General features: G+C 39.5%; 1 long non-coding RNA gene across 1 annotated transcript; it reads left to right on the top strand.

The window, feature by feature from the left end:
* The first annotated feature begins 22775 nt into the window (after positions 1 to 22775).
* Positions 22776 to 47502, top strand: LOC309655276. The gene is made up of 2 exons (XR_014260743.1): positions 22776 to 45142; positions 45227 to 47502. It is a non-coding gene; the product is annotated as an uncharacterized lncRNA (long non-coding RNA).
* Positions 47503 to 72089: the final 24587 nt, after the last annotated feature.

Here is a 72089-nt window from a genome sequence, read left to right as displayed (position 1 = left end):
ACAGACATAGAACCTCTGGGGTTATACCAGTTCAACCCAGACACAGACGGAGGTTACTGGATGCCTAAAAAGCAAACTGTGGAGGTAGGCCTGAGAGGAGAGGGACCCTCTTCTGTAGCCTTCCCTGCCTCTGTGGGTAATTTACACAGCTCCCACCTGGTGATGCAGACAGTAGATGATGCAGACAGTAGGTGATGCAGCAGGACTGCCTACCCCGAGTGGTGATGGAGCCTTTCTCCAGCACCGCTCTGCCCACAGGACTTAATCACAGTCATCCCTAAATGTATACAATTCATTTGAAACCCAACACACATATACCTTAGGTACTGACACCCGAGTTTTGTACATAGGAAATGAAGTAAAATGGATTAATGAGTTATTCATCATCATACTAAAAATGACAAAAAGACAGTAGCAAAGTTTTCTCAGAATACCTAGTCTCTCACAAAAGATAAATTGAATCAACGGACATAGTGTTTAGAAGCTTATCATGGCATGATACCAGTTATATACACATTTGCATATAAATTAAAATATAGATGTTGAAAATACATATTCAAAATAATTTAGGGTTTCCCTGGTGGCGCAGTGGTTAAGAATCTGCCTGCCAATGCAGGGGACAAGGGTTCAAGCCCTGGTCTGGGAAGATCCCACATGCCGCGGAGCAACTAAGCCCGTGAGCCACAACTACTGAGCCTGCGCGTCTGGAGCCTGTGCTCCGCAACAAGAGAGGCCGCGACAGAGAGAGGCCCGTGCACCGCGATGAAGAGTGGCCCCCGCTCGCCGCAACTGGAGAAAGCCCTCGCACAGAAATGAAGACCCAACACAGCCAAAAATAAATATAAATTAATTAATTAATTAAAGAAACGTTAAAAAAATACTTTAAAAAATAATAATAATTTAAAATACTCTATCACATAAATATATGCACATGATTAAAAACCATATAAAATTAAAATTTTCTCTCTCTCTAAAGTATCCTTTCATCTGCTTTTGTGCCTTCAGTGGTAAATGCTCAAATCCTGTAATTGTTTCTGATTTTAAATCACCTTGTCCCTAAATAATAGTTTTATGCTGTTCGACATTAGACATTATAAATAACATCCTTATGTACTGAGGATTCACCTACTTCTCATTTCCCCAAATTCTTCCCCCAAATATAGGGATATTATACTTTTTTAGTATTTTCAACTTCTGATATTAATCACATAATTTATTTCTTATTCTGTTAGCTATAGGTACTATAAAATAGAAGTCTATTGATTTCTGTTTTGTAGGATGATGACATTAACACCCTTTCATTACTAGGAGAGCTCTTGAAAATTGCACACCCACTAGATACTGTCACAGAGACCTGCCCAACTTTACATATATATACATGAAAGACCTTTTTGATAAGGCTTATGATATTTCCCTAAGAGGAAATAACAGTATATTAACAGACGGGAATGAAAAGAACATTTTTAAACAGGGTGAGTTTTCAGATTTTGCCATATCTAAATCACAAACAAAATTTTCTGTTAGTTGTTGAAACATATTCACGAAACAATCATGGCCTCATCATTATTATTATGGTGAAGCATCTTCAGCTCCCACACTCCATCAGAACAATAAATGGGATTTAAATTGAGAGCTGTTCCTGAAGTCTCCTATTTTCTGTCTATGTTTCCATGTTCTGAACAGTTCTGCTGAACAGTTCTTTGTATATTAAAAACTAGGCTATCAAAATATAATGCCAATTAAAGGTACAACAATTATTTATATTAGTGTTACTGGGAGAAAAAAAATATGATGTGGTAAATTAATCTTTGTGCAGCAAAGTCCTTCTTAAAATAGGTTTTCAGTATGCATGGTAATGAACTATTGCTATCTTTACTGAACAGACATTTTGAAATAACTATGTCCAAAGTTGTTTAAAATCCATTCCCGAAAATTTCAGTTTCAGCAATACAAGGAAGACTGATTTCTTACTTATAACATGGAACAACACAAGCCTCATTTTTTTTTTTTTTTTCAAATCCTTTGCTCAATGTAGGAACTCATGAATCAGCTGTGACTTTTACATGCCTCCCTTTGACCTTCCCACTGATAATCATAATAATGCCCGGCTGCTGAGGATCAATCAGCTTTCATAAAGGCAGCCGCCTTCAGGTTAATTTCATATTATTAGTTTTACAAGTTAAAAAAACAAGCAAGACAGGCATGATGGCTTTCACTGCTATTTGCTCCCCTAAAATTATTTCCTGTGGACAATAAACAAACAAATTTCCAATTTGGTGAGGCTATAAATGTGCAGGCTTCATAAAAATTAAGTTAAATGGATGTGTCTGCGAGTTTGAGATTGTAAAGATTAGGGGAGATGCCTGTCGTTATAATTGCCTGCTCAGTTCCTCTGTCACTCAAGAGTGCCACAGCTGCATGAAAAACGCCCATCATAATCTAATTCTCAGATCAAATTCCCATCTTCAATATATCCTTTAATAAGGCTTCCATTCTCCATCTTTTAGCCTTAATTACCGCTCCCTGTCTCCCTTGACAACCAAATTAAAAGGTACATGCTACAACTCCATAATGATCATCATCATCATAATAATGCTTTAAAAATCACCAACTACGCTACCACAAATGCAGACTAACCTTGTCAAGGTGGATGTCTTCTGATAACTAGATTTTCTATGGATAGCTTCAGCACTGGAAGATAAGAAATACAATTATATAATCTTTTATTGATTTTTTCCCCTTTTTCCTTCTTACTATTATGTACAATTACCTGAGCAGTTTTTAGATTGTTGAAGCTTGAAGTGGAAAATTTACAAAGATTCGCCCAGAGCAGGATGTTTTAACTCTTGGTTGAATACAGGTAGTTTCTGCTGAAAAATAAAAAGCCATGGCAGTTTGTGCAGTGAAAAAACTTTTGATTTCAGCATGGAGCCACCAGGGTCTGTGTATGGACTTCAGCTTGTGTGACTTTGTAAAGGTCAGAGGATCCACCAGCCTAAGAGTCTTTGTCTGTGAATATGAGCAGTTTAACTTATGGTACCTTTAGAGATACTTTTGACTCTATTGCTTTTGGGCGCATTACAGCAAAAACAGACAACTTCTGTTTTTAATTTGCAGTTTTCCACCATGACTACAAATTTTCCATTATGCTGTTTCAAATATTTTGTTGTCAAGGTATAGCTATAACCTCCATACCTCCCTCAGGAATTTCTGTGCATGAACTTACACATTTGGTCTTTGTTCTCCTTGTTAGTATTGGGGTTGATCTCAGGCTGGTAAAATTAGGCTGTCCCTCAGCTGCCTGACCTCTTCTTTCTACTGCCCATGACACTTCTCTGATCAGCACTGTTTTCCATTAACTCGTCCATGTGATGGTGGTTGGAGGTAGCTGGTGGTGGTGGGTTATAGTGGCTGTTGGTTGTGGTTGTTAGTGATGATGGTGGTAACGGTGAGTGATTGTTGTTTGTTGGAAGTGGATTGTGGTGGTTGTTGGCAGGGGTTATTAGCAGTGGTTTTTGTTGGTGGTGGTTGGTAGTTTTCAGTGGTTGATGGTGATAGTGGTGGTTAGTTGGTGGTGGTTATTGTTGGAGATGGTGGTAATTGTTGGTGGTGAATGGTGGTGGTTGTGGGTGATGGTGGTAGTAGTGAGTGGTTGGTAGTGGGTGATGGTGGGTAGAAGTTGTCTGTGGTTAATGGTGACAGTGGTGGTTAGTTGGTGGTGGTTATTGTTGGAGATGGTGGTAATTGTTGGTGGTGGTTGTGGGCGATCGTGGTAGTGGTGAGTGGTTGGTAGTGGGTGATGGTGGGTAGAAGTTGTCTGTGGTTAATGGTGACAGTGGTGGGTGGCATTGAGTGGTTGGTGGTGATGGATGGTGTTAGCTATTGTTGGAGGTGGCTGTGGGTGATGGTGGTAATGGTTGGTGGTGAATGGTGGTGGTTGTCTGTGGGTGATGGTGGTTCGTGGATGTGGAGGTGGAGAAATTGCCGGCAATGCTGATACTGAGCCACATTGGAGGCCTTTGTATCTTCACATGACACTCTTGACTAAAACTACACATTTCCTTTTATTACCACATTGCTTTTCTGGTTTCATTTCTCTCCATTTGCTCCTTAACTTCCTCTCCTGCATTTATTGTGCTTACGGACTCTTAGACAGTTATACAGAAATGGAATCTAGGCTTCTGTAAGATTCAGTCACATCTCGCTGCTGTTTTGCATAATTTATAGCAAAGCTTCCAGCCTCAGTGAGTAGAGGGGTCTGAGGAAATACGTCTCAAGTATTTTTCAGCCTCTTACAGGGCTTCACAAATTGAAGTTCTCCTTATTACCTAAGTATAACTACAGAGTTGGCTTTCTCCACCAGATGGAAAGTAAGGCAGTTTATTTTTATACTGCTTTGGGATATATGTAATATCACATATTCATATATTTGCAGTCATGCCTATGCTTGACTGAATTTTTCATTTTTAGTGCAGATATTGATCACCAGAAAGGCAGAGTTCGAGCAGAAGCTTCTGAAACTGTGAAGGGTATTTTCCAGAGTCACTTTGTCAGAAAGCTAACAGGTAGGTAAACATAATTCAATGGGAATGTGTTTATTTATCCAGAAAAGATTTATGATGAGTTGAAGGGAAGCCAGTTCAGTACTAAGAAATACAAACCAAATGGCACTGTCAAATATTATTAGGGTGGGCTACAGTAATGACTCTATGAGCAAAGATCAGTTAAATAGTCCACCCGACAGAGCAGTAGATTTGGGATTTAAAAAAATAGCAGTGTAATTGTTGATCGTGGCTGTAGAAGTCAAGGACAGTTGAAGCAAATGCGTGAGGCAGTGTTTGGCAGGTAAGGGGATCCTGCAGGAAGGCCTGAACTCTAAACCTGGGTGCCTTTAATTACTGAGATACCAGTATTGATTGGGATGACAACCGTGCAGAAAGGAAGGCCAGGAAGCACATCGTAAGAGAAGGGCAGGATTGTTTTCTTTAAGCAGTTTATTGAACTATCTACATGGTCTCAGGCGATTCCAGCTCTAATCCTAGGAAATTGGAGGAATCTTGGGGAGTAAAAACACAATGAGACCTTGACTGATGAGAGGTTTCCCGTAGAGAGAGATAATTTATGGAGAGAAAACAGACACAGGCTGGGTCAAAAAGTGTCAGAAAAGATTAAAAGTTAAAGGAGTACTCACAAGTTACTGATTGGGAAATAATCTGAGTGTGATGGGGCATTTAAAAATAGCCCTGTGATGGCTCGAGACATCACACACATAATTCCGTGATGCGAGAAGGGAATGCACCGGTGAACACTAAGAATAGCTGTCACATGCTGGCTGGCTACCACCTGACAGGTCCAGTTTTAGAGACATTTATACAGTAGGTCATTCAATCTCTTTATCAGCTTATGAATTTTGTTCTATTGTCCACATACTTCAGTGATGAAGTTAACTGATGACATGGGTAACAGCTAAGATGGGCCAGCCTGTGTTGATTTTTAGAGTATAAATTGCCACCATATACAAACAGGAGATTGTACAAGGCCCCATCACACTTTTCCTACCCAACATTTTAGATTTTGAGATATCATAATTATTGGAGAGTTTAAGCACCCAAGGGTCAAATCTTTTTGGTCTGTGTAATTTAAATTGTGGTATTGCATCCTCTCCATGAGTAGGTCTGTGTGCATGAGCATTTGATTGACACAGTATATGGTGAAGAGAGAATCTGGAACCAGATACCCTGGACGTAAGTCCAAGGCTCTCTATACTCTAGCTGGGTGGCTTTAGGAAGCTACTTAACCTCGCTGTACTTTAGTTTCTGCATCTATAAAGTGGATAATAGCTGTGGTTACCTCAGAGCGTTGCAAAGAGGAATGCTTGCAAAGTGCTCAGGAGACCCATGAGGATACAGTAGGATCTGGGACGTCTCGGACAACTAAACAAAAATAACCAGCCTCATCGATGCCAGGTCCAAGACATCATCACAAAGAGCTCAGCACCCAGAATAAGTGTTTAATCTCACTCACCTTTTTGAAACAAGACATGGAATATCATTTTTCACATGACTGAGGAGATGACTAGAATTAGGAGGCCAGAGATCTGGGGACTGACCAAATCTGGCAATTTCTTGCATCAAAATGATCAAATTGCCTTTCATTTTCAGCCCTTGTTTACTCATAAACATGAGTACTGATAATACAGTTATAAAGATTTAATGCTCAAATTAAAGAACTCATATGTTCATGCATTTAGTCAACTGTTTTTTGCAAAGCATCACATACCAAGCACGCTTTTCTCTGTCAATCCCTGTTAAAAAAAATTGTGTATAATTATTCAATAGGGGTTAAGTCTATTTTCGAAATTTTAAATCATGAACAGAAATGAATTACTAAAACACCAGCACATTACAGATAGCCTCTTAGCATCTGCTATTATACTCATTGGTAAAATACAAGCGTGTACCCCCTATAGCCAAATAATTTATTTGGGTTCAAACCAGGGAGGTCTTTTTTTTATTACACTGCTTGAGGACTCCCCCCAGAATTAGAGACATCCCCGATTTTCCAAATATTTTGATTGACTCTGGAAATTAGCAGAGGGCCTGGCTGGTTGGGAGGGACCGGCTAGGAGGACTTTGTTCTGAAAAGTACATGGAGCTTCCAGGCCATTTTGGAAGGTCAGTGATTTAAAAGTGCAGAGAGCTTCAAAGCCACTTTCCAGAAATTCACATGCAGTAGGTCTGGGCTGGGAAGTGGGGCCTCCATTTTTAAGGAAATCTGAAAGTGACTATACTATGAAGCCAATATTGCTTAGACTTCAGGGATCTTTTTTTATATCAGCCCCTTTCAAGGCCCTGGACGATGCCTCAGCAACGTACACACATGACCAAATGTTTCATGAAATTTGCAGAAGTCAAATGCTTTACTGCTACACAGACCGCTGTCTGAGCGTGACTTTCCTGTCACCACAGTTTTCTCACGTGGGGACTTTGGGGGCTCAGCCAGGGGAACCTGAGTTGGTGATGAATGTAGTTTGGTTTTAGTGGGACAGGAGTTCTCATGTCGGTAGAGTCTGGTTTCGGGCAGGCTACCCAGTGCGGGCCAGTTTCCAGGGTCACCCCCAAGGCCCGTTTCTCCCTGTGCTGACTCCTGGGAACCTGGACTCTAAAGGGCCGGACCGCGGGCAGCCCCGAAGTGGGTGCGTGTCCGGTGTGTGCTCAGGGAGGTGCAGCAGGTTTGCAATGCTGAGGCCAGGCCATGGAAAGTCACGCTCGAAACCTACGGCTACAAGATGGACACTTGAATTCTGAAAAAACTCTCAACAGTCCAGAAATACTTGCAGACCATTTCCAATTTAACATTTATGTTATCTGAAATAATTTAATATTAAAAATGAACCTTAATCACCATGTTAGAAGAGTGAGCTTTCTACTCCCCATGTAGAAACTGATATTGCAAATGAAGAGATGAAAAAAACAGAGGGAAAATGATCACGATGTGTCAGTTAATACAAATATTTTATAGATTTCATGTTTGGGATATTCGGTATGATTTCATTTCTAATCCTAAATGACATTTTCCCACATTTTATAGTCATGATTTTATTTTTCTTAAAGGACCTCTCCTCCCATTTATAATGTTCAGTCTCCATAAGGACTGGATCCACCCCTGAAGAAAATCGGATGACTTTAAAGCACATGATGTGTTTTTATTTAAAAAACAAGGCTACAGAACAACGGTTGGCAAACTGCAGCCTGCAGAGCGAATCAGGGCTGCTGCAGCCGTAATAAAGGGTAACATTGGACACAGCCCTGCCACTGGCTTTTGTGTGGCCTGCGGCCACTTTCTCCCTACAAAGAAGAGTTGAGAAGTTGAGACAGAGACCACATGGTCTGCAAAGCCCAAACTGTGTCCCGTTTGGCCGTTTTCAGAAAAGGTTTGTTGATCCTTATTATAGAATGTGACTTGGTCGACATCCACATATAGGCCCCTCTTCCGGGAAGGTCACGTTTTGAGTCTGTTGTTTTAAAGTGTTTTAAAGTTTATATTAACATTTTAAATTAAATAACCATGCCTCCATTATACTTTAGCTTTTTTTTAAAAATCAAATATACAGGAGCATATATTTAAGGCAGGTAAATTACTTCATAGTAAAATATTGCATTTTTCCTTCAATCTACCTTATATCCTTAGATTCCTACAATGTAAGGCAATTAGTCTCATGCATGCCTTATCGTATTGAAATTCCTTCTTGTGATTCCCAATCCACAGTTTATATCTAATAAAACGTTTTATAGGTTAAAATGCACTTTGAATTTTTAAAATCAAGAGAACTGAGTCAAACATGATTCATCTCAGGTGCCAATATTGAATAAAATATACATTTTAACTTTAAATAAATATTCAAATGTTTCTAACTCTTAAAATTTCCAACTAAATCCCCCAATTGTTCAGGAGGAATAGTTCTAGATTAATTTTCAGTGAAGAAAGCACTCTGCAAACATCTGACCACAAACACACATCCAGTCGCCCTGAAAGTATCAATAACTGGTCTTTATTGCCCTTGAAAGTAGAAAAAAGAAACACCAAAAATGTGCTCCTAATTACTCTGGCTTAACCTTCTTTGCATTCAAAACACTTTATTGGGCTTCCCTGGTGGCGCAGTGGTTGAGAGTCTGCCTGCCAATGCAGGGGACACGGGTTCGAGCCCTGGTCTGGGAGGATCCCACATGCCGCGGAGCGGCTGGGCCCATGAGCCACAGCTGCTGAGCCTGCGCGTCTGGAGCCTGTGCTCCACAACGGGAGAGGCCGCGATGGTGAGAGGCCCGCGCACCGCGATGAAGAGTGGCCCCCACTTGCCACAACAAGAGAAAGCCCTCGCACAGAAACGAAGACCCAATGCAGCCATAAATAAATAAATAAATAAATAAATAAAAATTAAAAAAAAAACAAAAAGAAAACGCTTTATTAATAAAGGGCCTTTCCTCTGACAGAAGCAGCTTTTACACTTGATTGATACTGTAGTGAAGTCATAGTTGGAACTGTGGAAAAAGAACCCTGCCATAAAAACGTAAAGCCGCACAGATGAGAGCACAAAATATTTTCCTCTCTCCCTCTGAGGTTCAGTGAATGAAAAGCAGTATTTTCCCAGCACCCTCCTCCCCTCCTCGTAGAAAAAAGGACGTTTGCTGACAGACACACCACATTGCACAATGGTTTTCACTCCCAGGAATACAAGGATGACGGTTCTCCAAAGCTCCAATCACAACCCTCTCCATATGACACCAGTCTTTTACTGTGATCACATCTCAGGTACACTCAGTTCACTGAAGGACAGTGGAGCCTCGGAAGAAGAAACAGCCGTGTTTAAAGAAAAGCCATCGTCTAAGCTTTTGCAAGCCCACTGGGAGAGGCCGTGTGTTCCGACCGGCAATCACAGGTCCTCTGGACGTGCCTCGTGTAGTTCGCGCTCCTGCCCTGCGGGTCTCCTGGAATGAGCTCAAAATAAGCCACATTCTAGGACAGCACGAGGATTCAAAGATCAACGATGTGCCCTTTCTCCACTGAAAATTGAAGTTCTCGAAATATTTGAGATTTTTATATTAAGTTGTGTAGATCTGATTCAAAATGACTGTTGGAGACCTCTCATGATAGGTGCAAATTTAATCAATATAATGATGAATCAGTAATCGAATAAGATCATATAGGATTGTGTTAAATCTCGAGTGAGGGAAGAAGTGAGCAGATAGAAATTTGTATTTTCTATGGAACAGTATTTAGTATTTCTGTAAAGATCTATTTGGAAGTGATGTTAATGATATTTGGTACAAGAAACAGCTATTATATCATTCTATGGCAATGGATATTTGTGAATAGACTTAGGAAGCCTAAATTTATATACTAATGCTCATATAAAGCACACTACCCATCATCTTAAGTAGAAATATTGGCAACACTGAACATAGTTACTAACTTGTGCTGTTAACGTGTAGTCTCCCCTGTAAGTAACCATCTTTTTGGAATAAGTTTTTACTCAGCTATGTCTAACTCAGTAACACACTTTACTTTAAGAACATTAAGAGAAAAACATAAAAATAAACGAAAACTTCGTCTTGAGCCAAGTAGTGGTGAACAAATAAAGACCAAATCCATAGAAAGTTACATTTTAAGTTGGTTTTCCCCAAACGTTCAGGCCTTTCAGAGCCTCAGGATTATAATATGAAATTAATTGGTGTTCTATTGCTAAAGATTCCAGTAGACAGACTTAGTTTGTAAGATGTCAGGTAACAGTATACTTCAATTTTAATTGAAATATTTAATTTCTACACATTTGGGTTCCAAAGCCAGAACCACATCTCTTTTCTTCCTACATGGGGTCAGAGAAGGTTCTCATAAACTACATCAGCTAGTGCTGAAAAATGTTTAACGATGCTCTGTCACACAAAATAGTGCGAGAGTCATTATGTATTGTCTTTCCAAAATTAAGGATGTCACTGTACATTTTCCTTTAAAAACAAAACTTCATCACCGTTTCCAAATCCTTTCACACGTTTCCCTCGAGTATTACTTCTGACAGTGAGCATCAGCGTTGCCACCTATGTGATGGAGCCCCTGACACAGTTATTTTTCCCTAAAAAAAACCACAAAGACATCTTCAGCACATGTTTATTCCTCCAAGTAGCTGAAACTGAGCTGTCTTCAGAAGCCTTGTCTCTTTTCATGCAACTCTATAAAGAGGTGTGGTTTGGGGTTTGCCTCCTGTGTTATGGATGTTGATTCTGGGGAGGACACACGGGTGGGTGCTGGGTTGAAGCACAATTTTGATGGTGTTGATTCATTAACCCACCCCCATACACCATCCACAGAGGGCAAGGAGAGACCTAAGAAAGGGCAGACGGCAACGAGGGAACTGACACAGGAGGCTTGTCTTGAGGCTGCAAGACACAGACATGTAGATCTTCATACACACCCACCATATGTAGAGGCCTCAAAGGGGCTGTCATGTACCCCATCCAGATGATCTCAACAACACACGCTACATCCTTCAAGGACATGGGGGGGGCAGTGAGAAGCCCCCCACAGACCAGGTCCAGCTCTCAGTCGACCGTGAGTGCCCCTCTTCCGACTGTGCCCAGGGCGGTCAGCAAGCACTAAGGTGGCCCGTTTGGCAGCTCTGTGGCTGCACTGAGGCAGATGCCACAGCAACAACATAGACACAGGCAAGACAAGGATTCCAAAATCAGTGACAACTCTTTCCATCAAAAGCCCCCCTGTCCGAACCACTGGTGTTAAGTCCCCAAGGCTGGGGGTCAAATCACTCAGGGTGTCACATGTGTCCTCATGTGACTTAATAAAGGTCAATGCACCAGGTATGAGCACATGACATTCTGCGTGGATAATGGCACAGGTGCCTCCAATGTCGACAGCCATCCTGTTTTGCAGGACAGCTTTCCTGGTTAGAGACACTTCAATGACACTTCAGGGATCTTAGTAAGGACAGGCTTGGCTGGCTGTCCCTCAAGGCTTGCTGGTGAATTTTTTTAAATATTTATTTAATTTATTTTTGGCTGCATCAGGTCTTAGTTGTAGCACGCGGGCTTAGTTGCCCCATGGCATGTGGGATCTTAGTTCCCCAACCAGGGATCGAACCCATGTCCCCTGTGTTGGAAGGCAGATTCTTAACCACTAGACCACCAGGGAAGCCCCTTGTTGGTGAATTTAATAAAGGCTTCTCCGTGTGCTATGATGTCCTCCAGGCCAACAGAGGCGACAAAGACAGGATGAATGCTATACTGGGGGAAACAGAACATGCCCGCCTGGCCTTGAGGAGAGGGAGGCCGGCTACTATAGGAACTTGACCTGGGGGTGCAACACCATACCTGTTGGCCAGGGAGGCAGCACAGGCAGGCCTGCAATGGACTGGGGGTGGGATGTTCCAGAACAGACCCCCACCCTTCTCTCTAGCGGTGCTCATTCCATTCCAGGCACAGTGCATTTCAGCAGGCCCGGCTTGCAGCAGGACCACGGGAGCCCAGTGGAGACTGAGTGGCCCCTCGTCCAGGGGTAGGAAGTAACTCACCCGTCCCAGCAGGACGTCCCACCAAGATTCCAGGTGACGCCTCTCCCAGGTGTGATGGGCCTGGTGTTCCCAGCAGCACTGCAGTGGATGCAGGGTGAGAGTTAGGCAAAGGCAGCAGCACCTGCATTTCCAGGGACAGTGGGCAGGTGCTCTGCTGCAGACAGGTTTGCCGCTTAGTCAAATGGGGGCTGAGCCATGGCAGATGTAGGTGGATGGAATATATTCTTAACCCACCCCTTGATAGGAGGGCAAGTTCTTACCACGATATGCTGTTCCCTGGCAAGGTCCTACCTGGGGGTGGCTGTGTGCACAGCCAAGAGCTGCGGTTCTATGGGGATACCTTGGGTTCTGCCCCTTCCACAGCTGGGACCCAAATCCTAGGGTCCTCTCTCCTGCTGTCTCTGCCACAGCAACCCCTTCCCCTTACCTTTTGGAGTCACAGACACAACTCAAATGGCAGCCCTGCTTGGGGGATGCCCAGAGCTTTACCTTTGCTGTTCTGACCTCCAGTCCTACACGTGCCACACCTCTTCACCAGGTGCGGTAAGGGCCGGACGCCCTGTACCAGGTGGAGAGCAGAAGCCCTCCACGCCCAAGTCCCTACAAAGCCCTGCACCTCTGTCGCGTTTGCAGGGGTTGCACCTTAGTCACAGTATATTACCTGCCCAAAGAGCTTCTAAGAACTGGATGGCAGTGCCTGGGCCTGAGGTCTTCTGTGGGTTCACAGATCAGTCTTTCCCTTGAAGATGTTCCAGCAAAGTCTGCAGAGTGTCCTGCAGCAGGAGCCAGCCTTCACATGTTATCATCATAGCAATGTTAAGAGTCCACTTTACTGCTGTGGGAGAAGAACAGGGACAGATCTCGGGCCACCATCCCTGGACACAGTGGGGCTGTGCAGGTGGCTTTGGGGAGGCACTGAAAGGTCCACTGTCGTCCCTCCCACACAAAGGTAAATTGATCTCATCAGAACCCTGTACTTGGGGAGTCTTTCCATGAATCTCCTTGAATAGAGCACTTTGGCAAAAGCATCAGTAAAACAATAACTATCTGTAAATGAAAAAAAGACTTAATGGTCACAGTTAAAGATCTGATGAGAGGTCATTATGATGCAATTGACAAGAAAATTTAGTTATTTCTGTGACATACATTTTAAATAATTAGAATTATGACTGATATCACTATACCAAGACATAGATTTTTTAGAAGTTTCATGTAAACATAGTCTAAAATTAGTTTAGAATTACTTATTTGACAATGCTTCCCATGTAGTTCAACATATCAAGTAAGTCTAATTATCTTCATCTCTCTTTCATAAGGAGAGGGAACACATCTCAATTTTCTTAAATAAAAGACCTGATAAAGACAACAAGCAGCAATGGGTATTATTTTGATAAAACAGAATCTGTTTTCTAGGCAGTTTACTTAAAAGATGGGAAAAAAACAACAACAACACCTTTCACAATCTTAAAGAAAAGACCAATAGTCCAAGAAAATATTATCTTTTTAGCAAATTAAGTTTTAGTTTCACATAAGTACCTTATGGATATTAAAGCTTATTTTTCTTAAAACCAATAGAGCTCTTTTACAAATTAATTTTGACAATACCATCCAGAGGTAGAAAATTATGTACATCACATTTATCCATGAACACAGACAGAAACAGATACCTCATAGCTTTCATTCCAAAACTTTAGCTATAAATCAGGTATAATGATATAAAACTCACTAATTTATAACAGTTGACTCCAAATTGTGTATCCAGCAGATGGAACAAGGTTACTCACTCAAATGGTTAAAGGTTTGGTTTACCAATATTTGTGGAAAAGACAAGATTTGTATTTGCCCTTGATTATTAATTTTATAGAGATGGTGGACAAGATTTGGGGCCAATTTATAGCAGTCTGTTTTAAAAGCCTTTTTTTCCTTTAGCCTCAGGCAATCATGGGCCGTGTTTTAGTTACTTCCTGGGGGATATACATTTCAAGGACATAAGAAATGCATCTTCAGGGGAAAGAGAATGCAAGTTTTTTCTTAGGAGTTTTGGGGTAGAATTCTCTATTATCAGAAGTCTAGGGTAATCACTATTTAAGATTTTCCTTTGTACTAGAGTTGGGTTAAAGGGCATGGGGTGCTTTGTCCATCTCACTGTCAATCACCACACCCTCCTCTTAGCTCTCTGCACTTTCTCAGGACCACCCCCGCATCTTACTGCCCTAAATCAGGCTTCTTCACAGTAGCTCAGATCTTGATCCACTGACTTGTGACCTCCTAGCTTTGCTCAAGGGCAACTAAGGCCTCCAACTTCTTATTCTGCCATTTTCCCTGACTCTTCAGGGTACACAGTACCCATTTCTTTCGTAGTGTTCATGTCCCCAAATTAATTCCCAGCTACTCCTTTTCTTTAACTGGAACATAATAAAATTAAAAATCCATACAAAATTCACAGACTGACCTGTACTTTCTAAAAACATTGACAATTAAGTAAAAAGTAAATGAAAGTGTGGGGCTAGAGATTGTCATACTAAGTAAAGTAAGTCAGACAGAGAAAGACAAATATCGTATATCACTCATATGTGGGATCTAAAAAAAGGGTACAAATGAACTTAGTTACAAAACAGAAGTAGAGTCACAGATGTAGAAAGCAAACTTATGGTTACCAAGGGGGAAAGTGGCAGGGAGGGATAAATTGGGAGATTGGGATTGACATATACATACTACTATGTATAAAATAGATAACTAATAAGAACCTACTGTATAGCACAGGGAACTCTACTCAATACTCTGTAATGACCTATGGGGTAAACGAATCTAAAAAAGAGTGGATACGTGTATATATATAACAGATTCACTTTGCTGTACACCTGAAACATAACACTGTAAATCAACTATACTTCAATAAAAATTTTTTAAAAAAGAAAATGAAAGTGCATTAATTACAAGTACTGAACAATTAAAAAACTTTATATCGAAATGTAAATGGTGGCTTTTATTTTTTTTAACATCTTTATTGGAATATAATTGTTTTACAATGTTGTGTTACTTTCTGCTGTATAACAAAGTGAATCAACTATATGTATACATATCTCCCCATTTCCCCTCCCTCTTGTGTCTCCCTCCCACCCTCCCTAACCTACCCCTCTAGGTGGTCACAAAGCACCAAGCTGATCTCCCTGTGCTATGCAGCTGCTTCCCCCGAGCTATCTAGTTTACATTTGGTAGTGTATATATGTCAATGATACTCTCTCACTTCCTCCCAGCTTACCCTCCACCCTCCCTGTGTCCTCAGGTCCATTCTCTATATCTCTGTCTCTATTCCTATCCTGCCCCTAGGTTCATCAGAACCACTTTTTTTTTTTAGATTTCATATATATATGTGTTAGCCTACGGTATTTATTTTTCTCTTTCTGACTTACTTCACTCTGTATGACAGAATCTAGGTCCATACACCTCACTACAAATAACTCAGTTTCTTTTTATGGCTAATATCCCATTGCATATATGTGCCACATCTTCTTTATCCATTCATCTGTCAATGGACACTTAGGTTGTTTCCCTGTCCTGGTTATTGTAAATAGTGCTGCAATGAATATTGTGGTATATGACTCTATTTTGAATTATGGTTTACTCAGGGTATATGCCCAGTAGTGGGATTGCCGGGTGATATGGTAGTTTTATTTTTAGTTTTTTAAGGAACGGCCATACTGTTCTCCATAGTGGCTGTATCAATTTACATTCCCACCAACAATGCAACACGGTTCCCTTTTCTCCACACCCTGTCCAGCATTTATTGTTTGTAGATTTTCTGATGATGGCCATTCTGACTGGTGTGAGGTGATACCTCATTGTAGTTTTGATTTGCATTTCTTTAGTGATTAGTGATGTTGAGCATCCTTTCATGTGTTTGTTGGCAATCTGCATATCTTCTTGGGAAAAGTGTCTGTTTAGGTCTTCTGCCCAATTTTGGATTGGGTTGTTTTTTGATATTGAGCTGCATGAGCTACATGTATATTTTGGAGATTAATCCTTTGTCAGTTGCTTCGTTTGCAAATATTTTCTCCCATCCTGAGGGTTGTCTTTTCACCTCAATTATGGTTTCCTTTGCTGTGTAAAAGCTTTTAAGTTTCATTAGGTCCAATTTGTTTATTTTTATTTCCATTTCTCTAGGAAGTGGGTCAAAAGGATCTTGCTGTGATTTATGTCAAAGAGTGTTCTTCCTATGTTTTCCTCTGAGAGTTTTATAGTGTCTGGCCTTACATTTAGGTCTTTAATCCATTTTGAGTTTATTTTTGTGTATGGTGTAAGGAAGTGTTCTAATTTCATTCTTTTTCATGTAGCTGTCCAGTTTTCACAGCACCACTTATTGAAGAGGATTTCTTTTCTCCATTGTATATTCTTGCCTCCTTTATCAAAGATAAGGTAACCATATGTGCGTGGGTTTGTCTCTGGGCTTTCTACCCTGTTCCATTGATCTATATTTCTGTTTTTGTTCTAGTAGTATACTGTCCTGATTAATGTAGCTTTGTAGTATAGTCTGAAGTAAGGGAGCCTGATTCCTCCAGCTCCATTTTTCTTTCTCAAGATTGCTTTGGCTATTCAGGACCTTTTGTGTTTCCACACAAATTGTGAAATTTTTGGTTCTAGTTCTGTGAAAAATGCTGTTGGTAGTTTGATAGGGATTGCATTGAATCTGTAGATTGCTTTCTGTAGTATAGTCATTTTCACTATGTTAATTCTTCCAATCCAAGAACATGGTATATCTCTCCATCTGTTTGTATCATCTTTAATTTCTTTCACCAGTGTCTTATAGTTTTCTGCATATAGATCTTTTGTCTCCTTAGGTAGGTTTATTCCTAGATGTTTTATTCTTTTTGTTGCAATGGTAAATGGGAGTGTTTCCTTAATTTCTCTTTCCGATTTTTCATCATTAGTGTACAGGAATGCAAGATATTTCTGTGCATTAATTTTCTATCCTGCTACTTTACCAAATTCATTGATTAGCTCTAGTAGTTTTCTGGTAGCATCTTTCGGATTCCCTATGTATAGTATCATGTCACCTTCAAACAGTGACAGCTTTACTTCTTTTCAGATTTGGCTTCCTCTTATTTCTTTTTCTTCTCTAATTGCTGTGACTAAAACTTCCAAAACTATGTTGAATAATACCGGTGAGAGTGGAAAACCTTGTCGTATTCCTGATCTTAGAGGAAATGCTTTCAGTTTTTCACCGTTGAGAACGATGTTGGCTGTGGGTTTGTCATATATGACCTTTATTATGTTGAGGTAGGTTCCCTCTGTGCCTACTTTCTGGAGAGTTTTTATCATAAATGGGTGTTGAATTTTGTGGTAAGCTATTTCTGCATCTATTGAGATGATCATATGGTTTTTATCCTTCAGTTTGTTAACGTGGTGTGTATCACATTGATTGATTTGCATATATTGAAGAATCCTTGCATTCCTGGTATAAACCCCACATGATCAAGCTGTATGATCCTTTTAATGTGCTGTTGGGTTCTGTTTAGTTAAACTCATTACGGGATGTGGTGATGCAGGTGGGCTCCCAGACACAGGCCTATTTTATGCAAGCAACTGGGTATTTAAAGAGGCATTTCTATGGAAACAACCATCAAAAAATGAGTAATAATTACAGTAGACTATAATTCCAGTTTTCTAGTTCTGAATTCAGTCAGTCTAGAAAAGTTCTAGATGTTGGGCTAGAAGCGTCTTCAGATGGAGTGAGGACAGGCAGTGGCAATCTGACAGATTCCCTGGTTTGCAGCTGGAACATCTGTGATAGCCTCTGAGTGGCTACACAGCAACAGACAGAAGACTGTCCATACAGGAGCTAAAGTGGTGATTTATCTGAGTTGATATCAAGTTCAGTTTGCAGGGTTTCAGGAAAAGGGCAGTTTTAGTTCTCCATGATTCCAAGTCAAAAAGGTGGGGGAAAATTAGAAATGTTAGTTTGGAGAGCTGTAGTCAAATATTGGAGAAACTAAGAGAATTCAGGATCCAGTTAGTTTACAGATAGAAAACAAAACCACAAAGAATTAATAGCACTAGAATCTGACGTCCATAAAGATAATACTGAAATAATTTCTCTATAATCAACTTTAATTCTATAAAAGATAAGATTACTTTGTTTGCAAATTAAGTCTAGGTTCAATAAACTTGGTCTGGTTATTTACATAGGTTCAGCAAGAATAGTAATTGACCATATAAGCTCTTGGGTCTGCTTTGCTGGACGTTTTCACAAGGAATCACAGATTGGACTTTGTAAAAACCTCTGAGGCTAGGAAGCCAAGCTAAGGACCTGCCAACCCTATAGATTTGGGTAAATGTCTCTCTTCTTGTGGTCCCTTAATATCCTGAAGTTCCTGGGCCTGCAAATAAGTGACCTGCCATATCATCTAGTAAAGCTGCTAGGAACCCTATAAGCAAGGGGTTACCATTTTTCCAAGGGGCTTTATTGGCTCCATAAAGTCAACCTTAGTTCCTTAAAGCTGTTGAGCATACTAGAGTCTATGCATGTCTTTCTCAAATATGACATTCTAGTCAAACCTTGGTAACAACAGATTTACTTAATCTGAGAAAACAAAAGAATCAACAATGTTTAAAACAAAAAAGTCATAAAAATTATAATCATCCTCATCAACTCATTCAGTCCCATGAAATTCTTGTTCATCTTGATCTTTTGTTAGCAGTTTTATGAAGCCATCAGTTCCATCCTTAGAGTTCACAGATATGATTTGAAACTTACCAAAGACCTGTACTTGTTAGCGTCCTTTCCTTGAGTCTCCTTGAAGATGAAGCACTTCTGCAGAAATATTTTGCAAAAGCATCAGAGTAACACAACTGAAAAAGACTTCAAAATGATCATAGTTAAAGATCTGATGAGAGTTAATTATAATACAATTGAAAAGGAAATGTGGTTATTTCTGCGACATACATATTTTAAATTAATAGCTAGAATTATGACTGCTATGACCTGGATATAACAGATTTTTAAAGGAGCTTCATATAAATAAAACCTTTTTAAAGTTTATAATTGCTTTTATTTGAGAATGCTACCCATGTAATTTATCAAATAAGCCAAATTTTATAAGGAGAGAAAAATTTTATAAGATGACCCAGGGACCCTCTAGAAAAATCCCAATATTAATTCAAGGTCAAAAAGACTTCATTTAGAATTTGATTTTGGGGAATTTTGTCAAAAACATCAAAGTGATTTCAAACACTTGATTACATAGGATCATAGGTCACTGTGAAACAATACTTACCCATTTAAGCAAAGTGACAATTAAAGACAACAGCAAATACAGAAAATGATGTAACTAAACCCCTGAAACTTTAGCTCCTTTAATAGAGAAGACTTAGTATTCTTAAGTTTCAAAGACCAGATAGAGACAACATGAAGCACAGGATATTATTTTGATAAGACACAAAATCCTTATTTTCTAGGCAGATTACTTAAAAGGTAAATAAAAACCTTTCACAAGCTTATCAAGAACAGACCAATAGTCCAAGGAAATTTTGTTCTTTTAGCAGATAAGGTTTGTTTACACAAGCACACTATTGATAAAGCTTATTTTTAGGATCCCTAATAATCTCATTAGATTTTAGCTAGCTTGACCACACAAGGGAAATCCCTCCCTCTCAACTTTCTATATCCATTTAGTTTATCCTTTGTGTTTCTCACTCTGGAAAAATAACAAAAACAAACAAACAAAATTCCAGCCATTATACTTCTTGTTCCTTTAACAACACGTCTCTGTAACTCATACCTTTTCTTCTTAGTCAAGAACACAACCTACAGTCCTTGCATAGAGAGTTGTTTCCCTTATTTCTAGGGGTTTTAATCATATATATTAGAATTCTTAACTCTTAAAACCTTAATTTCTAGTTAAAACTAAGTCAGCAATAGTGAACTGTTACAGGCCACATTATGTAGACTGGCAAATGTATGAATATAGTTCATAATTTCTAGAAGCATATGCTTACATAGTACAATTTTAATGTAGCCCAAGACATGTTTACTGACAGATCCAAATATCTTGCCAAGATGGATAACCATTAATTACTGAACATAGGCTTAAGTAATTTAGGAACAATCTAGATAGTCGATGAATTTCCATCATATAACTTAGGAAAAGTTTAAGAATGTAAGTTACCAAAAAATTTGGTAAACTATGTAAGCAGACATACCATAAAACATGGTATGTATTGAAATGTTCTTTTGTAAACTTGTATCCCACTTATATCTATTTAATTCACTTAACCACATTTAGATTAGTCATGAAACTTCATGAGGCATTCAGCTATCATCTACGTTATTTTTCTCACTGACAAATTTTGTAAAAAAAACAAAAATGAAAAAACAACATGAGCTTATTTGACTAATAAACCCAGGTAGAATAAAGTTGTATGTCTGTATTATATTTAACAGTGATAACTCTGAAGACATGTTTGTTTAAATTAAACCAATAATAAACTAGACTTCATTTACCAAATATTATCCAGATCATGTGAACTTAGAAAACATTTACATTATTTTCTATTATATTTCTGAGAATTTAGAAATAATTGCATAGCACTTTTTTCATTATGCCAATTAAACAGAGCTAATTTACAAAATTTTTTTGCAATACCATCTGAACATAGAAAAATATCACATTTTGATAAGATACATCCGTAGCCATACATAAACATGTAGACACAAGCAGAGACTTTGTAGCTTCTGTCACAAAATTTTAGCCATGAATCAGGTACAAAAGTGTAAAACTCACTAGTTTATAAAAATGAATGCAAATTGTTTCTTACTAATATTTGTGAAGATGACTTATCAAGGACAAACACAAATCTTAATATTCTTCCCAAGTATTAGTGAAAATCTTTAGCTGTACTAGATTTGGAAAGGGAGCTTCTACAGCAGTCTGTATTGTAAAGTCTTTTTCTCTTTTTGTTCTTTGGTCTTAAAGGAGTGTGGGCAGCTTTTTAGTTACCTTCTGAGGTGTTTATATTTCAGATGTGGTAAGATTTACATCTTCAAGGGAAAGAAAAATATGAAAGTTTTCTACTCGGAGTTTTGGCATATATTCCTCTATTATCAGAAGTCCAGGGTAGTTACTATTTAAATTTTTCCTTTTTTCTTTCTTTACACTTAAGAGAAGGACAGTCCTGTTTCCAAATCCTGATCTTTTATAATACATACCAGCACTTTGAGATTAATAGGTGAAATCTGGGGGATGGTAAAGACAGGTGGACTTTTAATTCTTTCTGGAGCTGCATTTCTGGATTTGCCAAGATTTGTGAGCTAAGAACAGTTGCTTTTAATTCCTTAAAAAATTAAAAAAGAATTGATCCACCCATCCACCTACATCATCTTCAACTTGTTTCTCTTTATCAGGGAGAAGATTTCTAAACAAAGTGGAAATAAAAAATTTCTATGTTCTGGAGCTTCAGGGTTTGTAGTATGGCTTTTAAAAGTCTGTAAAGGCCTTCAAATATTTTCTTTTTCTCCCCTCTGGGTATACAGTTCAATCTTTGATCAATTGTCTCTATCATCCCCTGAACATCAACAAACAGCTGATCCATTTCCTCATCATCTTTAGGAGGGCCTGGGAGAAATTCTCATCATTTGTTTCCTTTGTAAGTTTTTTTTTCAGGGAACTGTCTGGCTTGTCTGTTAACACAGTATAATTATGGATGGAAGAACATCCCTTAGCAGCTAATCAAGATTCCCTGTGAGTGGGGCTGTGAATGTCCAGTGATCTTTTTAACTCTTCTCTCTATATGGCAGGAACTTCTGACAGAGGAGGTAAAATGGCTTTATAATTTAAAAGACCTGCTGTCCATGGGACGTGAATTCTTTGTGGTAGGCATCCAGGATACACCTGCAAAGGACATTGTACAGGAAGACCTGAAGCTGGAAAAGCCTGATTACAGAGCCCTGGAAAGTAGGAAGAATCGTAACGAACAGCAATGTGAGCTCTACACCTGTCCTGTTACTTCTGCTCAATTCACTCCTGGCTTTCAGCATTTACATGAGTAACCTGTACACCCCGAGACTGGAGAACAGGCCAGAGTGCTCTCCATGAATCTTGTGGGAAAAGGGAAGTTAAAATAGGCAGCTGGGTGTTTAAGGGCTCTTCTGGGGAAGGTAGAGGAATTTGGGGAGCTAAGGGAATTTTCTGAGGAGCTGGGGCCAAATTTTAAGAATTTATGTCAGATGGAACAAAATTTGAAGTCCACAAGTCAAATCTCTGTTTTTTCATTTTGTTAAGGGAGCCCTAAGGCTGTTATACTTCTGTGTCCTTTTTATTTTTATTTTTTAAAATAATTTATTAATTTTTCAGTTTTTGGCTGTTTTGGGTCTTCGTTGCTGAGTGCGGGCTTTCTCTAGTTGCGGAGAGTGGGAGCTACTCTTCGTTGCGGTGCGTGGGCTTCTCATTGCGATGGCTTCTCTTGTTGCAGACCACGGGCTCTAGGCACGTGGGCTTCAGTAGTTGTGGCACGTGGGCTCAGTAGTTGTGGCTCGCGGGCTCTAGAGCGCAGGCTCAGTAGTTGTGGTGCATGGGCTTAGTTGCTCCACAGCATGTGGGATCTTCCCGGACAAGGGCTCGAACTTGTGTCCCTTGCATTAGCAGGCAGATTCTTAACCACTGCACCACGAGGGAAGTCCCTGAGTCCTTTTTAAATTTGTCTTTCCACAGCTACCAATAAGACAACTGTTTAGGTTAAGGGCACTCTATTTTTTTTCAAATATATAAGTTTTTCCAATTCGAAGGCTCCATTGTCTGGCCACTGATGAATAGGATCTTATGTTAGTCTGTCTCAATAGTGGCTCAAACCAATAAGCCTATTCATGGCTTAACCATGGACACCCAAAGGGCCCCAAGAGAGGCAGCCTGCCAAGACCCAGAAGTTCACTCCCAGGGTGAGCCTCAAAGACAGACCTTCACTGGCACAGACGGTAATGACAGTATAGTGAAAACGGTGTCTGGTTTCCCACAAGAAAGCAAGACACCTCCAGTCACAGATTCACTAACCTGCAACGCCAGGCAGGTGCTACTGCAATGAGACTTCTACAACTCTGACAATACAAAGGTTGAGAAGGACAAAGGCCCGTTTGGGCCTGGGATCCCTTGTGACAAACTCCCTTGAGAGTGGGCACAGTCGGACAAAGACTGCTGCTTGTGACTTCGTGTCAGGAACCCCAGCCTATTTAACTGGGCACCAAATGCAGGCAGGTACTTGCACCTTCCGGCTGGTGGAAACCAGAGAATCTTTCACTGGTCACAAAGCCAAGCTGTCAGGACATAGAACAAGATGAAAGGTCCCTGGTTTTTACACAGGGACCTACAGCAAAGTCTTTGTAAACAGACGTGGGCCCATGGAGAGCAGTGAACTCACCAGTGTTTGAGGCTGACTTGAACAAAAGTGTATGGGACCTGCATTCTACCCTACGGCTCACCCTCCTATGACAAAGGACACAAAGGACAGCAATAAAGGAAAACAATGACCGTCTCTGGGAAGAAAGGGATCAATAGAAAACAAGAGTATTCATAACAAATCTTTACCAGAGTCGCTATACCCAAGGCACTACTCCACACAAATAATCTAAATTAAGGGGAAAAAAAAAAAAGACTCACCACTCTTACTTCCAGCAGCCCCTGCAAGCAGAAACCTGGGAGAGGGTGTGGTAAGAATTCTTACCTTCTGCCGACTCTTCTCAAGAGGTTCCAGGGTCTCTCAGCTGCAGCCCCTGCCCCGCACGTCGGCAGCATCTGGTCAGTGGAGAGACCTCCACAGGTCACTAGACCTGTCTCTTCTCCGCTTCTGGGCTGTTTGGCTGGAATAGTAATTAGATGGACATAAGACAGATTAGCAGGAAGAAAAGTACCACATGTACAGAAGCCCCAGAAAAATATGGGACTCCCAGAAAAAGTGAGGCTTATATACCATCCTGAGCTAATGAGAATGGGGCAGGCACCTGGGGCTTCAAAGGGGAGGAAGACAGTTTATGAGAGCTGACGAGAGATTTTGGTAAACAAATATTTGCCCTGCCATGCAGACAGGTCTCTCTGATGTAAAAAGTTATCTCTGGTAACAGCTCTACTTCACAGTACAGGCCCCAGATCTAAGTTCTTTTTGGCAGTTAAAGGAGAGGTAAAAAGCTTTTCCTGAGTCTGCTGGGTCTCAACTGCTTTTGGCTCAAAAGAGTCCGAATGCCAAAATAGCACATTTTGGGGTGGTATATTCTGCTCCCCCTTGGGGGACACAAAACAGTCTGTCCATAGCATCCCGTATACAGAAAACCAGCAGCAATGTTGGCATCCGCCACCTCCTAATGCAATCCATGAGCATTGGGAATCAAGATCTGAATTTGTAGGGGGTGGGGCACATTCAATCTACAGCATTTATATTTTTAGATAGTCTGTTTAATACCGTAATCCTGCTTAGGGCTGACACTAAAAATAATGACAGTAACAAAACATTTACCTTACTTGTCAGCAAAAATTAACCATTATCTACTATGTCTCAAGCACTCTTAGAAGGCTTTAATTCAGGAAGACAAGACTTGGTCATTTGGAATATGTGACAAACAACACAAAGTGACTCACTTTGGATCTCTCACTGTGGATCATGCCTGCACCTGGAGGAATCCATAAACAGGGGTGTGAGAGCAGTGTCGTGGGCATCTTGGTCATTTCAGAAGAAGAAGGTGCTCAAAAATGTGATCTATTTTGTGAGTTCCACCAAAAATCATCTCAGCATCAGAAGAAAAATGGCACCCTGCCAGTTGCCTCCATGATTCCAGGCATTAAAAGGAGTGTCATGCAGAGTTTACAGATGCATTTCACGGAGTTAGAGCCCTGGCTTCTAATCCAGGCTCCATCATCCTCAGAGTGATTCATAGCCCCTCTGGATCCAACTTCTTCCATCTAAAAGTTTTGGAAAACAGAGTGTAATAGTCTCTTAACTCCTAGTCACAATCAATAGGAAAAACTCTTAGCACAATGCCTGTTGAAAGAACACTGATAAGTCTTAGTTATTATAAGGGGGAGTCTATTGGTTAGGAACCCAGACTTAGACGAGACTCAGGTCCATATTTCGGGTGTGCCCTAGACAACCTGTGTGGTCATGAGCATGTAACTTCCATCCTCTGTCTCCGTGCTTCAAGTTCCTTAAATTACACATTAATTTATAAAACAGATGATAATGAAACCTACATCATAGAGACACTATGAGAATTATGTGTTAATATTTGAGAAGCCCTGAGAATAGTGTCTGGCATGTGATAAGCAGTTTTAAGTACAGGTTAAATATACTGTTGTAATTTGAAGGAATCCATCTGGGAGGAAGGTCCAGGGTGTCTAGATCTTATAGGACGTCAACAACTATACAAAGGAGAGAGGGAACTTAGAAACTACCATCCCAACCTTATAGGTTAGTCAGGGTAAGAACATTTATTTTAGGGAGAGCAATAAAATGTGTATGAAGGTGTAGTGAGGGTGAAATTCAGAATAACTGTATTCTCAAAATTGAAAATCCTGTAGTAAGTGAATGCACCTCAGTGTGAGTAAATGCAACTCTAGACTTTTTAAAAGGCTGCAAACATGCTAGAAAGTGTATAAGACAGTCACTTATTCATAAATGGTGTGCATCTCATTCATTACAAGATTGAGAAACAATTGGCCAGTACACAAAATAAAATCACATTTCTGGAATTATCTGAAATGAAGTAAAAACTCTCTATATAAATATATTCAATATCAAATCAATTAAATAGTGGAAATTCTAGGTGAATAAAAGTGGAAATTAATTTATGGTATGCTTTTAAGATTGAAATCTAGAAAGTGACCTAAATTATTTTAATAAAAGTTGTTTGATGGAAAAAGGGAAAATGTATGAAGTAATGCTATATGAAATAAACAGAATCCAAAATCATTTTGCATACATGTAAAGGGCTTAACATTCATAGGCGAGAAGGAAAAATAGATATCCCAAGATGTCATAGCCTCATAATTGCCATTTGCTTTTGTCCTGCCTCTCATCTCCCTTTTGTTAAATTTAATTTAATTAAATTTTAATTTTTAAATAGATATTCAACATTTGATAACACTTAAAGTACTGAGATATGCTTGCTATAGAAAGCTCATATAATGCCTGCTCATGGTCATGGATCTTTTCTCCTGATCACGACTTAATTCAAAATGTCTTTTAATACAGAATTTCCTATGTTTTTGTTTTGAAGCATATAGAAGATTAAGGTTTTCTGTTGTTTTTCCATAAATCATAACCCATTCTCCCAAGAGACAAGAACTACAGGTCTCAGGAGAAGAATGTATATAATCAATTTGGTTTTTCTCTAACAGAAATTATAATTCTGACCACAATTTAATAAAAGGATAAGTTAAGCAAAATATGCATTTAAAATCAAATCTTTAAACTCATTTCTAATTGGGTTTAAGGGAAATTTAATAAATAACGTGAACAATTCCACTAAATTGTAAAATAATATAAAAATTAGGGAAGAATTTAAAAATCACAAAAATAATCTAAAAATTATAATTAAACTCCGATTTAGTAAAACTGACAGAATACAATATGAATAAAAGTACTTTCTTATAAAATGTCAGAATTTTTTAGAAAGCAATACCATTTACAAAAGAAAACAATGTACCTCTGAAATATTCTCAAAAGTATATAGTAAACTGTCACATAGACTATGCCAACATTTTATGGAATTATATTAAAGTAGACTTAAAGGAAAGACATAATATTTTAATAAGAATACAGGACAGTCATTTTTCTAATTTATAGATTCAATATATTTCCATGAAAATCTCAAATGAACTTTCAAAGAACTCAGCTAGCTCATATGAAAGTTTAGGTAGAAGGGTAAATATTCACGAACAGCAAAGACACTTCTGAAGAGTGTGGATGCTGGAGAAAACATTTTCTAACATATCAAGACACTTTGAATCTATAGCCATGAAGACGGTATAGCAGAAGAGAAACACTGAAAACAGAACAGACTACACCAAAACTTGTCCACGAAGACTACGACGGGGCACTATGGGGCTCAGTAAAGGGTGGGCTATAATATAATTGGTGTCAGGACTGGTAGTTATCCATGTTAGAGCATTCAACTGGGTATCAATTTTAAACCATTTCAAAAATCACCGTCACAGAGATTAAAAGGATATATAAAGTATTCAAAACTTCCCTTTCATAGGAGTAAAAAGAGTATTTGTCATGACCATTGAGAACAGAAAAAGTTCTATAATAGCACCCCAAATGCACTAACCATAATACAGAAGATTGAAATATTAAAATACATTAAAGATCCCCTCTTAACCCAAAGAGACAAAAAAGTGAAAACATGAGCTAATAATTGGGAAAATATATTTTCACATTTTCAAAGACATACTAACTAGAAGATATAAGGAATGTACATATAGCAGTATGAAAGACCAAAAATAGAAGGCAAAATACCCAAATATTTACAAAATAATACATGAAAGTATGTTTAACTTTTCTTATAATGGAAAGTTCAAAATAAGATAACAGTAATACACTTTTTACAATGACTAATTTGGCAAGAATAGTAAAGTATGACCATACTCACTATAGGTGAGAAAAAAGAACCAGTTGAAATTCTTAAAAGCTATTGGTGTAGAAGTTGAAAACACTCTGGAAAATAATGTGGAGTCATTTCAAACTTGAACATGCACACATATTCCCTAGCAATGCAGCGCACTCCCAGAGAAAGGTCACACACAAGCACAGCAAAATAAGCTCAGGAATGCTCACAGCAACGCTGTTGGTAACAGCCAGAGACTGTAAACAGTGGAAACATCTATTAACAGGAAATGGATAAATAAAATATGGCATATTCACATGATAGAATATTATACAGCAGTGGAAGTAAATGAACTACAGCTATATAGAGAAAGGAGCTAAATCTCACAAGGATGGCATGGAGTGGAAAAAAAAATTTAAGACTACACATAGCATAATGCTATTTATATAAGGTCAAAAGTACAAAACTAAACAATATGATGTGTAGGAATACATACTTCGATAAAACTAAAGAACAAAGGAAAGAAACAGAATCCAGGAGAGTGGTTTCCCCTCTAGGTCAGGCAGGAGCATGGGTTTTCGGAGGAGTACACAGTAGCTTACATGAGATTGCTAATATGTTACTTCTCAAATTGTATGTTGAGTTCATGAGCATTAACTCTATTATGCTTCATAACTTAGTCTGTATTCTCAAATACATAAAGCCTTACATTTTATACATTTACAAAATAAATCCTGATGTATCAATAATAAAATTGTAAGTAATTATCTTTTACCATCCGAATGTAAAAACTAACAAGAAAAATAAGTTACCAGAAGTGTTTCTGAGTATAAATAGAAGTAATCCCAACTGCATATTCATTAAAAAAAAGTTCTGATATATTAGTCTCGAGATGAGTGATCTGAAAGGTCAAGATGCTAAGATATGCTCTCATTATGAAAAGAAAGTCTTCAAAGTGAACTAATCAAGGCTTCTCAAATTATGACAGGGATTAAAACCTTGACACAAATGTGTTTTGACAGTAGTCAAGGGATTCAGAATAAGAGTCTATAATCAACTAATTCCAAAAAAGGAGTCACCATCAGAAATACTTTGTACAAGAAACACAAGCAAGGGCCCTCAAAACTAAGGCAGATGAGAACAACGAGCCTTGCAAGACATCTAAATCTGATTTGGGGAAAGGAAATCTGAAGTTAGTAAGTTAACACCTAGAAGTACAGGAAATTCCGTGTGTGCTTACACAGAATTTTTAATCTTATGATCCTACAGCCCACAGAAGCTTAACCACAGGAAGACAGAGAAGGCTTTTATTAGGCCACAGTGCCTGAAAGCACAAAATGCTTACCAAAGACCAACACTGCAACAGTTATGTTTCAAACAACCACAAACCTACAATTTCAGAGGACATGTTGCTGCTACTATACTTAGGCTACAAACCTTTTCTTGCCTAACAAGATACCTTATAGTCTGTTTAGATAAAATTAGACATTTCAGTAGACATTTGAGAGAACTGTGCAATAATTCACCTAACAATTGAAGGATTATAGTACATCCTAAGACTTACCAATTCTAATTGAAAAGACCTAACATCCTTTCTTTATAGGATTTTTAAAAATTGGTAACTCCTCAAACATACTTTTACAGCATTTCAGCCTTCCGAGGGAATGATGGCAAAAATGCCTACCAACAAACATAAAGGGATATTATCCCATATTACACATACATACATACATTCAAACACATTAATATTTATATATGGATGTGGGTACACAAAATTCAAATGTATTTGGGTTAATGAATATATGCACACAAATGAGATTCTATTAGTCAAATATCTACTGAGAAAACTCAGCATAGATATTATTACAACTTATATACTTAGTACTTTGAATAAGCAACTTACTGTATTTTATTAAGTAAAGGACAATAATGGGTTAAGACAGTGGAAACAGATTCACTGTATTTAAAAATTCTCTTCCCAAATCCTCCGTACTAAAGCCATTTAAAATAAAAATCGAAATCCTCAAAGATGGGAACAGAAGAGCAGAAAGCCTTAAGCCAATATTAAATCTGGAAACTAGATGGACAAAGAGAAACTCGCTTAGCAGACCCAACGAGGCACCTATAAGCCTATGGTGAGGAAAACAAAACCACCCCGATTTAAATGCAGACTCCCCTGAGCAGCTCAGGAGCAGCACCCGCACTGCTGGAATCGGGGATGAAGGACTAAACGAAAGAGGTGAACTAGGGTGGTTAATTTTATGTGTCACCTTGGCTGGCCACCGGGTCCCAGAACATTTGGTCAAATATGATTCCAAATGTGTCTATGAGGGTGTCTCTGGATGCAGTGAACATTCCAATCAGTAGACTGAGTAAAGTTGATCACCTTCCATAACAGGGGTGGTACCGCTCCACTAAGGTGAAGGTCTGAGTAGAACAAGAAGACTGTCCCCTGAGTAAGGGGATTCCTCCTGCCCGGGTGCCTTTTTGAACTGAGACATGGGCTCCTCTCCTGCCTGGGGACTCAAACCAAAACATCCGCCCTTTCTGGGTCTTGAGGCTGCTGGCCTTAGGAACGAACTAAACCATGGGCTCCCTGACTCTATTTCCTTACTGCATATCTTGGGACTTCTCAGCTTCCATATGGTGAGCCAATTCTTTGTAAGTAATCTCTACTTCTATTTACACACATCTTGTTGTTCTGTTTCTCTGGAGAGCCTTAATATAAGTGCATGGAATCTTCTTGAGAAGCAATTCAATCCCCAGATTGTTTTCCTCATCTCCAGGCTCTCAGGTGACTGTCCTTCCTCCAGTTCACTCAGAAGCCTGCAGGTTTTATCCTGGGTGGAGGGTAATGGGTTCTCAGGACTGGGAAACATCAGATACAGTTGAGGGCATAGCTCTCATTCTCCAAACAATAGAAGTAGGTCCACCCCGCTCACTGGAGGCTGCCCCCAAGCAGTCTTTCAAAACTGGGTTCGCAGAGCACTGTTAGATGGATCCCTACCTTTTGGGAAGAGATTTGATGACCCTTTTATGAAGCACCTGAGCTAAGCAAAAAGAAAGATGCAGACAGAAGGTTGTATGCTCCACAACAAACGTTCTAGCCACTAGATCATCTTGAGATCAAGCTCAATATTGACAAATCCCATCTTCTCAGAACTTCCAAAGAGTTTATTACATTGTTTTCATTTATAAACAGATAATCAACAGCCTGATATCTGAGGAAAGTCTATGACATGAAATAAGAGGTTTTAGAAATCAGAAAACTAGTAAACAACTCGGAGATTACACAAGGAGGAAAACATTCAAATATACTATCGTTAAGATTCCCAGAGTAATAGAAGTTACTGTATACATGAGACAATGACAGTGCTTCTCATAAAAAACATGCTGAAAAAGGCTTTTGATAAATATCTCAGTTATAATAAAACCTCAATAGAAAAATTGAAAAATACAGATGAACTCTTCTAGAAAGTAGAAAAACATGGATAGCACCAAAGATAGGAAACTTGAAGGTCCAAACCTAAGAGTCCAACATATGAATGATATTGGAAGTTTCTGAGAAAAATTTAAGAGAAGGGGGAGGGAATCGATAATCCAAAAAGAATCCCAAGAATGAAGAATCATTTTCTAAGTCAAAAGGGCCCACTCAAGCAACAATTCAATGGATAAGACTACACACCCCACACTACGACACCTCTACTCTTATTTAAAAGATAGTAATTAGAACATCTTAAGATTTCTCAATAGCAACATTAGAAGCTAGAAAACACTGAAATGATTTCATACAATGACGGGTAATTTTAAACTTAGAATTCTATTCCCAAATTATTACTCAAATGAGGAATAAAGGCACCATTATTTTTTATTTTAAAAACAAAACCTTATTCCTCATACATTTTTTTGTCAAAAGCTACCTGAGGATGTGCTTCACCAAAACAAGGGCATAAATCAAGAAAGAAATATACAAGGTTCACAGAAAACAGAAAATACAGGAAGGAGGCAAAGAGAAAACCAAGATGGTGGTGAAGGAAATTCTGATGATTACCATGGGTGAAATGCAGAGGGCAACTTACTCCAAACTGGAATAAGATCAAAAATCTTTGGCCAGGAACATGGCAGTGACTTGCATCCAAAACTATATTTCCTTCCAATGACAACTGGAAATTATAGGATCATTACTTTGATCAGAGATCTTTGGACAGTGTCTGACACTGAATTTCAGTGGTTACCCTGAAACTTGGTGTTATTTTGTTAGTCAACTTCTTGGTAAGAGCATTCTGATTTCCATGGAATATAGAAGAAAATGCAAATATGCCCAAATAAGATTAAACTCTGCTCTCTATATATACAATCTCTCTGAAAGGATATAATAACCTCATATCGATTATCTCTAGAGAGGAAAACTGAGTGGTTGCTGGAATAGGTTATGAAGCAGAATTATGTTTTTATGCCTTTCTTACTTCTTTTGAATTTTCATCATAAACATGATTTATTCAAATTGAATAAAATACATTTTCTAAAGACATTAGCAGCAAATGCCAATACAATTTGAGCCTGTAATTTTACTTCTGGGATTCAGTGATCTATTTAGAAAGATTTTCATTGCAGTATTGAGCTAGAAAGTTATCAGAAATGATCCAAATGCTGGTTATCAAGAGACTAGAAAAGAAGTGATAGGTGGTAGATAAAACTCTTCACAAACACAAAAGTGTGAATAACCTAGTTAGGTATTGATAGAATATTTTCTAATATTCCTTGTTAAGTTAAAGAAGAGCAAAGTTAAGAATGCTACCATTTGCATAAAAAGAAAAGATTAAGTTTTATATATTTATTGCTTAGATATGCATAAAATGCATGTGAAAGGATAGGAGATAACTGCTACTGAAAACATCAGTTCCATCTGGAAAAGAGAAATTCTGCTAAGAGAACATGGATGGTAAGGGTTTTTGCTGCATTTCTTCCTGTATTTTTTACATTTTGAACCTGTGCTGTATCACCCCAAAGTTTACTTTATAGGGTCAAGTAGAATAAGAAATAATTGGAAAAATCAAATGAAGATGAGTGATCTAAGGAAGAATATACTGTATACAGAATTACGTTTTCAAAGAGGTGGTGTTATTTAAGATGGACTTGAAGGAGGTATGTTCTGGAAGAGTCTCTGTCTCTATTTGAACGAAAGGGAGAAACTGGTCAGGATTCTAAACCTTCAGGCAGAGAAAAACCCTTAAGTACATGGAGATGAGTCTCTATGGAGCACATTAACAGTGGATATTCCAGGATGACTAGAGAATAGGGAATATAGAAGAAATCAGAATAAAGCTGAACATTCACATTGCAAAAATGGTACTGAGTGCTTGGCATTTCCATGTGAATGGCTGGAATGTAAATGAAAGTTTGAGACTAAAAGGGACCCAAACGATAAGTTCAGAAATTGCATTATTTACAATCATTCATAATTTTAAACTTTCCAAATGTGATTTATTTTATGGAAGGATTTGTTAGAATATTAATGACATCCTATATATTAATTTACTCCTATTATATGTTTATTTTTTATGGTATTTTGCTTAGAGTTTGTTGACCAACTGCATGGACTGTCATGTGTGCACGTTTTTGTGTGTGCATGTCATAAAAGTTAGGACACCTCAGTTTGTCCAAACCTTTGACATCAGTGTGGCCATGACAATGCACACCAGGTGTGTCCCCTGACATCCTCCACCCCTCTTGACAGCACTTTAAAAGATAACTAGTTCTGGCTCATGGACTCTGAAAACAGTTCAAATTACATAAATATTTTTAGTTATTAAGTCATTTGAAAATATTAGGCATTGAGTTGATATTTACAGTGTTGAAATACTAAATCCATAAAAAATCATATCTGCAAACAAAACTGTGTATTAAGCAGAGTAAATGAATTTACCTATGAGGTAAATGAAGATCAGAACAGAAAATGAAATAGAAACTTATTGCTCTTTTGACTCTTAGATTAAGAGCTGATTCTCCAAAAAGATAAAATTGACAGACTCTTAGGTAGCTAGATGCACCATAAAAATGAGGGCTCAGATAAAATCAGAAAAAAAGAGGAGACATTACAAATGATACCACAGAAATACGAAGGATCTTAAGAGACTACTATGAACAATTATACATCAACAAATTGGACAGCCTAGAAGAAATGGGTAAATTTCTAGAAACCTACAACCTTCCAAGACTGAATAATGAAGTGGAAAATCTGAATAGATTTATTACTAGGAAGAAGATGGAATCAGTAATCAAAAACCTCCCCAAAGTCTGAGAACAGAAGGCTTCACTGGTGAATTCTACCAAACGTGGAAGAATATATACCAGTTTTTATCAAACTCTTCCAAAAACTATATAAAACAGGAGGAAACACTCATTTTACGAGGCCAGCTTTACTCTAATGCCAAAATCAGACAAGGATACAAAGAAGAAAATTACAGGCCAGTCTCTGTGATAAACATAGATGCAAAAATCCTCAACAAAATATTAGCAAACTGAATTCAATAGCACATTAAGAGGATTATACACCATGATCAAGTGTGATTTATCCCAGGGATGCAAATATGGGTCAATATCCCCAAATCAATGTGATATACCACATTAACAAAATGAATGGTAAAAATATGATCTTAATAGATGCAGAAAAAGCATTTGACAAAACTCAACACACATGACAAAAACTCTCAACAATGTGTGTATATATATAACAATTATATGTATACCTCATATAATAAAAGGCCGCATATAACAAGCCCACAGCTAACCTCATACTCAGTGAAATGCTTAAAGCTGATCAGGAACAAGGCAAGGATGCCCACCATCTCCACTTTTATTAAACATAGTATTGGAAGTCCTAGCTAGTGCAATTAAGAAAAAAAGGCATCCAAGCTGGAAAGAAAGAAGTAAGATTGCTACAATTTGCAGATGACATATTATATATAGAAATCCCTAAATACTCCCAAAACCATTGAAATAAAATTCAGTAAAGCTGCGGAATACAAAAATCAATATGCAAAAGCCTGTTGCATTCCCAAACACTAGTAATGAACTATTGGAAAGAAATTAAGAAACAATTCCAGTTACAACTGCATCAGGAAGAGTATCTAGAAATAAATTTAACGAGGGAGGTGAATGACCTGTACACTGAAAATCACAACACATTAATGAAAGAAATTGAAGACAATTGGAAAAATGGATTTTTCACAGAGAAATGGCGGTGGGAAAACTGGACAGCCACATGCAAAAATGAAACTGGACCACTATCTTATATCATATGTAAAAACTGAGGTATGAGGCACATAAGTAAATGGAGAAACAGCCTGAGAAAATTAAGGTGAGTTGAAAACTGGTCATTAATGACCCGGGGGAACATAGCCCAGAGTGCTCCCCAGTCAGGATGGTGGAACCCATAGTTGTGCTGGGGGCGGAGTCAGTCTTATATTTTGCTCTGTGCTGTTTTCTCAGACTTGGCTTATTCTCGCACAAAGCCTAATCTCTCTGTGCCCGCAAAATGCACCAACAGTACAAGGACTGTCATAAAATGGATTGTGGTTGCCACCACTGTTAGCACCAATTCAGACAAATCATGTCTTATTCAAAGTGTAAAAATCACGCTTAATATGTAATAAATGAGTATCTGCAAAATAATTTGTTAATTAAAACAAGGTCTTGGTAATTTGTAATTGTCTAAGTAAATTCATTTTGAACAATGAACTTGAACCATAAGAATTCATAGGCATCTGCGAAAGTAAGATTTCTCCTAAGTGTCTTAAGCTTTTGTGATGGTTCTATTGCTTATAATTCTGAAAGTATGAAAGCAAATATCTTAAAGGTCAATGAAAAACCCCTCGAGATATATTAGGAAGCTCAAAGGGGGGAAAAAGTCTTGTAGAATAGTATCATTACTCGAAAAATAGTATCAGTGTACAATGACATTAGAATCTATACATTGTGCGAAAACAAGACTGAAAATGGAAAAAAATCCAATATAAGATCAGTGGGAAATGTTTTACTCAAGAAAAGGTGAATGCAAATCATGTTCCTCCTTTCAGAATGCACACTCATCCTTCCTATCACCCCCAGTTAGGAAGTTAAGAGCCACAGGATGTTTAAAGTATTGGTCACGCACTGAGCTACGTAACAACGAAGAGCACTGGATTCTACTGCAGACCCACTCTCATCAGCAACATGCTCATGCGCCTCAGACCTTCTAAGACTCAGCAAGTGGAAATCTTGTCAGCGTGTAGTTTTTCTGCCCTTTCCTGGCAGCTGTCAGAACTGTACTGATGTAGCAGCCAGCAGCACATTATTGTCCCAAGGAAAGAAACAGCACATCTGACACTGCAAGATCTGACCCACTGCTTTAATTAGCATTTTTTTTTTTTTAAACAGGAAGGAATCTGGAATGACAGCCAATCTTCCCCTCTCCTATCTGCATTCGAGTTTGCAAGAGGCATTCAGAATCAGCTGTGGATCCAGTCAAAATGAACTGAAATATCACCTTAAATACTCTTGTATGATTGAAGATATTTATAAATGATAGCACTTCATTTTGACTGAGATTCTGACAAAGCATACAATTAAACTTCCCTGAATGCAATACAAGTTAAAAGAAACATATCTTTTAAAACCTTGAGATACAGCTAGATATGTTCATAATTTGCCAAGTTTTAAATCCCTCCTGAAATGGTCCCTTTTCACAGTTAACTCCATTGCACATGGAATCAGTGGAGTCAAGACGTACAGCCCACTAAATGCACATATTTATCACTGAGTCCTGTGTCTACACAAGTGGCACCTACTATTTTGCTCTTCAGTAGCAGAGAATGTCCAACAGCTTTGATTTTGAAGGAGCTGACCCTTTAATTTCACCATTCCGCCAAAAAAGCAGTGATGTGAAATGGCAGGAAGATTTCTCAGTGCCTTGAAGACAAGATTTGAACAACCAGACCTTCCTCCCTTCCGATCAATTGTAAACTGACAAAAACAAACCACAGCAGCTTAGATTTAGGGGAATCTTTTATCTCATTATCAAGATACTTTTAATTTGCAGAGAGTTTCTTAGAGCCAATAAATACCTCTACCCTCTGCCTTCATTGGATGTAAGAACAGATGAAAGAGAAGTGTAATGGTTTTGATTCCATCAGGACATCGACATTAGTGGGGGAGCAATTATAAAAGTAATTGACTATACTTTACGGGCATCGGGAGGGGGTCGTTCTGAAGACCCATCCTGCTCCGAGGTTAGTGCTGATACCGTTCATCCTCTGCTGTGTGCCCATGTGTTAGGGCTGCATCCCTTAAAGACACTAAGCATCTTCCCAAGATTCAAAGCACAACAGAAGACACATCATGAATGGTCGGTTCCCGCTGCCTGCGGTCTACTGTTCACACCCCTGCTCTGTCAGGGGAACCAAAAATAAGGCATCGTTCACCTCTGGTGATGCATAATTTAACGACCCCTAAGTGTCCAGCAAAGCTTTTAGTGTTGATATAGATTAATTCACAGGACACGGTCTCAGGTGTATTTACACAGAGGTGTTCCCTGTCTATTAAGAACTTATATGGTCCATACTTTTAAAGAAAATTTTATATCTGAATAGTTTTAGGTTTACTGAAAGAATCTGAAGATACCATGGAGAGTTCCCAGGTATTCCAGGTTCAGGTCCTGTTATTGAAAACATGTTACATTTTGGTACATTTATCACAACTAGGGAACCAAGCTGATACATTATTATTCTTTGCTAACATCCATATTTTATTCCTATTTCAGTTTTTCCCTAATGTCCTTTTTCTGTTCCAGGATCCCATAAAGGGTACCCTGTTACATTCAGTGGTCAAATCTCCTTAGGCTCCTCTTGGCTGAGACACTTTCAGCTTTTCGGGGTTTTTGATGACCTTGACATTTTGAACAGCTCTGGTCAGGTACTTGGTAGACTGTCATTCAAATGGAGTTTTTCTAATATCTTTCTCATGATTAGACTGAATAAAGATTTTGGGAGAAGGACCAGAGGTAAAGCACCATTTTCATCACAAAATATCAAGGGTACATGCTGTCAACATGACTTATCACTGTTGGTGCTGACTTGGATCACCTGGCTGAGGTCGTGTTTGTCAGGTTTTCCACTTAAAGTTTTTTCCTCCTTTCCATTCTCTTCTCTTTAAAAGTCAATAAAAGCAACCCACACTTAAGGAGAGTTAATAATCAACCTCCTTGAAGATAGAATAGCTACATGATTTAAAATTCTTTTGCACAGAAGATCCATGTAACAGAATAAAGAGCCCAGAAGAGAACTAATGCTGACATGGTCAATTAATTTACACAGCGGGGTCAAGAATGTCCAACGGGGAAGGATGGGTCTCCTCAATAAATGGTGTTGGTTTGCATTTCCCTGATGACTAGTAATGTTGAGCATATTTTCATGTGCCTGTTGGCCATCTGTATGTCTTCTTTGGAAAAGTGTCTATTCAGGTCTTCTGCCCATTTTTTAATTGGGTTATTAATTCTTTTGATATTGAATTGTATGAGCTGGGATGGACCTGAAGAGTACTAGTGAAATAAGTCAAACAGAAAGACAAATACTGTATGTTATCACTTATGTGTAATCTAACAAATGAATAAATTTACCAAGACAGAAACAGTCTCACAGATGTAGAGAACTGGTGGTTACCAGTGGGAAGTGAGATGGGAGAGGGGCAAGCTAGGGGTAGGAGATTAAGAGGTACAAACTACTAGGTATAAAATAAGCTGTAAAGATATATTATACAACACAGGGAATAGAGGCAATATTTTTAATAACTTTAAATGGTGAATAACCTATAAAAATACTGAATCACTATGTTGTATACCTGAAACCAATGTAATATTATAAATCAAATATAATAAAAACAAACGGTGTTGGGAAAACTGGACAGCCACATGCAAAAGAATGTAACTGGACCACTATCTTACACTATACACAAACATTAACTCAAAATGAATTGAAGACCCGAACATAAGACCTCAAGCTGTAAAACTCCTAGAAGGAAACATAAGCAGTAAGCTCCCTGACGTAGGTCTTGGCAATGATTTTTTGACTCTTACTCCAAAGGCAAAAGCAATAAAAGCAAAATCAAGTGGACTACAAGCTAAAAATCTTCTGCACAGAAAAGAAAACTAACATGAAAAGGCAACCTACTGAACAGGAGAAAATATTTGCAAATCTTAACTGATAAGGGGTTAATATCTGAAGTATATAAAGAACCCATAACTCAATAGCAAAAAACCCAAACCCAATTTTAAAAATGTGTAGAGGACCTGGATAGACATTTTTCCAAAGAAGACATACAGATGGCCAACAGGTACATGAAAATATGCTCAACATCGCTCATCATCAGGGAAATGAAAATCAGAACCACAATGAGATACCACCCCAGGCCTGTTAGGATGGCTATTACCAAAAAGAAGTAAATGTTGGTGAGGATGTGAAGAAAAGGGAGCACTTACACACTGTTAGTGAGAACGTTAACTGATGCAGTCACTGTGGAAGCAGTATGGGAGATTCTTCAAAAAATTAGTCTAACAACCAGATGAACCAGTAATTCCAATTCTGGATGTTTATCTGAAGGGGAAAAAACCCCACTAACTTGAAATACTGTATTGCATATTTTAAAATTGCTAAGAAAGTAGATCTTAAGATTTCTCATCAAAAAAAAAAAATTTGTAGCTTATACGTGTGGTGATGGATGTTAACTAGACTTACTGAAGTGGTCATTTCATGATCTGTACAAATATCAAATCATTACATTGTATACCTGAAACTAACAATGTTATATGTAAGTTATAACTCAAAAAGTTAAATTTAATGAAAGAAAAAAATGTCAAACAAAAACACCACAAAATTTCAGTGGTTATTCTCAATGAAATTTGCCATTTTCTTTTTAAACATCTCTATTTTACAAATAATTTTAAGATATGCATTTGTTATTTTTTAAATCAGCAAAAGCTGTTTTAATAAATATCCTTTTAGGATGTTAAAAAAGAAAACTATAAATACAAAGACTTGGTAGCTTAAAAGTAAAGGGATGAAGAAAGATTTACACTAACACTAGTAAAAAGAAAGTGGAAATATCCATAGTAATTTCAGGAACACAAGTTATAGAGTCAAGAAAATTATCAGGGGAAAAAGGGGGACTTTATATAATTGTGAAGAGATCAACTCTCCCAGAACTAACATTTCCAAACACCTACGCACCCAATGACCAAAATACACAAAGCAAAAACCATTAGAACCAAAAGAAGAAATTGACATGTTCACTATTATAACTGGAGACCCCAACACCCCTCTCTAGTGACCAAATTATTTCAGAACAAAAGAATATTAAGATGGTATCATGAGTATGATAACAAGAGACTGAGTCACAATAGCCTCCCTTAGTGGCTCATAAACATTTAGCAGTATGATTTGTGTGGTTTTTAATACATAACTAATGCCAGAAAATTTGTCTTTGTTTAGCATTACTCAAAAAGACAGCATACAGTATGCACCGTCAGAGTGATTCTGAAGTATAAATTCTGACCAAAGTTTTCTAACAAGTGGACAGACTACTGTGGGTGTATCCAACTCTAGAAGATTTAACAGTAAGCTATGAGGAGGAAACCCAGGGCCCGCTGTAGGTAAGAGTAGATGGCAGAAGATGCTCCATGTAGCAGGAGGAAGCCAAAGGCCTGGCCTATGTGTGAGGAGACGGTGGAGGGTCTGCTATAGGTATGAGAAGCGAAGTTGCTGCTCTAGGTATTAATAGACAGTGGAGGAGATGCTCATTGTATGAAGGGATAGCTGATGCCCAGGGCTGAGCTACGGACAAGGAGACAGAGGAGGGGCTCTGCTGTGTAGGAGGGGAAAGCCTAGGGTCTCTGCTGAAGCCGAGGTGCTGTTCTCGGTAAGAGGCGGCCAAGGGGCTGCACTAGGTGTGAGGGGAGAACGGAGGGTTGAGCTATTAGAGATTTTTTTCTGCCTTGTAGTATCTCCAGACATGGAAGTCCATCTGTATTTCCTACCCAAGACATTTCTGTACCTCCTTGTCTTACTTGGTTATCTTTCAGTCTCACCTTTTATCTTTTTGAGGAGAAAGCTGACTTTGTGCAGAAGCTTTCTATGAGCAGGTCGTTGCAAGTTTTCGCCTTTTAGTTATAGATGAATAATCTGTGGGGATATGATGTCCAGCTTAGTGCCTGTAGTTAAAATTGTTAATACCGTCACATATTTCAAAGTTGCTGGGAGTAGATCTTAAAGTTCTCATCACAAGAAAAAACTAACTGTACAGTGATAGATGTTAACTAGGTTTGTGTTGATCCTTTTTCAGTATGTACAAATATCAAATTATGTTGTTCTATTTTACCTCCAGGAAAAAGAAACTTCCATCCAGTTCCATGAATCTCCCACACCAAGCAGGATTCTTTCCCCAAATGGTGTTCCTTCTGGAATGATGGCCAGGTGTGGGTCAGGCTGGGCCCTTCTCCAGAATTTGAGTCTCTGAGCTCAGGGTCACGGGGCTGCACACATGTGCGGGTCACACACTCCATGAAGACAGCTTTCCTCTAGGAGCTGAGGCTGCGCTTGGTTCCTGCACCCAGGAAACGCCACTGAGGTTATGGATGCCTGTTGATTTTATTTACATTATTTGCCTCAATCTAGATACACTGTAGCCAGAACCATTTGATTTCTAGCCTGCCATTCAGACCTATTTCCAGTAACTGAAGTCCATCTCTATTTCCTGTCACACTTTTATACCCAGAAGTCAGAGTTGGTTCTGTTTATTAGCCTCATCTTTTATTTTAATCTTCTTTCTAGTAATTTGTTCAGTTTGTATTTTCTATTTTAAGTGTGTCCTTTAAACTATATTCTGACGACTAAGTTTTTTGGATTTTCCAGGACTGTATTCATTTTTACAATTTTGGTGGTTTACCAGAATGAAAGCCTAAATGGCCTGCAATGAAACTTCATCTCACTGGGGGGAATGTGAATGGACTTCTGTGATGTGCTCCTAGGGGCATCTCAGACCCAGATTCAACCTATATGTCTTGACTTGAGGTTTTCTGAACCAAAAACATCAGTAAAAATTTGAATACAAACCCTACATGAGACAGTGTTTTGTTTATAAGACAGTTTTTTTTACATGCAGAATCGACAAGTTTTTCTGTCGGTTAGCACATACCTGGTCCTTTTCCTGAGGTCATTCTCTCTAGTGACCCGAGCCACAGCACTGGTGTAGCTTTCATTCCCCATGTACTTGTCTCCACGTCATTCATTTGTGCTCTTTCCGGCCACTGAAAGCCAAACCCTGGCGTCACCAAGGGCAGCACATTCCCACGAGGTAGCTGAAGCTTCAGGGAAAAAAGTTACAGTGTATGTTTTGCTCCCTGTTTAATTTTTGCCCTTGGAGAGTTCCCTGTTTATTCCAAGTTTAGTTTTGCATTTGAGAGACTTGTTACATTTTAACTGACATTTCTAGGTGTTTCGTGGTAGGGGCACTTTGAGTATTTTCTCTGCTATGTTGTTTTTGGACATGATTTTATTTTAAATTGATAGCATGGAAATGATTGCCCATCAATTCTGTGACAGATAAGATGAAACACTAAGAGCTGGACTTCCCTGATTTCCACATTTAGTTTAACCTAGAACTCTACTCAGTCTCTTGACCTCAGATCCAAGATTTCCAATAGACATATTATATCTGTTGAAAACTTTCCAGTTTAACAGGAAAATCAGGTATATGCAGAAGAAGCCAGTAGGCACCTGTTTCACTCAGGGGAGCCCCAAATTCAGGGGCAGATCTGGGTACCAGTTGCGCTCTCCGAGGGTCTCCCTACAATGAGATGCTGATTTCAGGATGCAAAAAAATAAGGGGTACGTGGTGGAGAAACCAGGAAGACACCTGCTGAACCAAATGCTCCAAGGTCCACTGGACCCCAGTGTCACTCAGCACGAGCAACCCAGGGTTGCTGCCAGGAGTTCGAAGCCAAATCTAATTATAAAGCATCACAGACAAACCCACGGGGTGGGGGGCTTCTAAAGCAAGAGACCTGTTTTCTTCCAACAGGTCCAGCACAAGGAGAGAAAGCTGAGGAAGACAAGTCAGCACCTGGTCTAGGTGGACTCCTGAGCCGGGCAGGCCACTTTCCTATAAATATGATATTGAGGCAACTAGTGAACACAACCACGAAATACGTAATAGTACTAAATCATTGTTGACTTACGTTAAGGTTTTTGCTTATGAAAGTATGTTTTTGATATTAGGAATAAAGAGGAAGAAAGGTCTTCAACTTCATCTCAAGATGGGCAGGCAAAAATCAAGGGAGTGAGGGGGGGCCCCGAGGGGTTATAGTTGAATCTCCTGCGGGCTGTTAAGGACCAATCTGCAGAGCCCTTTACCAAGGATGTGGATTTCATCCACCTGCGCTCAGTAATTGGCGTCACTGTATTTAAGGGCTCCCAGGCTAGTCCTGGTCACAGCTGCAGGTGATAAGGAGGAGGGGAGGCCTGGGACCTCGCTCAGGATGTTTTCTGGTAAGGGGACGGGGACTTCCCAAGGCTCTGAGCTGGGGAAAGACACAGTTGGACTTGCTTTTAAAACCGCCTGGTGGAGAAGAGACGGGCGGGAGGGAGCCGCCTGAGGAGGCGGCTGCAGCCCTCCAGGCAGCGGCCTGTTTGCACTGGTTGGTGGAGCCGAGGTGGCGAGAACTGGCTGGATCCAGGCATGTCCTCACCAGGGAGTCTTGCTCACCAGCCACTATTTAGAACAGGTGGTGAGAGAGAAAGGACTGAAACCTCATATCTGCCCGAGCAGCTACAGGCCTGTTCCTCCCTTTGAGGTAAAGGGCCCAGGACAGGGAAGTGGGCGGCTGTGGGCAAAATCTATCACAGGCATCATCACCAAGGGATGGGTGTACGTCACAGGCCCTACCAGGGAAAGCAGAGAACTGACTCCAACGGTGTTTTCTGTACAAAGTGCTGGAGCCCCAAGGCTGAGTCCCAAGGCTGAGCCCTGGCCAGGCCTCTCCCCACGAGACACCACCGGGAACCCCTCCCCTCTCCTGGGGCCCGAGGAGCCCACAGTGACCATCACAGGGGAGAAGGCCCGCCGTGGAGGAAGTCACACGTCTCCACAGTCGAGGCCTCTCTGTCTTAGGCTGCCCCGGCTGCTTCCCCAGGGCCACGGAACGGGGGCTTACTGTGCAAGAGATGCTGATTTCTCACCGTTCTGGGGGCTGGAAGTCCAGGGCGGAGGTGCCAGCGCGGCTGAGTCCTGGGGAGACCCGTCTTCCCGAGCCCTCTGTGGTGGAAGGGCTGCGGGTGCATGGGCTTCTCTTTTATAAAAGCGCTAAGCACGCCATCACGAGGGCTCTGCGCTCAGCTCACGCCCTATCACCTCCTCCAAGCCCCACCTACCAACACCATCAGCTTAGGATTTCTGCATACTAACTGACAAGGGGCACAAAATTCAGTCTGTAGCACCCACCCAATTCCGAAACAAGCTTCATCATGGTCTGTCTTGATTAAATAAAATTGTATTCTTTAAAACCCTAAATAAATCCCGCTTTCCAATGTCCATTTTTGAGAGACCAGCACAAGCTGAAACTTAAAAATCACTCAGGAAAATACCCCAGGTGTCCCAAGTGAGGTCGGGTTTGACCCCATGTCTTCCAGCAGAAATGCAGACAATCAGGGGCCCAACGTCCTCTTCAGAGAGCTGACTACCCGGGTTTCCAGGACTCACGACATTTTGCCTAACTTGGTGAAGTGCTGGCATGTTTAATGTCACTTCATAAACTAAAAACATCTTGATTATGGGGGGGGAACGTGAGTAAATAATGCTCAAATAAAGTCAAATTACAACCACAGGTTCATGCTATGGCTTAAATATATCAATCTGTTCCTAATACTTTCAGGTAATCCTGGTTTATTAGTTATTTGTTTACCCCATCCTCTGTTACCTTTCTCCAGCATTTTCTAGAAAGTGCCAAAGGGGAAAAATGTGGATGAAAATGTAAAAAGTATACAAACGTTTTAATTCACTAATCTATGTTTTTTACAAGCTGGTTGAAGGTAATGCTATACAATCTGGTGGTAAACACATTCATCTAGTTCACTGACACCAACATTCTGCAAAAATGGAGATTAGAAATTGCCATTTCCAACAAAAGTAGTAAATGCTGCTTTACGTGTTTCATAAAACAGACCCTTAATGGAGCACCGCGTTCCATGGCCCGCACTGAACGTAGCAGCTGAGCTTGGATCAGGCAGGTCCCCACGTCCCGCCTCTACGGCAGGAAAGACCGTAAGGCTCCATAAGCCTGTCTCTACATCCTTACCTGCAAGATGGCATAGAAGCACAGCCTCTGAATCATGGATTTTGTGAGGATTAAACGAAAGACATGTGAGGTGCTAGAGATGCATGTGCTTACCTGCCGCCAGGTAAGTGTTCAATACGCCTTCACTTCACAAGCACCGTCTCATAAAACAGCATCACAAACGCTGATCCCTGCTTTACTTTTACAGATATGGAAATAGCAACTCAGAGGAGCTGAGTGAGTGAGTTGTTCAAGGTCACAAACAAAGGTGACGCGGTGGCTGGAGTTCAAAGCCAGGTGCAAGCACCTCCAAAGCAGTCCTTCTCCACTCTGTACCTTGAAGGCTCTCAGGACCCTGCACGGATTTGGTTGCTTAGTTGAATTACACAAAGCAATTTTTTAAAGTTTTAAGAGGGATGTTCTAAAATGAATTATTAATCTAGATGATATTTTAGTCTGATTTACTGCAAAAAGTAGTGAAAATTTGAGATTTAAAAATTTACCAGTAAGCAGTTGGCCTATGAATGTGAAGGTACATCCTCAAAACTCCTGAAAAGATTGAGATTTTTGTTTTTTCACCAGTTCAGCTCTTATGAGCTGTGCTTTCACTATTAACATTTTTGCTTAACTTGCCAGATATGGATGCCTTTCAGGATCAATTTAGATTTGCAAGTGCAGCCTGAACGGAATAGATGTGCATTCCTAGCTCGCCTGCTATTGACAGCTGCAACCAGAACAACGTACAAATGGAAACCGCTTCAAACAATAGCCCGAAGCAATTACATCCCAATAGCTGTTCAGAAACTGCCACACCTGCTGTCCATCCATCCTTATTAACAAGCTCAATTCAAAATCAAAAGTGATAGGAAACAAACTAACTGTTACCAGCTGGTCCACGCAGATGTTGAAACGAATGTCACTGAGGTGGGAGACCCGGATTCTATTCGATCTGCAAATGTGCGCTCAAAGTCCAGAACTTTCCTTGATCAATTATGCTGGGACCAAGAGGATTTTATTGTCAACAACCTGGTTCCTGACGTGAGAGAAGTGAGATTTATAAAGCAAGTTGAGCAGTCAAAATAAGAGCTTTTTCAAAAATTTCTGGAACCTTTTAGTATTCCCCATCCAGTCTCGAGAGAGAAACAGTTTTTAGTGTCTCATCTTTGACTAGAGTTTGGAGCAGGCCGATCTGGGACAGAAGGGCAGCGACACTGGCGTCCACTGTCTTCCCAGCTGTGAGGACTAGCATCGCTGTCTGGCCACCAGTGGCGCATGGGGTGCTCTGGTGCTTGGAAAAGACAAACATACTCTCCTTCACATTTCAGTATTTCCTCAACTGAGACAGAAAAGGAGAGACAGGCAGGCATGGCACCCATCGGTCTTCTTTCGTAGTTAAGGGCAAAGTAGTCGTCCACTTCTTGAAATCAAGGTGAAGTCAGGCACTTGGCTCAACAGAACACGTGCTAAATGGCATCACAGGTTCTGTTCGTTAAGGAAATGGCAGGCGTGACCTGGGCGAAGAAGCAGCAGAGCGTAAATTAGAGCAGATTGAGTCATTACAAACACTTTACAAATTTAATTCTACAAAATGGAACTTTTTCAAAAATAATTTTGTTAGATTCTGCCGTTCCTTTGGATGGAAGGACTACTTTAGCTCATATTTCATTCTTTTCCAGAAACGAAGGCTCTGGGACATGAGAGAGTGTGTGTGCTGTGCACCTGTGTGCCTGCACTGCTAATGGCATACTTTTTCTTCGGTGAAAAACAAAAAAACAAGCTGCTGCCCCAAGAGTCTGTAAAACCACATGCTAGATTATGGTGACTACATAGACAACTTACTAAAATTAGTTCTCTTAAACCCATATTTTGCAGGAAACATGAAAAGGAAATAGTAGTTAGAAAGTATAAAAAAAGTGAAGAAAGCGTTTATGGGAAAAATCAGAAAAGTTAAAGATGGTAGGTCTAAGAGAATCTGAGACTATTGCTGTATTTACTTCATGGCTTAATTTTGAATGACCACCTCTTCCAGGAAGGCTTCCATGGATACTTCATTTGAAAGAGCAGACTTCTCACTCACCACTATCACTATTTCCATCCTTCTGCTTAATTTCCCTCCTCCCCATCATCACTGTCTGACAGTAGACAATTGTTTCTGTTTTGTTTTGAGGTGGTCAGTGGTGAGCTTTTCCCACAAGAAGATAAACTACAGGATGGTAGGAAATGTATCACTGGATCTCTGTAGTCCATAGAAGAGCCTGAAACATAGTAATTCAAAGAAACTAGGAATGAATAACTGGCACAAGTCCCAAAATTCTTCTACAGATTCATCTCTACAAATGAATGCACCTCGTTTGCCATACATTAACAAAAGAAAGCATTAGACACCTCCTCCTGCTAAAATGCATCTTCCATTTATAAATGCTGCAAACCTCATGAACTTTAGTACTTGTCATTGATCAAGGAATAAATTCAAAGTGTGGATTCTCCAGGGTTTCCCATTACTTTTAGGAGAAAAGCAATTTCATCATCTCAGGGATGGCTCTGCAGTGTGAATGTGCATGCCCCAGTTAAAAAATCTGAAACAAATGGAGACCAGCCCTGACAACTCCCCGAGCAGACAAAACCAGTGCAGTCACACAGGCAAAGCTTAATTCTGTTTTTGCGAGAGCAACTTCACTCCTTGTTTCTGCCTCTGGAATCATGAGCGAAACTTAAACTGCTTCCTGAGGTTGCTATGAGGTCACCTCTGACCAATAACCTATCATTTAGGAAAATTCTAACATTATAACCAGTCACTGTGAAGAATACAGTCACCACTTCCTCACTAGATAAGCTGCATTATAACAACACACCCCTGAGCCTCACCCACTGTTTGGCTGGAGAGCTCCCAGTTTGCCAACTGTCTTTTTGGTGTGAGCATAACAAACGTTCACTAATCCCTACTTGGGTGATTCACTGGTTCTCCTTCTGTTGTTTCTGAGCTTTTGAGAACCTTTAGCATTTTCAGTAATTGCTTTATACTTAAATCTGGACATGCAGCTATTATTATTTATACCATTTCAAACATAGAGAATTATGCACACTGTCAAATCCATAATTTTTAAGTATGAGTAATTGATAATTAAGATGCTGTAACAAATTATATGTAATTCTACAAAAACTCAAATTTTGTTAAATTTAATATGGTTAGAAAGAATTGGGTCTCTTCCTATATTTTACTATTATGACTTTTGACTTAAAAAACAATCTAATTAAAAAAAAATTGAGATCAAGGACATCAATATCCAATGGTGAAAAGTAATACAAGTATTAATTTGGCTTGTATGTTATAAATAAATGACTTAAAGAATTTTTTCATCTACCTTTTAATAGTAATAGAAATGATGATGATAATAGAAGCTAACACTTCACGTGTGTCAGGACCTCTTCCCAACACTACGTTTTTATAAGTTTGCTGTAACCTGTGCATATGTGGGTGTGTCCGTGTGTGTGCCTATGTGTGGTGTCTGTGTATCTGTGTGTTTGTATGTCTGTGTTTGTGCTGTCAATGTGTGTGTGCAAGTGATTTGTGATTATTTGGAAGGTTACATCTTTGAGTCATTGGTTCTAAGGTATCTGGCTTAATAAGGATTTCTAGGACACAGCATTATAGAATGTTCTTTTAAATTTCCCTATATGGAATTTAGTTTTGAAAACTGTATTTGGCAAGGATCTCCCAATCTTGTCTAAACGAATACTCATAATCTTTCCTGAATGAGCCACCCTTTTCCCAACTGATCAGAAATACCACTTTATCCAGGACTCATTTTTATTTTATATTATTTTGTATAATGATAAAATGTACAATTCATTCTCATTGTCTCATTATTCTCCTCCTGAAATAGGACAGAAATATAAAAATAAGAAGAAAAATGGGGGCAGGTGAGACAAAAAGAAGGAAGAAGAGGATGAGGAGGACCTACATTTCTTGAGGATTTATGCTCAGCCAGAATTTCTGCAAAGGGAAACAATTCCAAATAGTTAAGGGCCTTGCTCCATTCTAACTGAGACCATCAACTGAATTAAAATTATTTTTTTTCTCCCATAGAAGATTAACATGTGACACATGGCTGTAATAGAGTAAATCTTAGATTTATAGTTAGAATACCTATTTGAGTTCAAATTTGGTCTTCCCCATTTGCAAAGCTTCAGTGAGAATCAGATAAGATTCAGATCAGATATAAATACGTGTGTGTGTGTGTGTGTGTGTGTGTGTGTGTGTGTGTGTGTGTGTGTGTAGGAACAGGAAATTTCCACATATGAATCAGTAGCCACACATTTTTTAGTTTTAAAGTTTTAAATATTTTGACTGCATTCCCATTTAAAAAGTAGCTAAAGACTAATACATGTTTTAATTTGGTGAACATACCAATGAGTTTAACAGATTCACATCCTGTGAGTGAGCTGTGCCCCAGCAGCTCCTGACCGGGTGCTAGACTGTGCTCCATTTGGGGAGAGAAGGGTAACGTTGAATAAGATGAAACCAAACTCACACAAAGAGAGATGATTTCACGTGAGACTCACTTTCCTGGCGTATCTGAGCAGGTAGCTAAAAGCTTTGGGATTTGTGAGGGGATTAGCCAGGAAGAGCTACCATCACTCTGTAATGAACAACAACTTAAAAATAGAAACCTTAATTCAAAACGTGAGTTCAAATTTACATGCAAATACATTCTATAATATAAAATAATCCTATCATATACCTGACATATATTACTCCATCTAAATTATTTATATTTTGCCCACAGTCCATATTCATAAATATCATGTTTGGATTGATTTATTTTTGTCTTTATACACAGTCTGTTCTTCAAGCTCCAGGCTTTTAATTAATCTGGATTTGGGGTATAAATTCTTTGTGCCTTGATTAATACCAAACAAGCTTTATTTAATTAAAGAGACAGGCTGGTGAAAGACATTTTAATAAAAAATTTCATATGCATACAGTACATCTGTATTTAATACTTGCAAAGGAAAAAGAACACCTGATTTATTGTATTTATTTTTTAAATGTTTTGAAAAATTTGAAACTAGTGCTTGAATAAAGCACTAGTTCTATTTCCTGTGATGAATGCCTTCTGTACCTCCTTCATTTCGAAGCCATCACAGCGGAGAAGAGAAAGAACACAGAGGCCCAGAGGAAGCCCCCTGGCATCAGGACATGTGGGCATATCTCCCATGGATACATGAAGACAAAAGAGGTTTTCTTTGTTCAGAACCCTTGAAGGCATTGCTCTTCAAAGAAGGTAAGTGAGAAAATGAAACCCAATCCTAAAATTTGAGACTCACCATATTTTTTAATTTGTAATTTATGTTGTTGAAAATGGGCATCCTTTTAAAATCAGTATTTCATTCATAAACATTTTAATGGAAAAGCATTTTATAATTGCATTTAAATTCATAGGCTTCAGTGGATTCTTTTCTTTCTTAATTAATTTATTTATTTTTGGCTGTGTTGGGTCTTCATTGCTGTGCGTGGGCTTTCTCTAGTTGTGGCAAGCAGGGGCTACTCTTCATTGTGGTGCATGGGCTTCTCATTGCAGTGGCTTCTCTTGTTGTGGAGCACAGGCTCTAGGCGTGCGGGCTTCAGTAGTTGTGGCGTGCGGGCTTCAGTATTTGTGGCACGCAGGCTCAGTAGTTGTGGTGCACGTGCTTAGTTGCTCTGCAGCATGTGGGATCTTCCTGGACCAGGGCTCGAACCCGTGTCCCCTGCATTGGCAGGCTGATTCTTAGCCACTGCACCACCATGGAAGCCCAGTGGATTCTTTCTTAAAGTTTACCATGCTTTATATGCCCATTTCCTCACTGCTGGACATTTAGATTGTTTCTGATTTTTCGCTCTGTAAACATCAATGGGATCAACATTCTCGGACATAAATCTTTATTTATGAATCTGGTTATTCCTTAAACAAAACAGAGTCTCAGCAGTGGAAGTCCAAGAGAGAAACAGTTTTGTAGCTTCTTACTGTATTTTGAGAAGTGTCTTCCTGAAAAGCACCAGTGTGTTCCCTCCGCCAACGAGAGTGACTGTTTCCCTGTATCCTTACCATTCTCATGGATTTAATGGGTTTATATCCCATGTTTTATATTAAATGTAAATTGTAACAAGTGATTAGGAATGCATCTACTATAAATACAGTAAGAAAAAAAATTAAATTCCGAAGTTGTTTTAGAGCATGTTTTAGGTGGTGCCCTCATCGAGGTACTTGTAAATGCACAAGGGCCAGTGGTGCCTGGACCAGCAGCATTAGCACCTGCTAGAAATGCAAATCCACATCTCCACCCCAGCCTGCAGACTCAGAAATCCTGGGGATGAGACCCAGAACTCTGTGTTAAGTCTTCCAGATGATTCTAATGCAGAGCAGCCTGGAGGCTTTAAAGAAGATAAAACACAACTCCAACTAGCTGCTCTCTTGAAATGAACTCCAGCTATAGCCAAAAGGGGGAAATAAGGCAGATGTCTGAGAACTGGAGGGAAGATGCGTGACTGTGATCTCACAAGGATGCAGCTGTTCCTGAGGAGGGGAGGCAGGCAGGGTCCTTATGACATGAAAGCATAAAACACATCCACTACCTCATCATCATCAGCTCCATTCCTGCCCCCGCCCCCCACCCCGGGATGCCATGTCTCCCCATTAGGTCTGGTTCTATTTTGGAAGGACAGGGGTAGCACTTAAACCGCTTACCCCTGTCCATTCCTTCTAAGATTCGGAGGACCCAGTAATGCTGGAGCCAACAGTCAAGAACAAAATGTTCCTCACGGTGCAGGCACAGCCCACCGTGTTAGACGTGCAAACTCTCTGCAAGGCATCTACTCTCATGGAGATGTCGGAATCTGCTGTTGGTGGAATCTGACAGAGGAAGGCAGGAAACGGTCATAGGAGATGTGGGTCGTAAGTCATCAGGAGAGCCTTCCTGCTAACAGCTCAGAAGTTACATTCTTTATAGCTAAAAGCAGTGAGTCCAGCAATAGTAACATGTGTTCACAGCAATTTTGTGAAAGGAGTCTACTAGCTTTTTAAATATTCTATATTAGAGGAGACAGATTTGAGAATTACAGCAATTTTCCAACATGTAAATTTCTTCATGCTGCTTCCATGCTAATGGAAACAAATACCTAGACAACAGAAATAAAATTGAGGAAAATTAGATAGCAGAGAAATACACTAGCTTTTTTAAAAGGGAATTTTCTTTTTTAATGAATTAACTTAGAGTAGCTACAATAGTTGTGGAGACAACAAGAAGAATCAACATGAAATTTAAGAACTGGGAATTCCAACTTACAGATTTAAGAGCACTGAAAATGGTAAACGTGTGTTATCCTATATAAACAGAACTGAAAACTCTGTAAAGTATCAAAACAACATTAATTTGCAACATTTAGACCTAAGGTTGAAACCACCATACTGATGTGAAACTGTATTGTAAGTGATTTGTGTATTATGTTTTCACCCACAGACAGTTCTTAATCATAAGATAGGTTCAGTATTTCTTTCCTAATACTGTTTTAAAAGAACACCCACAGGTATTTTAGGCAAATACACACAAATCAGGTCGGCACTGTAGTCCCTATGCAGCTACTCCTCTTGTGTTGAGTGAAACTGGCTTCCGTGGTGAGTAGTCCCAGAGGGACCGACATTACAGGTGTGTCTCCTCTTATTGAGGAAGGAGGAGAGCCGCCTGGAACAAAGCCTTGGCAACACTCAGTGTATGTGAATTTACAAGTTTCCAAAAGGTACACTAATTTTTAGTTGCATTATATGATAAAAACTATGGTTTGGGAAAATAAAATGCTTTTCAGCAGTCTGAAAGTCTGTCTTTTTTGATTGGTTCACCATGCATGTGTGTGTTTTAAATTCTGCTAACCACAGCTTCTTTTGTATAATTTTGCAAGGTGTTTGAATGCTTACTCCTCTCATTAAATTAATTAATCCATCATGAAGATGTAATTATTTCCAAAATTAGCATTGTGAGGGAATGTCAACATTCAAGGGAAAAGAGACCTGTGACGGTATATATATGATTCAAATATTTATTAAGCATTGAAAAAGATGGAACCAGTTATGTGAAAGTGTAGACATTAAAATATTTGTGTAAAGTTTCTTTCTTTGTGAATTTAATGTATGTAAAGAATATAGCTGTTTGACCCAGAATAACACAGATATTAAATCAAAACAAAAGGAAACACAATTCTTTTGCCATTTTTTTGTGGATTTTAAATATTGGGACACAAAATATTAATAAAATCTCATTTTCTATAAAAAGTTGAAATAAAGAACATCTTTTTTTTTCTTTATGAAGAATTTCATAGTTTCTAACCTACTAATTAAAATCCTTTCTCTATTTCTATACTTTCTCTATTGCCATACAATAATGATACTTTGGCTAGTAAATGGAAATATTCACTCTATTTTATGTGTTTATTTTTATGCTAATTTTTGGTTGGTGTAATTTGCCTTTAAATTTGTTGTCAAATTTAAACTATCTGATTATGTTTTAGGAATGCACGAAGAGAAATGAATCATGGGAAAATATACATCTCTGTATCTATCGATCGATCGACTATAGATAGATAGGTATTTCATATATCTATCTGAGCATGTGTCACGTGTCATATAGCCATGCTTTTGGCTGGATATAAGAGAAAATCTGACAAAAATTGGCTAAAAAATAATATTTAATGTTTTCACATAACAACTTTGGGATAAATGACTTCTTTTATGGGTTCAACACATCTGAATCTCTCATTGTTCTTCTGGGTGTTTTCCAAGTAGCTTTTGAAGCTCCAAGCATTGTGTCCATGTTTAAAGCAGGAGGAAAGGGCCGGAAGGCACAGTGCCAGGAAGGCGCGGTGCCCATAACATCTGTCACTTAGCATCAAATCAGACGGTCCCAGGAAGCTGCCATCAGACTCCACTCACCTCAAGGCTCTGGGCTGGGTCACCTGAGTGGTTATTCAGCTGCAAATGAGGCTGGGGAGTCCTCATTCACCTTTTCCACCCTTTATCAAAGGGACCTGAGTGGGAGGGGTGAGGAAGGAGGATCCATCCCTCTGAACAGCTGCGTCTGCTCAACAAGCAGTGATGCACAAGGGATGGGACGCTATGGAAGTTCCCGTCCAGGGAGGGGAGAGATGGCAGGGCAGAGCTGTTTCCCACATGCCAGCCAATGCTGAAACCCACGGAGAGAGAGTGGTGGTGTCCCCGTCCACGGTGAGAAGTCTTGGACTCTGCTCTCCAGGAGGAATGTCCTTGTCCACCTTCCTCTGGGCCCCTTCGGGTGACTCTTCCTTCTCCTTTATCCTCCACGACCACATCCTAAACCAGCACTGGGAATTATGCCCAGCTTGGGAAAAACACACTTCTGAGAATCACTTCCTCCTCGTGAAAGGCTGGGATTCAAAGGCCGGGTTATTTTAAGTCTCAAGTAGGCGAAAGTGTTCTACTACTCTAGGCTTGTGGGTCCTCTGGCAATAGGACCCCTCACATTTGTGCAGGTATCTGCCTCAGTCAGCTTCCTGTTCCAGTGACTGCGCCTGATATCTGTGCCTAGAAGCAGGTATGGACCTGCTTTGCTTCCCTGCAGCTGCTGCCCTGTGCTTTAACATTCAGGCCGGAGGAGCACTGCCGAACCCTTGCTGTGTCTCTGGGTGCAGGGCTGGGTCCTGATGAGCCCTAGTGCTGCAAGGCCTTCCTTGGCCATTGTATCCATCACCCGGGGTCCCAGGGTTCGGGACTCCATTCTCTATGTCTATGTGCAGATAAGCCTGTCTCCTCTAGAGGTCCAGCAGGCGGCACAGGCACTAATACTTCAATTCTCTTGAACATTTCCTCTCTACCAGTCACAGCAGCAGGAACTTAGTCTCCCAGATTATCATTGGCAGGAGCATTTCAGTAAACGTCTGTCACTGCATGAAGAGAGGTTCCATCTCTCTGGCTCGTGAGATCAGTTTCTTCATCCCATAACACCTGAATGCTAAGGTAATTACAGACTAATATTCTTTTAAGAATTTTTATTATTATAGAACACTCCCTTTTAAAGTTCTAATTTCTATATTCATTGTAGTAAATAATTCTTGTTCTTGAAATAAATAATCCCCACATCTCTATGACTTAACATCAACAAGCTTTATATCTTGCTTGCAGCAGAATCCAATGTGAGCTGTCTGGGCTTTAGGGAATTTGCCCCACACTGTGACTCAGAAACTGGCTCACAGACGGCATCCTCCTGCTGTGTCCTCACCTGGAGGAAGGGGCGAGGAGCTCTCTGGGGTCTCTTTTATAAGGACACTGATCCCATCATGGGGGCTCCACCCTCATGATGTCATCACCTCCCAAAGGCCCCACCTCCTGCCACCATCACACTGGGGGTTAGGATTCAAGGCATGAGTTTGGGGAATACAAATAGTCTGTAGTGACACTTAAGTCACATTTTGCTGAATTTGATAGTTTGTTACAGCTCTCCATTTTTAAAACTGAGATAACTCTTCCCAGTGTACAACCTAACAAAGTGCGTGTGAATCTATATGAGGATACACACACACATTATGCATGTATTTCTACTAATCTGCTAACTTGAGGCAGTTGAATAAATAAACATTTGTGCTTTTGGAAGATAGATGGATAATGATTTTTTTTTTTTTAACTCCCAATGGTTGGTTCTATCTAAACTTGGCGTGTTAATCGCTGTCTCCCTCATTTCTGTAACGCCAGGGCCAGGTGCCCCAGGAATCTGGTGGTGCCCACAAGATAGACGCAGATGTGCAGAGCCTACAGCCAGAGTGGACAGTCAGACACACAGGGGCCCTTCGCTGAGAACTGTGGATCAATGGGCTCCCCCGGAGCCTCCGGAGAGGCACGTGAGGTTCCCACTGTGGAAAGGCCAGTGGTGCATGCCCGGCCACTGGGGCACACCCGGCCTGAGGGATGCAAAAGGGAGTAAAGTGAGTGAACCGCAGAGCCAGGGCAGGGCTGCGTGTCTCCCAGAGGCCCCCAGGCCGATGGCGCTCCCGCCCAAGTGAAGAGGCTTAACCTGCTATCTCACCAGAAGGAAGTGTCTGCTGTGAGCTCAAGCAGAGACGGGGGCTAGAGCATCATGGAAGCTGTTGTCCAAACAGCTTAAAGGCACAGCCAGCCACACGGCTTCCTCCACAAACCCTGAGCGGAAAGGAGGCCGCGGGGAAGGTCAGCGGTGGCACAGCTGAGTCAAGCGCCTTCGAATCCCCACACGTGTCTGCGCGCTACACCCTCATCTTAGATGCTACGGAGCTCGTATTCCTGTCACAGTGTGTACGCAACTCAAGACGTCCACGGGCACACAACTTTAAAAATCTTCTGGGCCATATTATGATATCGTCCAGAAATACACTCAACACCTGCCTGAAATTCTAATCAGACGTGAGCTTTACAAATCAGTTCACGGAAACGTTTTGCCCAGTGTGCTACTGAGAGCTCGAAGCTCAAATCGGAGGCCGTGGCTGCACGACTTAACCTAAGTGATTAGGAAATACATCAACACCTTGAAAGTCAAGTCTACGCCCTAGAGCACGTGAGGTGTAAACAGCGATTCACACTAGAAGGTATCTTGCCTCAAGAGGAAGATAACGACTTAAGTGGCCGACTGAAGCAGATATAGTACCATGGGTGTTATTACTCACCACTGGGATTACCCTGAAAATCTGTGACAATTGGTGCAGTTTTGCTGAGACAGGGCGTGTGTGTGTGTGTGACTTTTCCCAACACTCTTCTATAGTATCAGGAGCAGGTTAAGTCTTGCAAAAGGATGCCCTTCTCCCCTCTTTCTCTCCTACTCACTCCTCCCATCACTCAAGTGCAGCAGCCAAGTATTAGCTGTGTGAATCAGATAACTTATCTATTCCAAATAAAAAACAATAAATATTATAACTAACTCAAAATATATTTATGTATAACAAATAAAATAATAATTACATAAATGATTTGAAAAATTTAAGGAAAATGCAATACAAAATTAGGGTTATATTTTTAAGTTAATCTCACTCTCACTGTCACACTTTTAATACTGTCACACATTTACAAGTTCTGTTAATTCAGGTTGAGAAAGATGGGGAGACACCATAAAGAAACTTTCCAGTGTGATTAAGGCATGAGGCATCTTGGCTAAACCACACTGAAGGTTTGGATGACCTGAGAGACTAGGGATAAGCTTTTATATAATAACCATATAGACAACTTCAAAATTCTGTTAATGCTTCTCAATCCCCAACCAATAAATATCCATAGTTGTGGTCACTCCTAGCACCAGTCTACTGTTTTTACTTTTACATTCATTTAAAGACTTTTTAAATAAACTTTTTTATTTTGGAATAGCTTTAGATTTACAGAATTATAGTGACTGTAGTTCAGAGGGTCTTCACATGGCCTGCACCCAGCTTCCTCTATTATTAACATCTTATACCGATATGGTACATTTGTCAAAATTAATGAGCTGAAATTAATGTATTATTAATAAGTAAAGTCAGTGATTGATTCATATTTCCTCAGTTTTCTGTTCCAGGATCCCACCCAGGATATCACATAACATTTATAAGTCACATGACAATTTCTTGGATTTTCCGTGTTTTGATGCCCTTGACGGTTCTGAGGAATACTGGTCAGGTGTTTTGTAGAATGTCCTTCTGTTGGAGTCTGTCTGACATTTTCCTCATGGTTAGACTAGAATAACATGTTTGGGGAGATGACTGCAGTGGTCAAGTGCCAATGTCATCATCTCATGTATTTACTTCCAGTTTCAGCCATTCCTTCTCTGAGTCCTGGCTCCTTTCCTTGGAGAATGGTGTTAGAAATGAAGATCTGGGAGCCAAGTGTGCTCATTGGTACTGTGTGTCTCTGTTTCTAGGCCTGCTCAACAGACAGAGCAGGAGGCACACGTGTTATATGATCCCTCATACACACATTTACCTAAACTTTTTGATATGTAAATACCTGCACCTACACTAAGCTAAATGAAAGTTCATGCTGACATCCATAACTTTCATCCATCACCACTTGGTGTATTCTAGACTCTTCCCCGTTCTTATCTGTAACCTCCCACTCCAACAGCAAGAAACCTGGCCCCCACTGCCCACCATTCATTTACATCACTGTTCAGTTCCAATATAAACGTGCAGTATTTTAAAATTGTCAATCCTTATCCTTAAGTTAATCCTTAACTTTATCAAATACAGTGGAGTGTTTATGCATAGTTCTTTTTGCCTTAATTCTTACAAGTGCCACTCTTTTCCAAATTTACCTAGGTCAGAGCTCATTTCAAACATTTGTAATACAATTAAAGTCATTTGTCACATTCTACATTCAATCCTGGTATCCCCACCTGCTGAATGATTTTAATTTGCATATATTAAAATTTACTTATTCTGCTTTAAAGTTCTGTGAATTTTGCTCAATGTCTTGAATTCATCATTAGAGCATCTGCAAGACAGTTTCACCACCCAAAATTCTTCCTTGCGCTCTACCTAGTCAATCCTTCCCCCACATCCCAAAACCCTGGCAAACACTGATTTTTTTTCTATCACTATACTTTTACCTTTCAGAATGTCACATAATTGGACACATTGATATGTGCCTTTTTAAAGACTGGCTTTTTTCATTTAGACATACTCACTTAAGATTCATTATTTTCTTTTCATGGCCTGCTGACTCATTTCTTTTTATCACTGATAACAATCTATTATGTAGATATAACAGAGCTTAAAATCAACTCATCTATTGACTTTTGTTTGCTTCCTATTTTGGGATATAATAAATAAAGCTTCAATAAACATTAATGTGCAGGTTTTTGTCTTGACATAACTTTTCAAGTCAGTTGGGCAGATCCTTAAGTCCATGAGTAATAGCTCATATAAGACTATATTCTGTAACACTGATCTATGTGTGTATTCTTTCAACATCACGATGCTGCCTTGATGACGTTAGCTTCATAGTAAATCTCAAAATCAAATAGTTTGAGTTCTCCAACTCTGGAGTTCTAGAAATTTGTTCTAACATGTCTGCCATAGGTCACATAGCAACAATGTTCTCGAATTGTCCTCATAATATTTCATGCCCTGTAAATTTTCTTCTCTTGGATTGGAACAGAACAGCTAAAATACAAAGAAGAAAACAATTTGTCGATTCGCCTAAACGTCTATTTTGAGTTATTGAAGAAACTCAGTTTTCTCCTTAAAACTAAGCAAATCAGATCTCTTCAGTTTTGCTAAGCAGCAACTAACCTAATTAATTACAAGTTCATTTTATCTTGTGATCAAACTGATAAAAGTCAACATTTGTCGGGGTGTGTTTATATGCCAATTACAGTAAAATATTACTAGCCCCTAATTAAGTTGTTTGTTTTGAATAAGCTGGGTTTGGTCTCTAGGCTTTTCTCATAAATTATTTGCACATTTGAGTTATGGAAAGTATAATTGTCACTGCAACACTTCAAGAGTTATACTTTCTCAATACTGTAAATAATGAAATATAGACTTCCATTTCTTTTCTGTTAAATTATTAGTTCCAAGAGTTAGGTTTTAACATTTATTCAGTGGGTTTCTTCTAATGAAAACTTAGATTCCATTAGTTACTTAAATAATGCAATTTTTAGAAACTAGTATTCAAGATGTTGCCATAATATTTTAATTAGTATCTCACTGTTATTATACTTATTATCTTAGGGCAACTACATATTCTTTATTTGCATAATAATGAATTATATTGGTATCCCAAAATAAGGTATTCTTGGTTATCATTCCTTGGAAATCTTTATCTAAGAAACTGTTCTAATTAGGCATTTGGTACTCCTATGATACAAGCCCATTGATTCATCCATGATAGTACGAACTTATTCTGCACTGCATTCCACATATATGAAAAGTGTAGTGTATATTAAACAAAGTAATTTTGTATGCTGATACACATTCTATCACTCTAGCTCTGTAAACACACTGAATGCATCCTGAATGAACAAAAGTAATACTTAACACATTTACAGTCCCATATGTTTTATTTTGGTTTTGTGACTTGGTGAAACTAAGACTTTAGGCTTTAATTTTGTAAATTGTAAAAACAGAAAACAACAGTAATGCTACCCATGTCATTGTGCTGTTTTAAAACTTAGATGTCAATTATATAAAGCACATTGCACAGTGTCTAGCCAGAGGAAATGCTAAATATATATTGGGTAGTCACAAAATTGTCATTGTTAATACTGAAATTAATACTATTTTTACTTTTTAATTATTTATGACAAATCCTTTCCATATCTTTTTACAGTGAAGAAATGAAGATTTTGAGAGACAAAAAGATGACAAATGGTTCCCAGTTTCTGCTCAGGCATGCAGAGCTGGAAAGTTGGGCACTCTGAAACATACAAGGAAAAGTGCCAAACAACAAGTTGGTGGCTTTTCTTGATCGCATGTAAGTACTGAAGTTGGGAAGCCACCGACTTGACCAAAATCAAAGAAGAAACGGGTTCTTGGAGGGCACAGTGAGAGGAGATGAGATAACTGCCTTCTCTGGACAAGCTAAGAGCTCACGTGGGGTGGCTGGCAGGGCAGGGACTAGAGACAGTGGAGCTGCTTGGTGTTGCCAGTGCAGCTTCTGTCCTCATGTGCGTCAGCTTACACACTTCTTCATACACAACAAAACCAGGGAATCTCCATAAAAACTGTAATAGAGCTGAGAAAGGTGACTTGCGCTATAGATTTGGGGAGGAAAACCACCACCCACTGCAGGAAGGTCATGAAAACCCAACCAGAAACTTTTCTCTACCTCCTCTTTGGAAAAGAATTTATAATCCTTGGGCACGGTTATCTATCTAGAAACTCCCAAAGAATGAAAAAAATTATTACCACCCTTAGGATACTGATGAAAACCTATTTCAGTTGTGAGAGTGGAAAAGAAAAAATCCCCTCAACTCCCAGAAGAAGAGTAAAAATGTACGCTGAGCTCAGACCAAAGCCGGCATGGGGGCAAGAGCACTGAGAGGGCAGGGCCACGGATCCACAATCCAGGAATGTGGCGCCTGTCAAAGCTTGAGAATTAATGAGAACTACAGACCCCACAGACATTAATGGATATAAAGGAAAAAACACAAAACCACGCTTAAAGAGTCAACAGTTTACATGAAATTGACCAACTCCTTGAAAGACAAAACTACCAAAACTCACTCAAGAAGACATAGGTCACGAAGACAGTCCTATGTCTATTAAAGGACTTGAATTTGTAGTTTAAAATCTTCCAATAAAGAAAACTTCAGGTCAGATGGTGAAGTATAACAAATATTTAAGAAAGAATTGCTAGCAATTCTACATAATCTCTTCTAAGATATAGAAAGGAAATCAGATACAGAAAACAAGATCAACATTACCCTATTATGAGAACTAGACAAAGGTAATATAAGCCAATAATTTCTCTCATGAATATAAACACAACTATCCCCAACCAAATATTGGCAAATTAAATCCAGCAAAGTATGAAGAGGATGATACATTAGTAGGAAGTCATGTTTATCCCAGGAGTTTAAGGCTGGTTCAATATCAGGATATGAGTCAAAGTAATTCACCATATTAATGAGATAAATCACAATAGATTCAGGAAAAATATTTGACAAAAAAGATAATCTTCATTCATAATAAAAATTCTCAATAAATTAGAAATAGAAGGAAACCTCCTTAATGCAGTAAGTGGCATGCATGAAAAACATACTACTAGCATTATTAGTTAATGATTAAATACTGAATGATTGTCCATCAAATTAAATACAAGGCAAGGATGACTTCTCTTACCACTACTAACTCTCCTACCCTACATGTTGGAAATCTGAAGTCTCTATTTATAGAAGGCATGCTTATCTACCTAGAAATTACCAAAGATCTAAAAAAATCTTCTAGAAAGTATAGATAAATTTCACAATATTGCAGAATACTGAGTCATGCAATGTCTATAGAAGAAAATCAATTGTATTTCCCCATGCTAGAAATGAATAATCTGTAAAAAGATCCTATTTATCATAGCACCCCAAAATAAAATGCTTAGGTATAAATCTAATGAAATATGTGCAGAATCTGTATGCTAAAACCTACAAAATACAGCTGAAAAATCCAAAATAGAACTCATAAATGAAGACATATGCCATGATCATCATTGGATATTGTTGGTATGTCAATTCTCCCCAATTTAACATGTAGATTCAACACAATCCCAATGGAAATGCCAGCGGGCCTTTAGGAATATATTGGCAAGCTTATTCTAAAATCTAAATAGAAACACGGCTGAACCAGACAAGGCAAAACAACTTTGGAAAACAGTAATATAGTTATAGACTGAGGAGACTTGATAACTCAAAGCAAAGTGGGATCCTAGTTTGGAAAACAGAAGAGTTAAAGGAGAAGACTGATGAATTCCAAATAAATACTGGAGTTAAGTTGATAGTACTACACCAATGTTAAATTCTCAGTCTTTAGAGCTGTACTAGGTTTATGTATGATGGTAACACTAGTGGAAATTAGGAGAAGTATATATGTGAATTCTCTGTACAATTTTCTGTATACATTTTCCTCTTTTGTAAGTCTAAAACAGTTTCAAAATAAAAAATTTTAAGAAGAAGATGACTAAGATACAATATTTTCCTTAGGATATTTCCGTCTATAAGTGAGGAGGGTGGAGAGGGTTAAGACAGGGGCTGTTTACACGGCCCAGGGTCATCCTGAGCAGTTGGCTTGTGAAGGGAGAGGTTGAAGGTTGCTTCACCTTCAGATTTTAACAGGATAAAAAGGCTGCATGTGGAAATTCAGTGTCACAACTAAAACCATAACAAGCAGTGTTATACACCCACAAGAATGGCATCATTAAACAGACAGAGAGCACCAACTATTGGTGAGAATGTGGAGACAAAGGAGCCCTTGTTCTTTGATAATGGGAACATAAAATAGTGTAGCCACTTTGGAAAACAGTTTGTCAGCTTCTTAAAAATTAAACAGAAACTTAGTATACAACCCTGAAATTCCATCACTAGGTATGTACCCAAGATAAATAAAAATATGTGTTCACACAAAAAGGTATGCCAGTGTTCAAAGCGGCAATATTTGTGATAGCCAAAAAGTGGAAATAACCCAAATGTCCACAAACTGATGAATGAATTTAAAAAAGTATTTTCTTATAATACTATTAAGTATTAAAAAGAAATGAAATACTGATGTAGCTATAACATGGATAAATGTGAAAAAAGTTATGCCAATAAAAGAAGCCAGGCACAAAAGACTACATATTATATGATTCCTCTTAGAGAACATACGCAGCTTAGATAATAGCTAAATTTATACAAAAAGCACATCAGTGGTTGCCTGGGCCTGAGGGAGGGGGTGAGGCTTGAGGAAATTATTTGGGGTGAAAGAAATGTTCTAAAACTGGATTCTGGTAATGACTGATCAACTCTGAAAATTTACTAAAAATCATTGAATCGTGCACTTTGAATGGTATATTTTATGGTATAAGCTATTCCTTATTAAGGCATTTAAGAGTCAGTTTGCTGAAAGAAGAGAATTGGCAGAGGTACGCTGAGCACGTCTGTGGCACAGTCACTGTGCCAGGCCAGCGCACAGAACACCGGTGGGGCACACACCCTGCTTGCTCTTCAGGATGGGGCTTCAGAACTCACCCTTCAGTTTCGTGTCTCGTGAATTTTACGGTTTCTTGGAGAAACATCCATGAAGGTCTGGGGAAATACATGCGTGGAGCAGTGAGGGAGGCAGAGCTTGGGGTCAGAAGACCAGTCAGAACACACGGTGTCGGCGGTCCAGCTCTTCCTGAGTTCCTATCACAGCGGAGATTGATGGCTGCATGCTATAGCCTCTAGGGCAGGAGCACTACTGTATTTCGCTCATCCTTCCCGTCTGAAGACCTTACAGTGTTGCACGAAAGGGGTGGATGAACTTATTTCCCTCATAAAAGAGAGAAACTCACCAAGTCACAGGGAATTTGCAGGATGAAGTAACGATACCTGTCATTCTTGAATGTTAAAGTGGGCTGCGGTGCTAGACAGATTAGATTGAATTAGATACTCTTTTAAGCCTGAAAACAATGCTATAAGGGAGAGCCTATTTTAGGCTCATTCCTACCACTGAGAAGACCCTTAGCTGGCTGGATGGCAGGTGGCGGAGCCCACGTTTGAGCCAGGCGGCCTGATTCTGCACACATGCTTGGCCCCTGCTCTGCACACCAGACCCCAGATGGCCTTCGCAGCAGTAAGGACGAGGTCACCAGACAAGGAAGGGGTGTCTCCAAATTTATGGGGTGAAGCCATTTCTGTTCTTTTCAGGGCAGAAGTACTCCAGCTGTTCAGATGCCCAGAACTGGAACCTAAAGTTCTGTTAGAACTTTATACATTTAAAAAGCACTGTGAAGCTTTGATGTATTTTATCACATCATGGCAACCATTAATGTATGGCCAACATATTTACCCATAAGGAGTGAGCTGTCAAACTCTACATGACCAGAGTTTATATGTTTTTCTGTAATATAATTTGTTATTTGCTCACCAATTTTGTTTTTGGTAAAAGCTCAGTGAAAGAAAGGTGATAGTAAATAACAGAGATCAAAGGAAATTTTACAAAAGGAACAAATATCAAATGGAGAAAATATCACCCATTAAATTTTCTGCAAAATGGGAAAAAAGGCTACTATTATTCAATTTCAGGAGCAAAACACCCTCAGTCCGGCTCTCAGAAATCCATGTTCCATAGGAACATAATTTGGGAACCACGGTGGGAAAGTGTGTGTCCTTTTCGTTTGGGCCACAGAGAAGATTTAGGAAGGATTAGAGTATTCAAGAGAAAAGAACAAGATTGACAGATGGCCTTTTGTGTGCCTCAGGTTCCTAGCAGTCGGCCTCTGTCACCCTTCCACAGGGGTGTGTTGGGGAAGTGAGGGTGTTTATAAGCTGTTTATTCTCAAACCAGTCTTTTTTTTGCTTCCATTTAAAAACTTTACAAAATTTCTCAAGTATAATGAACATAAAGGGCACACATCTCAGTGAATTTCTGCCGATGTACACACCCTTACAACCACTTGTGATCAAGGCCCAAGACACCCCCACACCCGACAGTATCCCTCAGGTCGCTCCAGTCCACAGAAACCCCCCCCCCGCACTGGTGACACCATCCTGGTTCCATCTCAGTGGGTTAGCCTCCTCCACTCTGAACTTCGTGCAAGCAGAATCCTACAGCATGTCCTCTCTGTGGCTGGTTCCTCACTCAACAACGAATTCTGAACGAACAACGAATGTAGGAAGGAGAAAGTCTGCGCTTTTCCGTATTAAGGAGTGCTTAACGGTGTCAGGTCCTTCCATGGGGACTAAGGGTCTAGTGAATAGAGGCCAACGGTGAAGAAAGCAGCCGACAGCACTGGGAGCCCTGCCTTTGCTGGCTCCTGGCAACACACCTCCTTCCCCACTGATACCTCTGATGTAACACACCGTGCTCCTCAGAACACACTCAGATACACAGGAGCTGATCATGACTCAGGTGCAACTGTTTTCACAGTTGTTTATTTGACTGTTAATACGGCTATCAGTTTTTCTTACTCTTAGATGTGGCAGAATGGTCCTGACCCTGGGTAACAGAGTCATCTTCCAGGAAATACGACAATGAAAGCTGACTAGGAGAAAACTAATTTGACTTTATGTTAACTTTGGGGAATATAAACAATGATTTGGAAAAAATAAGAAAAAATAATCCTATGATGAATGACTTCCTGTTTCGTGCACACAAGGGCCTGCAGAAATATGCCACAGAGCAATTTCTGGGTCAGAATAAATTAGAGTTTGTAATGCATTTGCCTATATTGAGAAAGCATAAAAAAGAAATGAGGTAATTTTGTCAGGGTTTGATGCCCATTGTTCACTGAAACATAATGCAAGTTATGTCTTTGGCTATAAAATAAAATAATGAGGCGATATATTCCAAGTCTTTCTCATAGATTATAAGCTCAGTCTTCCAATTGTGTATATTTAATGACTCCACAGTGCTGATCACTTATTTTCAAACGGTATTTGGAGATAATAAGCTCAAGTCTGCAGTGTGCTGTGGAATTTACTTTCCCAAGATGAAGGGTGACAAGAAATCTCTTTATGCTACCAGATTCGGTGAGTCCCATAACAGAATCATCTTCTTTCCAGCCGGCCCCAGCAGCTCTCACTACTGGCCTGGCACACCCTACAGTTCCCAAAACAGCGAGTAGAATTCCGCAGCGTTCCAATGCAGGATCACTTCTTCATTAAATCTGTGAATTGTTCTTAATTGTTTAATAATAATTAGCTTCTGACCCTCAAGACAGAAAAGCAGACTCAAAGATAATGCCCACGAAAAATAAACCAATAATAATGATGTATTTAATGTATGACAAGTATCATCACATTTAAATACTATTTATAACAAAGGAAGGTCAAGAAGAGATTACATTTGAACAGTGCAGAGTAGAGTGAATGGTTACCTTTAGTTTTCTAAAACTCTTGGTACGTGTAATTTTATTCATATTTACTCATGCTTTCTCTATAAATCATTGTTCAGATGTAGCTGAATAATAAGACGGCTTTTAATTCCCAACGAACACTGAAGGGTGGGAGGAAAATGAAGGGATAAGAAAGTCATCCCAGATGGAAGGAAGGACATGTGAAAAAGCACGTGAATATGAAAGACGGGGGCCCAGTGCATATGCTCTAGAGGGTTATTGGGATTAGATCATGTGCCACCTTGTGAGATACCCTAAACATACAAGAGTAGGTGCAGAGTTTTAAGGGAGAGAGAAGAACTTAGTTTTGGAAACTTAATTCAGATGCAGTATAAAGCAAGGATGTGAGAGAATGGAACAAGGAATATATGTTATAATATTCTGCAATGGTCAATGTCAAGAAAAGAATGATGAGCAGAAATAAATGGAAAGATGGGGTGATGAGGAGGGAAGGAGGGACGTGTGAAACTTGCTGGTGTTAAAAACAACAGGATTCAGCATCTCTAGGGCACGAGTGTGACTGTGATCCATGTGAGGGGTCTAAGAAGACAGAGCCAACGCCTTCTTTTGGGAGCAAGACTCTTCCTTTGGTGACTCATGGAGGCTGCTGGCAGTCAAGTCAATGCGTAAGGAGGTTTCCATATATAATTTTTATTTTCCAATTATACCTCAATAAAAATGAAAAAAAAAAAGGGAGGTTAAATGATTTTATTGAGCAAAATGAACAGAGCTGCTTTACTTTTATTTCCATGTCCTCCCCACAACTTTGAAGCTCTGTGGTCAAAGTAGAGGAATTGCCCATATGAGCACCATATACTTCTCACCACTGCAAAATGGTCCATTTTCCTCTCAGAGGTAAAAGGTCGCTGAGACTGGGAGGAGGGCAAAAGCACATGGGAAGGATGAGTTTTATTCTATCCCTTTTATACATGTGGACCCAAAAATCCCAGGGAGATGACTCATTATTTTTCTAAATTTCGTGCTCTGCATTATTTAATCATATCTGTGCATGAAACTTTTATCAATTTTCCTCCTCTCCAAATCCCATGGCTATCAACTCAGTCATCTACCAAGTCCAGAATGACATCGTTCTATTCCAGCTGTTTTCCATCAATAAATTGTTTCTATTAAAATAAATGTTTCCGAGGTATGAATTGCTTTATAGTTTACTTAAGGAATGTGTGTGCTGGTTTTTCATAGCACATTAATGTAAACTAGATTTTAATATTAATGTATTATTTAATTGAGCCCTCAATGCACAAGAAACAGACAATTTTGATCCAGGAAAAAAAAAAAGAAAAGAGCGTTGAGATCCTTCAGTCAATGAAACTGCGATATACATGGATCGCATGTAACAGATGTCGCTGCCTTCTTTCTGTGCTGTTTGCAGCAGGCGTTGTGCCTAACGTAACCTTTGATTGTCTTGCTTTTATTTTTAAAAATTTCTAAGCAACTCTGCTTTTCATTGGAACAGTTTCAATCTCACAAACAAGAGTGGTTCTGCTTTAGTTATCAGTACATTCTTTAACATCATTAAGGCAATATTCCCAAGAAACACTGTCCACTAGATACTCCCCTTCCAAAATTCTTTTGGTGTCTTTTGAAAGCATCCCACCAATGCAGTTTAAAACCAGTGAGTCAGACACTCATCTGCCCTCCCTTGGGTGCCCGTCTAGTGGAGGAGGGAGAGGAGGAGCAGATTCTTTCTCTACAGCATGATAAGTGGTCAAAAGGCGAGTTCTGCTTGGAGGATTGATGGGGACCCCACCAGTAGTTCTCAAAGGATGGACCTGGACCCGGGGTTGTTAGAAACGTGGTACCAGACCATGTCCCAGACCTGCAGCTGTAACAAGCCCCCACTCCCAGTGACTATCATACATGATGTGTGCTCAAGTGTGGAAACGACTAATCTAAATAAATATTACATTATTTCCACTCAGTCTCCATGTCACAAAGTGGACACGTTTATAGGGAGAACAATACCATTGTTCTGACAGCATTCACTGTCAGAGAATAAAGTTGCTTCACAAAAAAACAAAAAAAGGGCTTCCCTGGTGGCACAGTGGTTGGGAGTCTGCCTGCTAATGCAGGGGACACGGGTTCGAGCCCTGGTCTGGGAGGATCCCACATGCCGCGGAGCGACTGGGCCCGTGAGCCACAACTACTGAGCCTGCGCGTCTGGAGCCTGTGCTCCGCAACAAGAGAGGCCACGATAGTGAGAGGCCCGCGCACCGTGATGAAGAGTGGCCCCCGCTTGCCGCAGCTAGAGAAAGCCCTCGCACAGAAACGAAGACCCAACACAGCCAAATAAATAAATAAATAAATAAAAATTAAAGGTGCTAATAATTAAAAAAAAACAAAAAAAGCAGAGCAGAACCTTCCTTTCAAAATCATTCACTCTATAGTGGAATCTACCTTCTTAGCTTCTCTAGAGGGTGTGACCGATTCTAGTCACCTCGGAAACGGAATTTTGGTTTCAGGGCAAAATGTTTTTCTCCTCCTTCTTGGTTTAGATAATGGCCACTTTTTATGAGGATAAGTAAAGATATTGAGAAATAACTTTATTATTATTTATTGAGAGGGTATTGGAAAATAACTTTCAGTGAGTCTTTAGCTTATGAAAAAGAACATTAAAGTCTTCACATGGGGCACAGAGTTGCTGACAAGAATGAGATGATACAATGCTATTATCCTACTGTTATTATCCTTATAACATACTTAAGCAAATAGACTTGGAATATATAATACATAACTTGTCTTCTTTTTCACATTTCTATTCTAGACTTATTTCTTACACAAAAACTTGTCAATGTAAAAACATCATAATCACAAACACACATATACTTGAGAAGGACAATTGATTTTAAATGTAGAACTATACGTACAAATATGTTCTTCTAAGAGCAGACAAGTGGCTTATTGCAAGAGAAAAAAGCTTATCACAGGAGAAAAATGTGGCTTCATGACAAAGTCACTATAATTTGTGATTTGGCATTCTGAGCCTCAGACAATACATGATTATTAATCACTCCTATGAGCAGGGTACCGTATATGCTACAGGTTTTTAAATTGTGAATATTACACAATGAAAGAGAAAGTGCACTGGACACATTCATGTGCTAACCTCTCCAATCAAGTTGGAAACTTTGTCTTAAATATTTGATTAATCATGAAATTAGAAGAGTGCCACTGGGACATAGAACATTTATCATACAGTTTGAACAGATGATAAAAAAATGCCTTGTATTTTCTGCAGGTTTTATAGGTGAAAGAAAGGGACAGGATCCTGAGATTCCCAGAGAGGAAAAGCATTTGTTACACAATTACTCTCCCATGATGCGTGTTCTCTGAGCCAGCCTGGGGCTTGCATTCCCTTGGGAACCGAGTCTTAGTTCCCTGGTTATTTCAGCCTCCTCAAAAATAAAGATATGTCTTCCTGGAGTCTGCCCCAAACTGGCACATTCCATCCCGGTGTAGGAAGATTCCTTAGAACTGGGGCCGCCAGGGGAGGGGGAGGAGGAAACGTTGTCATTTTTTTCTACAAGAATGCATAGTAAGTGAAGGTCAGTACTGTATCCTGCCTCCAGCAAACTTGAAAGCTGCATTATCGAGGATGTGGGACATTATAGTATCCTTCTCCTCCTGATCTATGGTGATATTCCCTTTGGCTTAAATGCTCTAAATATACACATTATCAGTCAGTCTGAGTTCCATCATCTTCAGTTACAATATTTTGTTCCTGCACCTACAGATTCCATGGGCAAACCTGAACCTTATCCACATGCGGTTCTCAAGGTTAGCCTACCAGGTGCAAATGATGCCAACATGTTCAATGGCTCACAGGACAGTCTGCTATCCTGGCATTTTTAGGACATTAGGACAGGATGCTGACACCATTTACATGTCCGAAGGGGGATGCTTAGAGACCCAGGCAGTAATAATTCATTCAGACTTCTTACGAAGAACAGATGTTTTCTAAAAGTCTTCTTTAATTCAATATAGTTTTAAGATACTGCTTTGGAATCTGAAGACTCTCACATCTGCCAGGCGAGTTCGGCTCCCTAGCACATCCATACGATGGAACGAATACTCTTCAGCAACAAAATACATTTACCAAAGCTCATGGAACCATGAACTAAGAAGGGTGAATGTTACCATATGCAAATTATATCTCGCTTAAAAGAAATCCAAACGTTACTGGTCATAACTCTGTTAGAAAGCAAGCAGTTAGTGAATTTATAAGAATATTTTCAAATGAGTTGTAGTTCATTATTTAAAGTCCTAGCTCCTAATATAGGTTAGTATGGTACTCAGTGATTTTATTTGTCCAATGAAAAGAAACCAACAGTTTATACCTATACTCACACATTACCTTCTATTAAGAAAGCAAAGACTCTTTTCTGCTTGAAAAACAAGCACACAAAGTGAGGAAAGCAATGGACTCCATAGGGCTGTCCTATTAACTCTGTAGTTCTTGCTAAATATTTGAAATTAGAAGCTATGGTCACTGTCAGTGAAATGTCTTCAGGATTTCAGAGGACAGGTGCATATTTAATAACAATTATATAAAGAAATGTGGAGAGATTCGCCACCCCTCTTTGACAACAACCACTGTCATTGTTTCTTTTTTTTTAAAAATTAATTAATTAATATATTTCTTTTTGGCTGTGTTGGGTCGTTTCTGTACGAGGGCTTTCTCTAGTTGCAGCGAGCGGGGGCCACTCTTCATCGCGGTGCGCGGGCCTCTCACTGTCGCGGCCTCTCGTTGCGGAGTACAAGCTTCAGACGCGCAGGCTCAGTAGTTGTGGCTCACGGGCCTAGTTGCTCCACGGTATGTGGGATCTTCCCAGACCAGGGCTCGAACCCGTGTCCCCTGCATTGGCAGATTCTCAACCACTGCGCCACCAGGGAAGCCCTGTCATTGTTTTTTTAAGGTCCCTGATCTCTGAAAGCCTAACATATACAAGATTATTCTTAAAAGGAAGGGGAGAACCACATCTGAGCAGCCGTGTGTCTCTTACTTTGAGAAGCAAGTCTCACACAAAAGACTTGGGCCAACATGAGCTTTAGAGGTAAAGCCTGTCTAGATAAAGTATGTTAAGCTTCTGTCTAGAAGAATCGGCCTTCTCTTTCCTATGGGAAAGTCTGTCTTATTGTTAACTTTACCTATGAATTCCTGGCAATTCCCGAGACCACAGTCATAGACACTAACACTGGAGCGTGGGCATCACAGATCTTGGCAGTTCACCTCGCCCTCATCCGTGTGTTCCACGTGTATCCCAACAGGATCCCAGGCTCCAGGCGCAGTTCTAACTGTTGAAAACAACCCATGGGACAGAGGCATCATCTGCCCACATGGAGGCTCCATTTACATCAGGACTTGGACCTCAAACTTGTATTTTGTTACAGAACTATAACTTTTGAGACAAATACCCAAAGCAGTGATGACTTTACAGCTTGAATATAGAGCAGAGGCAGGCTTCTTTGGCCGCACCCCAAATTTTAACTACC

This window comes from Balaenoptera physalus (assembly GCF_965194825.1).
Source record: "Balaenoptera physalus genome assembly, chromosome: 2".
NCBI classification, from domain to species: Eukaryota; Metazoa; Chordata; class Mammalia; order Artiodactyla; family Balaenopteridae; genus Balaenoptera; species Balaenoptera physalus.
Note: the sequence above shows the minus strand (reverse complement) of the source record. Positions and strands in the feature narration are given on the sequence as shown.